This window comes from Bradysia coprophila, unplaced genomic scaffold (genome assembly GCF_014529535.1).
Source record: "Bradysia coprophila strain Holo2 unplaced genomic scaffold, BU_Bcop_v1 contig_247, whole genome shotgun sequence".
Classification (NCBI taxonomy): domain Eukaryota; kingdom Metazoa; phylum Arthropoda; class Insecta; order Diptera; family Sciaridae; genus Bradysia; species Bradysia coprophila.
Genome location: NW_023503508.1, coordinates 59,415 through 131,503, shown reverse-complemented (window position 1 = coordinate 131,503; position 72,089 = coordinate 59,415). Strand labels below are relative to the sequence as shown.

The 72,089-nt window shown below is 38.2% G+C and overlaps 3 protein-coding genes across 3 annotated transcripts; all 3 read right to left on the bottom strand.

Moving 5' to 3' along the window:
- Nucleotides 1–16,420: 16,420 nt before the first annotated feature.
- LOC119078209 lies at nt 16,421–18,141 on the bottom strand. Its single transcript, XM_037185670.1, has 5 exons — nt 18,062–18,141; nt 17,766–17,992; nt 17,554–17,693; nt 16,793–17,489; nt 16,421–16,724 (listed from the first exon to the last, which is right to left on the bottom strand). Exons 1-5 carry the CDS (start codon nt 18,126–18,128, stop codon nt 16,428–16,430), a joined length of 1,428 nt encoding a protein of 475 aa, XP_037041565.1. The 5' UTR covers nt 18,129–18,141; the 3' UTR covers nt 16,421–16,427.
- An 18,712-nt stretch (nt 18,142–36,853) lies between these two features.
- On the bottom strand, nt 36,854–39,636 carry LOC119078211. The gene is made up of 3 exons (XM_037185671.1): nt 38,882–39,636; nt 37,024–38,190; nt 36,854–36,965 (listed from the first exon to the last, which is right to left on the bottom strand). The coding sequence occupies exons 1-3, from the start codon at nt 39,634–39,636 to the stop codon at nt 36,911–36,913; spliced, it is 1,977 nt and encodes a 658-aa protein (XP_037041566.1). The 3' UTR covers nt 36,854–36,910.
- A 3,802-nt stretch (nt 39,637–43,438) lies between these two features.
- Nucleotides 43,439–47,930, bottom strand: LOC119078208 (extracellular matrix-binding protein EbhA-like). Its single transcript, XM_037185669.1, has 2 exons — nt 47,783–47,930; nt 43,439–47,592 (listed from the first exon to the last, which is right to left on the bottom strand). The coding sequence occupies exons 1-2, from the start codon at nt 47,822–47,824 to the stop codon at nt 43,489–43,491; spliced, it is 4,146 nt and encodes a 1,381-aa protein (XP_037041564.1). The 5' UTR covers nt 47,825–47,930; the 3' UTR covers nt 43,439–43,488.
- Nucleotides 47,931–72,089: the final 24,159 nt, after the last annotated feature.

Below are 72,089 nucleotides of genomic sequence, written 5' to 3'. Positions count from 1 at the left end.
TTCTTAAAGATCGAGTCTTTCGAACCAATCCTGAGACAATTCAGGAGATGGAAATTAGAATTTTGGCGAACTGTCGAATTCCCGATGCCGAAATGTTTGAGAGAGTAAGAAAATCTTTCGAGGCAAGAATTCTCCTAGGCATGCATGAAGAAGGGAAGCAGTTCGAACACCTACTGTAAAACAGGTTTGAATCATTGATAACTTCTGTCATTTTCGAGTGCACTGTTTCATTTCTCTGTGAGTAGCCGAACGATACACAACGTTGTTGTCCTCCATTTCCGACAATTTGTGGAATTTGTTAGCACCTTGCAATTTGCTGATAATTGGAAAATTCAATTCAATTGGGGATCAATCAAATAGTCTCGAAAACAAAACTTTCTTTTAAAAATGTAAGTTTACCCTCAGAGGCTCTTCGTTCAGTGTCTTTGCTGTGACATCAAAGTAAAAGATTTATCCGTTATTTACAGCTACTTGGAACTGGAACAATTCTCGGCGAATTTCAAAGTTTCGAATCACTGTTGTACACACGGGCATTGGAACTACATTGGTCAAACTATTATTTTGAACATTGTGCTATCAGTGTTATTTTAATCGCTTCGTCTTATCAGTGTTATTTTAATCGCCTCATGTTATCATTGTCTCTATTATCCTCGTGTTATCATTGTCTTTGTTGTCCTTGTGTTATCATTGATCTTTTCTATCCTTGTGTTATCATTGTTTATGTTATCGTTGTCTCTTTTAGCCTGGTGTTATCATTATTCAGATTTTCTTTGCATTGTTTAATTGTCAATTGCGTCAAAGACACAAAAAATTAATTTGCTTTCACACACGAGAACATAACCTTAATTTATCGAATAATTAATTAGCGATTCGGTTTTATTAATCACCTCCTATCATTGTCACTTTAGTTTTACTACTTTCACTCTTACTGTCACATTAATCAAAACTAAATAAAACAAAAATAAAAAAGAAAGAAAACCGACCGACTGGCTTTAGCTTTCACTTTCAATGCAGCATAAAGTTGTTATGTCATACTGATGACACCACAAAAAATCCGAAAAAACGATGTGTGTACTCTTTATGGCTGCGTTCTTTTATTAATCAGAATACTGAGCGGCGTATCAATAATTAAGTTTAAACCTGGAATCACTTAGCAGAATAATAGCCATTGGTTAGCGATTCCGAGTTTAATTTCTTTAAGCAGAAGTCGCAAAAGTGTTTACAAAAGAGTTCTCATTCTTTCATTCCTTTTGGCCTCCGTTTTCGATCAAAAATGAACACGACTCAATTTTTTGTGTCCGTCTGTTCGAAAAGTTGCAAGACGGAGACTGTGCGATTCGCGCTTTAATATCTAAAAGAAAACAGCAGTTGAAACGGGAACTTTCATTTAAAAAACCCTGTATATGTGGACGACAAATGGGTGCACTAAGACGTAAAGCCATACAGATTCTGATGGTGTCATTGTCCAACAAAGTGACAATGTTCTTGGAACGATATACGTTCAACCAGGCGTTTGCTTCGTTTCATAAAAAATGTCTGAAAAACGATCAAGTGATGATAAAACAGAAAAAGCACCGAAGAAAGCTACCGATGATTTCTAGACGAAAGATGATATTTTAACGCCACCAAGTACACCCAATGGATCTCAGTCTAAACATGATTTGAACATGTGGTCTGGTTCAGAAAGCGCTGTGAAAGATTCCATAAGGATGCAGGAATTGAAGCTCGGAGTTTGGTGAGATATTTTAATTCGTGACTTCTAAATGATAGAACTCCAAAAATTATCGTCGTGTTTTGTGTTGTACTTGGGAAAGACCATTGCTGTTCCGTGTATCATTTAAGTCAAAGAGAAGAGCTCACGTATAAAGACAAAGACGGTGAGTCCATCATTGGAAAAATCTTACAAACATAGGCTCCACATTTCATTTGTTTTGTGAAATAGAATTCATTTGTGAAAATAGAGGCAAACTAAGCTGCTGTTCTTTGATTACAATTTAGACAGTGAATTTGCTACTGTAAAGCTACGTCCTTTTGAATCCTACAGTTTACATACAAAAACTTTTATTATAACTAAGTGAATTAAGTGAAGAATCAACTCTTCTGCCTGTAAACATAATTACATATAGAGACAGTAAATGAATTTATTTCAGTTGCTTTTCATTGACGTCCACTGATTTTTGATTGATGAAATTGTCCCCAAATATATTACACTACGGCAGAATAATCTCGTTTGCAAATACACACCAAAATATGCTAAGGAGTTCAGAGTTCTTACATGCTACATTGCAACGAAAATCTTGAGTTTATTGACCTCCGCCATTTAAACGACTATTTTGTAATTATCTGTTCTTCAACTGTAAGCTCTTGATGTTCATCTGAAGAAATTTTTGTAAACGGTAATATTTTAACCAAAAACTTCTTGTCTAGAAGTTCTAGTTCAACTAAACTTCAACAAAACAAGCTTAAGAATTTTTTGATACCTTAATCACCCCACTCAAAGAAAGAAGAGTCAAAATTGGTCATTTATGAATAGCCCCTACTCACATCATTCATTACGGATATCGAAATTTATTCTTTTCACATAACACAACGGATCAAAGGATGTGGGCAACGATTGTGTTGATCACATATTCATCAGACATCCGCTTAACAATCTCACAGGAATTGATTTAGACACATCATCGGTTGATATGGACATTTCGATTGATTCGAAACAGGGGACTGCAGAAGCGATATGTGAATCGATACGAATCAATGCCGATGTAAACGTGATCGACGAAGAACGTAAGTTTGTTGTCATTCCCTTCGGAAAACATGTCCATGACATCATTCGAAGCATCCTATTCAACTGTCTTTTTTTACAGTGCTGCCGGAACTGCTGTCGACCGATTTGATCGCGGCTGAGAATGAAGATGGACAATGTCAACAAGAGCAAGCGCTTGATGGAACTATCAATGCTGTGGCTTGCCGCTCAATTCAAGCCACTAACTCAGACGGAGACGGTAAGTTTGTGTTTTTTTCGGTAACTTTCGTAATAATTAAATTATCAGAGTACTTCTTCAATCAAGGCACTTCAATGACCTCGACGCCAACAGCGGCGATGGAAATTTTACTGTCATTGCCACTGCTAGATCTGTTCGTGAAACAGGAAGCCGAGTTGACAGTGTACCCGTACCGGCTGTACGAAGGAGGTAATTGGGTAGAGCAAGATCGAGATTTTGGTCATGCGAAGGTTTTGGAGCGACTCAAGAGTTCAGCGAATTAGAAATGCCAGAATACAGCATGCAGGCATGTTTTCGTTTTGAAAGAAACTTTGAGACTTGTCTGCCAAAGAGTTCTGACTGGGAATTGGGTATGCCGCCAATAGAGGCAGATGTCACGGTGTACACAGATTGTTAAGAATTTGGTCAAAGAAGCTTTTGCTTCCATTATCAATCGAAGGAGCTTTTGGAATAGAAATTCATTCGACTAAAGCTGTTCATACGAGAAGCAACATTTTCCCAATAAATACAACTTTTTGTCCATTTTTCATAAATTGTTGTTTGAAACCTGCTCTGAAATTTTGAACACAGATGGAGCGAAAACGAGTGAAGGAACAGGTTCGGGAGTATACTCAGAGGATCTGGATTATAAAATATCCATACCTTTGGGTGTATATACCACCGTTTTTCAGGCGGAAGTAGTCGCTATTTGTGAAAGTTCAAGAGAGATGCTACGAGATGGCATCATGAATAAAAAGATTCTGATCTGTTCAGACAGTGAATCTTCTATCGGATCACTGTCTTCAGTGAAAGCCTCGTCCAGAGTAGTTCTCCAGTGCCTCGAAATGCTGGAAACCCTGTCAAGAGACAATGAAGTCATATTGACCTGGGTGCCAGGCCATTCCGGAGTACTGGGTAACGAGAAAGCTGACGAACTAGCGAAAGACGGTAGCAGTTCAGATTTCATCGGACCAGAACCTGCCGTGAGTAGGTACGCAGGTCTGATCAAATCTTTGGTAAGGGACAGGACTAAACGATGTCATCAGGAAAGATGGGATTCGCTTGCGACCAGTAGACAGTCAAAAGAATTTTTTGCGGGATGCAACGGAAAGAACACCAAATTTCTGTTGAGTCTCGGTAGAGAAAAGTTGCGAGGGCTGGTTGGAATCCTAACAGGACACAACAGCTTGGGTTATCACCTCAATAAGATGGGTATCGTAAATGATTCAACTTGTAGAGGATGTGGGCTAGAAGCAGAAACAGCAAGTCTCTAAAGAGTTTAAGGACTAAGCATCTAGGAGACTTTTATTTGACTCCTGAAGAACAGTTAAGACTAGACCTGGCTAACGTGCTTTCTTTTATTATAGGAAGCAAATGGCTACTCGCACCCGAAAGGGGAATCTGACAATTTTTTGAACGGAGAAATAGCACAATGGGCCCAACAAGGACTGGCCTCAGTGTTTTCGATTTGTGAAGTTTTATTCATACGATTCATGTTCAGTTTTGCTCTTCAGTATTTGATAATTTAGTTGAAGTATGATTGTGAATGACAAATCGATATTTTCCAATAAAAACCAAACCAAGGCACTTCAAGCAAAAGTGATCATAGTTGACGGTTTTTTTAGTGTTTAACAGTTGTGAGACACACTGTTAAGTTTCAGTACCCTTTTAGAGTACTACACTCATGATTGAAGTGCGTTGCTTCAATATGTATTTATCTGCCGAAATTTACATAGGAAATTTGACTTTTATGGCAATTACGTAAATTATGGCAGTGCATACATGGTTGGGTGAAATTCCACTCTCGTGACAAAATGTACTACCCGGATTTATTTTGCTCCATGGAAAATGCCGGTACATTACAAGGAAAGCTGCTGAGCATTCGAAAAGAAAGTCCACCATAATCGAGTATCTCGATTGCTACAAGAAGATGATCTTGGTAAACTGATCGACTTGAAGAAATTTATAATTGTGAACACGACTTCATATAAATAAATTGAATTTGGCTAATTGAGTCTGATTTCTGTTATACAAATTTGTCAGACAACAGTGCAGAAACCGTTTTTGTCAGAAGAAAGGAATATTTATTAACATAATAGACATCAACTCAGAAGTCTTTGCAGTACGATGGAACCAACCTATATTGATCGTGACACCAAGAAATTTTTGGTTATTTGGATCACAAGAGACGAAAGTAAAAAAATTCAACCGTGTGCGAAGTTTGCAGCCTGTGGCCGAAGGCCAGGGCGGCAATCGCACAGGTTGTATTTTTTTACGTCGTGCCATGTGATCCACACAACTTTTCATTACTGCAACTACGAAATTTGTAAATTTCGCTTCCCAAATGAGACGTGAAAATTAAAAAAGGCAACTCGAGGGATTTTGTTGAAGCCCACAGTGTTCCAAAACGTTACTGCCACATTCATAAATCTATTTTTGACATCAGTACGTCACTTTGCGACCCCTTTATGTCCGGAATTACCCTACAGTAACAGTAGACTTTCGAAAAACCAAGAAAATTTTTTGTTGGTTTCTTGGGTTTTGGAGCCCATTTTCCCCGTGAGGGGTTTGTAAATTTTCCATGTTAAATATAAAAATCCTAAGGACGTTGCAACTTGCATTGAGACACCTCAAGCATACTCCTTATGGTATTTTCTATGTTCCCCTGCCTCTCGCCTTCACTTACTACTGCAGAAATGTTAGAGACAACGATTTTATTTCATGAGGCTTTTTTGAATTTTTTTGGTTATTGATGAAAATGTGGAATAAGAGATCTGTTTTACAGCGATTGGTGAGCAGGTAGGTTCGGGAACATAGAAAATACCATAAGGAGTATGCTTGAGGTGTCTCAATGCAAGTTGCAACGTCCTTAGGATTTTTATATTTAACATGGAAAATTTACAAACCCCTCACGGGGAAAATGGGCTCCAAAACCCAAGAAACCAACAAAAAATTTTCTTGGTTTTTCGAAAGTCTACTGTTACTGTAGGGTAATTCCGGACATAAAGGGGTCGCAAAGTGACGTACTGATGTCAAAAATAGATTTATGAATGTGGCAGTAACGTTTTGGAACACTGTGAGCCGTAAGAATGATGTTAATAGATTCCACTGTTCATATGACCACTTAGGTCTAGTCTGACACTTTGTAAATAGTACGTAAGAAGTCTACTGAATAAAGTATCTCTCTTCTTGTTTGATAGTCATACTGATCGGACGTTTATTATTTCTTCTGTGTGAGAAACCTCGTTACATTAGGTTATGGTGCCCATCAATCGCTAAAATAAAAGTCTGAAAGTGAAAATAAGAAGCTGCAAATCATTCTCAAGTTTTTTTGCCTGCCGATGGTCATTAATTTCGTGAATTTTCATCGATATTTGCTGGAAAGTTTGCGGTTGTCGTTCAATTGTTTACAATGGCTAACGATGTGAGACATTTTTCGAATAAATTTCAACTGGCCTGATGAAGTTTCTTAATTTCATGATGCATGTCTGTGTGTTGAGACTACTGGCTAGTTCCATGTGAATCGCACGGGTTGTTAAGCATGTGAAAAGTACGCCCTATCGCTTGCTTGGATTTTTTCGAATTTCTAATCAGCGTGATCATGTCTTCCGTAAATCCGTCCCATTGAGCTTGTCGATATAGCAATGCTTCTGCTTTTACTAACTCTTCCATGGTGAGTGGTCCGTTGACAGCAGGCAAGTTTCGAATTTTAGCCAGCAATTTTCTTCCCCATCGAATCACATAACCGACCGCTCTTATGGCCCGTCCAATTTTGGAAAAACGATTAATGTCCAGCAAAGTTGGCACCACAAGCCGTGAATGAGAGCAGGATAATTTCATTTCTTCCATCGTACCATTTGGAGTGATTTTTTGTGGCAATTTTGGCAATTTCTGGTAATTTTAGAACCATCTGCAATCCATGTCGAAAGATGGAATTTAGTCCCATTTTGTCGCCTCGTCAGCAACGTTTTGTTTCGATGGAACCCATCGCCATTCATATAGCTCAGTCGCCTCCGAAATTTCTCCGATTCTGTGAGCCACGAATTGGTGATCCTTTAGATGTTCATATTGTAACCATGTGAGAACCGTGATCGAGTCTGACCAAATTATTCTTCGGTCAATCTTTGAGTACAGTCCATCTCGAATGCTTTGTGAAAATCTTGTACCAAGGACGCTGGCCAGTAATTCCTTTCGTGTGGTTGATAAGTATTTTAGTGGTGTTACCCTGGCTTTTGAGCCTACCAACGAGACTGATACGCCATCTTGATCTTCTATGCGGAGGTAGGCTACTGTTGCACATGCATGGTCGCCAGCATCGACAAAAACGTGTAATTCGATACTTTTCGTTGATGTTGGACTCAATTTATCGGAGTACCAGCGTGGTATTTTCACTCGTTCGACGTTAGGCAGCAGATTAAGCCAACGAATCTAGTTTGATCTAAAATTTTCTGGTATCTGCTCGTCCCACTTAACCTTTGTTCTCCACAGTCCTTGAAGAAGGATTTTGACGTGGATCAGATAGTGCGATAATAAACCAAGTGGATCGTAGATCGACATTATGAGACTGAGTAATTCTCTTTTCGTTGGCAATCGATTCCTCTTCAATACGTCCGGAGCGATCTTGGTGTACTTTAAGGAGAACGTGAAGCAGTCAGATTTTGTGTCCCAAAACATGCCAAGAACTCGTTCCGTTTTGTCGATGACCATTGGAATTTGTACTTCGATTTAGCACTTTTCGCCTATTCCGTCTAACACTTCCAATGAATCCGATTTAAATTTTCGAATTTCAAAACCACCCATTTTGTGGACATATTTGACATCTTTGAGTAACTGGATTGCTTATTCTACTGAATCGGCCCCATCCAAAAAGTCGTCGATGTAATGATTCCGGATAATTGCCTCTGCAGCTCGTGGGTATTGATTCTGGTGCTCGGTTGCGTTGAGGTTTTTAACGAATTGAGCCAGACTAGGGGAGCAAGTGGTACCAAAGGTCATTACATTCATCACATAAACGTCCGGTTTTCTTGATTTGTCTCCATTTCGCCAAATAAATCTTTGAGAATTTCTGTCTTCTTCGTTGATCATAACTTGGTGGTATATCTCGGCTATGTCACCGTTGATGCCAATTCGATGCTCTCGGAATCGTCTCAGAATGTCAACAATCGACATTGACAGGTCTTCTGGTCCCGTGAATAAGACTGAGTTCAGTGACACTCCTTTCACCCGAGCTGCAGCGTCGAAAACGAAACGGTTCTTAATTTCTCCGGTTTCTTCGGATATACAACTGTAAAAACTGGCAGGTACCACGTTCGATTGGTTTTAACTGTAGCTTCGGACTCTGATAACTTTGAAACGTAGCCCTTTTCCATGTAGTCTTTGATTGATTCGTCGATGGTTTGAATAACTTTCGGACCCTTATTCTCGAGGCATGACAAACGTTTCATGGCCATTGGGTAGCTGTCTGGCAATGAGTATGCGTCGTTCTTCCATAACAATCTTGTCTCAAATCGGTCACCTTCTCTTATTGTATGTTGTTTCATTAGCTTCAGTGCCTTCTCGTTCTCTTTCGAATCCAGACTCGCTGAACTTGGAACGACTCCGAAATTCTCTAACGTAAGGTGTTCCTTGACCATCTTATGTAGGTCTTCATCTCTATCCTGGCATAGACATTTTACGACTCTCTGAACTTGCACGAAACCAGTCGAGTCTTCTTTTGACGCACCGTAGACTTGCCATCCCAGTCGTGAGCGTGTGGCGATTGGATCGTCCACATTTCCTTCGATCGTTTCAATAGGCACTGCTAATCGAGCATTTCTTATACCAATTAAAATCGTTGGTTTGGCATTTTCGTATCCAATTATTTGTAGGTCTGATAGATGATTGTATTTTCGCTTAAAATCGTGAATTGGTAACGATTGTTCGGGTAAATCGAGTCTTTTCACGATGTTAACCCCGTTCAGTGGGTATTTTTCGGTTTTATCTACGATGAAATATGGGCACTTAAACATTTCAACTTCTCATATTTCATCGTAGATGCTTTCAAACCCCCATAAGACCCTATTTGGCCCAAAAGCACATAAAATTACCTTTCAAATGATACCCCACACCACCATGTACGGCTCGTGTAACTAGAGAAATATTGGTAAGAAAAGTGCAAGTTTTCTGTTGAAAACTTCAACTGCACATATTTCAGTGTGAATTAATTTTAAAACTAATGAGTCTCTATTCAACTCAATAGTACATGTTACAAATTTTCGGCTTTCGATCACCTTTCACCAGTCACAAAAGCTTCGAAGAATTTTTTTGAAAATGGTTTTGGGTTATTGGGTCGAAGACCTTTCTAGGCACATATAAAGAAGTCCACTGGAAAATGCGTCAAATTTCGGTAGGCTGTTTTTCAAAAGAATCCCTCAACGCTTTCGACTCTAGCTGCATCATCTTGTGGTGATCACAGTTTGCCATTGAATTGTCAAGCATCAAGTAGCCTGTGCTCCAGCCTATATATACCATGTACAATGCGTCAATAAATCATAATATTCCCGGCTTTGGCCGAAGACACATCTACTGAGTTTCATTAGTAGATCTGTATTAGTTGACTGTAGACTTTCTATATGGTTGAGAAAAGCTCCCATATAATTGGTGACCCCAACAAAAGTTCACGTTAAAAAACCTCTGAACAAAATTAAAAGAAATTTCAGCTAACAATAGCACTGAAATCTTCTTATGAAAGACCAAATTGGCACAATTCTAAGAAATTGTGGATCCAATTTGCACTGTTCGTAATAAACGTTCAGTGGAATGTACCAATAACAAATAAAAAAGTGCCCACGAGCACCACAGTCGTCAATTAAATTTAAAATATCACGAAATAATACATCTATACTTCGGTCGACAACATCCTAAAATTGTGTTTTTCAATTATGAAAACCAATTCAAAATTTAGTAACAAATTGTACTTTTAAGCATAAAAACTAGGTTAATCCACTAGTTAAGCTCAAAAAGTAAATTTAGATATAAGACTTAGTTTTAGCACAAATATTTTGGCTAAAATGTTGTCGACAAACTACCGTAACTATAACATCTAGTTACAAGAACTACAGTCAACCAAAAAAATTTTTTGGCCTAGAAATATGGTTAAACAACCAATTTCATAAAAATTACAAATCAACGTTTAGTGAAACTAAATAGTTTGATCAGAGGAAACCATTTCCTGAGAATTATTCACGAAAAACGATACATCGAAACTTATCAACGACACTTTCCACCAACCTCGATTACGCGGTTGGGATGTCCACCTCAAAATGGGTGCGTTGCATCACTGTGAAAAAGATAAGATCTTTTCGTTTCTCGTACAAAACTCTAAAAAAAGTTTCAAAGAATAATTCAACACTTCAAAATTAAAAACAATTTTTCGGAAAAAAACATCCAAAAAATTCTTCTGACAAACACCAAAGAATCAAGTATTCCCTCATTACAATTATAGAACGATTTGCAACAATCGCTAATTCTAAATTAGTCCAATCACCCGGCTCAGCGTTTCGAAAATTAAGCTCTACGCCTATCCGTCTTGAGAATAATCTTTCGTGATTAACTCATAAACGACGGAACCGTTTAAGCAAAACCGAAGCGTGTCGAGGATTGAAACTTTTTGTTTCTTAAAGTTGTAATCGAAAATACTTGATACATGAAAATTGATCCAATGAGTTATCCATTGTGCGATAACACATCCTTTTTCCATGTAAACTAGTTTCACAAGTTCTTACCATCATAGAACGTAAAGAATAAAAAGTCATCGTGTATAAATTCAACACCCTTGAATTGACACACAACAAATTCAAGTTCACGAATGACATAAATTACAAAATCTGATATTAAACCACTAAACCGGCGCCAATAGGTTAAAACTCATTGACCGTAGAATCGTACAAACGTACATACAACCGTTCAATGAGTCACATATATAATATCAGTCGAAATGTACATGACAATTATACTGCCTAAAGTCTGCTACCACAGACAGCTATAACCATCTAATATAAGTACATTTCGTGCAGTGCGTATTCCTGCAAATTAAATGGCAGTAAAAAAGCTCCACAACAATTGGAATAAAATTTAAAGAATTAAAATTATTCCGGAATGTTTCGTGCTGTCATATATTCAAATAACATTCCACGTAGAATGAGACAAGCACCAAACACCGTCTATCAGACTTAAGACAACAACACTTCATTTTTCGCCCATTAAAAACTGTAAAAATAGCAGTTAAATGAATGACATCTTGTCATTTTCCGGGTAAAGCCGTGGACAATGTCATTTCACGAAATTATGAGGTTGTACGATCTCTTAATCTGAATTAATTTGAAATTAAATAAAGAGTTGGAAACATAACCAATCTTCCAACATCGGAGAAAATTCATCTTCATCCGAAATAAAATCATTTTCGAGATAATCTGTTTCAAAATTAAACCCAAATTTAAACAGATCCAAAATTCGATATAATGAATTCTCGAATCAAATCTTATTAGATTGTCACCAATCTAATCAAGACACAAAATTTCAAAGTAACAAAACTTTCGAAAAACCAACTGTTTTCACAGCTATTAGGTAACCTTATGGATCCTACCGCTATGAAACAGATTCAAAATTTTCAAAGTACCTCACGTCATACACCGGTTACCAACATTCAAATGGTTTTGGACACACAACTCGACAAGCAAGCGACTTCAGAAATCACTCAAACCCGAACATCCGTGGCTCCAACCAATCCACCACATCAAATCCCTATCCAAACACAAGTTATAGTCCTGCTGTGAAATCTCGTCCCAAATCCACGTGACACAGACGATCGACTTGGACCAACAAAATTTCTTCAAAGGGGGAAGTATCTGTGGTGATCACAGTTTGCCATTGAATTGTCAAGCATCAAGTAGCCTGTGCTCCAGCCTATATATACCATGTACAATGCGTCAATAAATCATAATATTCCCGGCTTTGGCCGAAGACACATCTACTGAGTTTCATTAGTAGATCTGTATTAGTTGACTGTAGACTTTCTATATGGTTGAGAAAAGCTCCCATAATCTCTTTGTAAACGGAACTCTGGAAGCGAAGTACACCGTCCTTATCACCATAAGGGTTGGAAAAAATTCTCGCAATAACCCTCTGAACGTCAACGTCGCGATCGAGAACAACACCTTTGTCAATTCCCCTGCGTACAAAATTCTTTCTCGACTCCTTCTCAACGCTCAATCGTTGGAGACCCACAATACGTGACATCGTCTTAACAATCGGATGAACCAACTGTACAGTAGGGTGGTTTTTTTGCAAAAATTGTAAAGGTTCGTGGATTGCATGGTAAAATAAATATTTTGGCACTAAGAAAACGCCGAAGCCGCGAGGATTTAAATTTTTGAATTTTTTTGAGCTGGCGCAAATTCATCAAAGTTTCGTCAATTTGGTTTGAACTTTGATTTTTTTCGTAACCAAAAACGATCAGCAAAACGGTAGATGTATTTTTCTAACACGTCTTTGTGGCTAAGAAAATTTATGCTGCAAGATGGAAAAAATTGGTGTCGTTGTTCCCAAGATATGACAAAAAAAGTGATATTTTTAGGCGACGGGAACAGGTTTTCGAGTGTGCTGTCTTGTAAACGGGTTGACGAACACTGGTAATTGCATTAAATGATAGTTTACAATCATACCTATCAGGGAAAAAAAGTTTGTGAAAATTGGTTCAGTTTAGCCGGAGATATTGCCGAAGAACTGGTCTAAAATCTGGCTACTCGCCCGTAGAATGACTGATGACCATTTTCTTTGCTAATAAATTACGAAAAAATACAAAAATTCTCCATTTTCTTCATTTTATGAATCGAAATCGAAATTGTAAGTAAAAGTTAAAATATGCGAAAAGTTGGTCAGGTAGACGTCAAATTTGACTAATTTTGGGAAGTCTGCCATCGGTCTTTCGTGCGAATCTTGTAAAATATGGACCTAAGAGCATTGTTAAAGACAGGCAATGAAAGGTATTGACTCTACCAATCAGGGAAAAAAAGATTTTTAACAATTGTTTCAGTTGATCGTGAGATATAGGTCTCGCAGTGAGCATCATTCGAGCTACTCGGCTGTAGAATAATGGGTTACACGTTTCGAAAAACAATCAAGTTAGATGCTAAATATCAGCACTTTGTTTCATTTCTAATCCCAAATAAGGCCTATAATCAATTCTAGAGGCAAAATAGTCGAAATAACTGTTAGTTGAAAAGTCATTATATAACTTGATATACACACGGAAAATTCAGCAAATTCGACATTTGTTGGGTGCTGCATATATTTGCTGCAGACTGAATAATGTAGCCAGGTGATGTATTACAATAGACATGAAATATGCATATTCTCAAAATATAGTTCCTGCAAGAATATTATTCAGCTCATAGCGATATTGTAGGGTCCCCAAGTATATATTTGCTGTGTGCTGAATTATATCTTCAAATTAGGTGACGGATGTATTATTGAACTATACCTACATGCCGAATATTGACTAAATGGTACTATCGAACCATACCTGCATGCTGAATATTGACTAAATGAATAAAGTCGTCTGTATTTAGAATGGGATATATGTAGCAAAACAATTTTTCTTCTTCAAACGTTATAATATTTATTCAATCCCACTTGACAAGTTGTCTTCCATCTTTTCCAACAAATATATAGCTTGACTTAATGAACTTCCAATTTATTGTTTTAATGAAATAAAAATCTTCCTTTTCCACAACATACGCATAAAGATGATTATCGAACATAATGTTGCGAAGTTTTTGACAACCAAGAAGAATTTCTTGGTCATTTAAAATTATTTCAATGATCAATACAAATGTTGGAGTCTCATCATTTTCTGAACCGGTTTGAATTACGTTTCCTTGCTTGAATGTTATGGAATTGATGTCAACAGATTTGGTTGTGCTTACAAATTCAAGCATTTGTACTTTAATAGTAATTTCGACGAACGAACTTTCAAACACCTATTTGTTTTGAGTTTTCGCGTAAAAGACTCAAAATTCATAAATAAATTTGCCAGTCTCATTTGTATTTTAAAAGCACATGACTTTGTTATATTTTTTCTACATTTAATAACTTTCATAATGCTTTTAAAAATGGTGTGGAATGACTCGAAACGAAGAGTTGATAGATGACAAATTGGACCAACTAATCCTAAGATTGACGGATAATGAGTCAAAAAATGCATTTTCGGGGTTAAATGCTTTTGAAAGGTTAATAGAAACAAAAGGTGGTGTTCTGCAATCAAGTTTCGCAATAAATGCTGAGTACTCTTGTGGACAGTTTTTTGTAAAACGATGGAAACGATTTCACGCATCAGAAGATAAATTCTCCACTCCGAAATATTTTTTTCTGTGACCAGATCCCCAATTATGAATGACAAGTGTGTAAATAAAGTTAACATTTCCGATGCCGATGCTCTAATAGAATTCTTTTTTAGCATATCTTCCGTTATTAATGCCAAATTAGTGTTTTTTTCCAGATGACCAAAATTGTGTTTCTTCATCCGGATGTTAAATGTCCGAAGTGTAAAGTATTTCCGAACATAAATAAAATTTTTCAATATTTCGGTCAAACATATGTGCAAAACACCTTCAAACAAATCGTGAGCAATGTCGACTGTGGGATTGTGAACGACGTGAAAATTGCATAGGTCGTTCCATACTGATCGTTCCTTAATACCAGTCGATGATAAGTCGTCCTTATCACAATCAACTTCGTAATTTGAAATGTTTCGCATTTTATCAGCTTTTTCCTCAATGGTTTTACCCATGTCGTCCCTATGAAAACGACAAATACGACAGTAAAAATTCGCAACGAAACATTCAACAAAACCTGTCATCGAATTCAAGCCTAAGTTGTCACCGACAAATGAAATAGGAATCAATTTTATGCACCGGAACTTGTGATGTTTGACTGGTACACCAGTTGTTTGCAGTTGATTTAACATAGTGATGAAAGGAGTGAACACTCTTCGGTTTCCATAGCTGCTCCGGTCAGAGCTGAAGAATAACATCCCTAGGAATATGAATTGTAGTTTTGCTTGTGCCTCAGGTGGTATACAAGGTATGTAAACGTACACTCCCCCTAGCTTATACGCTCCACTGTGAGAACCGAGAACGTTCAACGGTTCAAAATCATCGTAAAATATAAAAAGCGGCAGAGCTGTCTCATCCTCCTTTAAATTCAGTTTGTGTACAGTGTCTCTCCAATGCTTGGTTTGGATGATGTTGGAAATCCACTCGCTTCCATCTAACATGTCGACATAATTGAAAATTTCATCGAGCAGGTTTGGAAGTGCAAACAGCTTCTTAAATAGTGATCGGAGATCGCAAATGTGCATGATATGGTAAAACTTCTTTAGTTCTAATTGTTGCAACGGTAGAAATGCTACTTCATGTTTCGAATCTAGAACGTATGTTAAGAATGGAACAAAAACATCACGTTCTTTCAATTGAGCTATTACTAGAGACTCCGTTAAAACTTTCGTGTTGAGCAATTCCTGCCAAAATCGCAATGATTCATCATCAATCAAGTTGTTTGACTTATGATAAGAAAAGCAACTGGTTGAAAGTTGAATATACGACGAATGTGCGGTGATCAAAATGTTTCTCGCTTGTTGCCTGGTGAGCGATTCTTGCGCCAAAAGTTGTACTAAATGTTGAAAGCTGTCTTCATTGAATTTCTTTATACTATCACGTAATGGAAATGGCTCCGTGTCTTGTTGATGGCCCACATCTGCTTGAGTCAAGTTAGATGACGTTCCTATAGGAGTTTCGTCATGAATTGGGCCAGTAAAAACATTGCTGAGAATATCTCCATTATCATGAGCTCTTTTGAAATGTACTCGAAAAGAACGACTAACAGAATACAACCTATTGCAATTATCGTATGGACATGGATATGTGACACAGTCGAGCTCGTGGAATCTTTTGCAGTGCTTCACGTAAATTGTAATTGTCTCCGCCTTAAACCCACACTTTTTACACAGCATTTTCAACTCTGAAATAAGAAAGAACAAATTCATAGAAAGTCGCCTGGAAGTTGTTTGGGATGATATTTGAATATTAAAGATAGGAAGGAATTCAAAGACATATCACGTCGTTTTATGCCTGAACAATTTGTTTAACAGTTTTATTGAAACTCATCATTGCTGGCTATTAAAAAAAATTTATTTTCAAAAAACTCAATGGTCATCAAATTTTGTGTTGGCTCTTACCAAATTCAGCTTCAAAAAGCCCAATTGTCATCAAAATTTTGTGTTAAAATTTGAAATGAAAATTCAATCAAAGAAAAAAAAATGTAACGGTACATCAAAACAAACAAAAAATGAAAATTCAACGAAAGAAACAAAAAATGAAAAATGAAATCTTGACACGTCTATCAAACATTTTACATTTTTAAAATATCAAATAGTTGAGATTTAACACTCGGCATAACATTGATTACATTTAATCTATAAATGGCGGCATCAATGAATTGCCAAATGTGTTTCGATGATGGGTGGAACTCGCAGTCCAACGCGAAGTACAATTTGAAACATGTTCCCAAACAAATAAGTGGATTTTGAAATCCATAACGGACTTCCCCGACTTCGACGTACAAAATAGCATTATTTAGGTCTGTTCCAATCAACGTCATTCGTGGATAATCGTGTGTTACGTCATCAGGGACACGCTCAGCTTCAGTCTGTAAAAATCACGCAGACAATAATTAGATTTCGGGACAATTTCTTAAAATAAAGTCAATCAAATTACCTTAAATTGTTGCACGAACATCGACGATATTTCAACCTTAGTCAATCTTGCCGTTTTCTTACCGTCCTTGTTTTGCTTGTTGGTGGTAGTGACATTCTTCAAGATCAGTGGCAACAATAGGATCGACACCACATTTTCGTTGCTTTCGTTGATGTCATTCAGCAGTTGTTTTAAGACAGGATTCTTATTTCGGATTGCTCGAGCAAACGCTATTATTTTGGATGCAACGTCAGGCCACAGTATTGAAATATCAGCTGACTCTGGATACTTCGAATCGAAATCGCGCATAAGCCAATGGAATCCATCACCCATTTTGAGTACTGGGAACGTGTCAAAATAAACGAAATTTGTCATGGTCTTCAAAAGCTTCAACCGCTCTGCTCGTGAAATTTCCCAATGATGTTCCATACCAGGTTTCGGGTCCGTATTTGATTTCACGAAGGCTAGCGACTTGACTGGGTCTTCTTCATCTTCTGCCTCGTTTTCACCAGTGACTTTTGTAGTTTTCCTAGCCTTGGCTCTAACGCTGATCAGAGCAACATTGCCAAGAGATTCACGGTAACTGCGGTACGAATTATAGAGAGATCCTTTTGCCGAAACTGAACCATGAGATGGTATAAAGTATGAGGCAGTTTGTTCAGATGGAAAGGCTTCGGTTATAGCAGCTGCAATGTCTAGGAAGCATTGTCGATCGATTCTGCTGAAACAAATTGGCTTAGTAAATTTGACAATCAGCAGAAAAAGTAAAACTTGGCATTTACCTAAGATCATGATTATTGGTTAAAAGATTTTTGACGATGCATTTTGCCACTACAACACGATCGCCTTTTTCTATGCTTCCGAATTTGTTATGCTTGGCTAGCAGAATTGTGAGATCCAAATCTTTAATGCCGTGTATATCCTATGAAGAATAAAGGTTTGACAATGAACATTTGTTCAATATAAACAATAGATAACGCAATTAAATACGCACGCTTAACGTAAATTTTGTGTTGTTGGCCGCATGTTCATCGCTGTTTAATGATATGTCCCCGTCACGCGTGGCTAAATTTCCAATTGGCAAAATAGAAGGATCTACATCAGATGAAATGACAATTAAATTGTCATCTTCTGTTGCGTCTACGACCGTCATATCATCATTGATATTCGTCACGGTATCGGAAGCTTGCTTACTCAAATCACCTAGCAATAAATGCGCATCTGTGTGAGAATTCATTTTGTTTAATTTGTGTTGAACATAATGATAATGTTTCAATAAACAAAGCTTACCTGGACCAAGAGTATCATTCAATAACGATTTTATGGCCTCTAGTTTATCTTGAAAAGATGGCTCCATCTTGATTTCTTTTTTCACCTACGAAAAAACATTCACTTTGACTCGAACGAATCACGAAATATTTTGGGAATTGAAAAAGCAAATCAGTATTCCTGATTCAGAAATATTGAAAGGACGTCATGGAATATGGAATATTTAGACAAAATTTTCGTTTGTTGAACTAACCTGTTCGCTTCAGAATTGAATTCGAAGGAAATAACGAAAGCGCTTGATCTTCACCACTTTGGATTTTATTTTAAATTGCACGATGCACGATTTGTCCCACCTTTTGTATAAAAAAAAAATTAAGAATTCTTTCGACGAAAAGTAAGTTTATTTTGTAAAGGAACTTCGTTACGATCACGTAATTACACTTCGCGCCAAACAAAAACCATCGAACGGTAAATTTATTTTCTTATTTTTTTGAACAAAATTTCTGTTGAAAATGGGTTTTTTTAAACAACTTACCAAAATCGAAGCAAATATTCTTAGAAAAAATTCTTATCAGAATTCGAAATCCGTTTTATGAAATTTTTCTGGAAAATAAAATGAACTGCTCGTTTCGAGTACACTTTTTGCAATGTACAAGATCTATTATATGTCGGTTTTACGGCTTTGTTTACGACTAATAATCAATCAGAAAAGAGAGAAACTGAGAGTGACGTCATAAAGTGGTGTTATAATCAATAACAATGACTGCTTCGATAAATCGGAGAGAATTATAATATTTTAGATTCCGTTCATTAATTACCTGTGCTTTCCCGAATTATAAATTCAATTTCGAACGAAATCGTTTAACAATTCGACAATCCAATCCGCACTTCAATTTAAAATAAAAATATTTGCACAAAATTAGATCATATGACATGAACTTGCAATTTGTATATTGATTACTGACGAATTTCAGTTCCATTTTTTTTATTGACGCCTAATCTCAAAACATTTATTTTTGTGCTTGAAGACTGAAATTCGACGGATTTCGACACGCATTCTACGATCGAAAAGTTCAATTTTTCTGTACTTCTCAGAGAGAGGTATTTGCGGCCAAGAAAGTACTTTCTCGGCCGCTCTCTCCGGCCGAAAATGGATTTTCATATATATTTTTCCGGCCGCGATCAAGTGTGCATGCTTTGTTGTTGAAATGGCTGTAGAGTGATTTCTATGTTAATGGTGTTGTGGTTTCGTCTCATTTCAGTTTTCAAGCACAAAAATCGTCGTTTGTGACTCGTGATGAAAGCTGAATTTTTCGGTACTATTGTTGAATACAGCTGAACATCAAAAAAAATGTCTTGATATACTTACTATTTAGTTACACGAGAGGTTTCTGTCCCCTTTTTTAATGCACTTTATACAATCAATAAATATGTTCCACTCAATTGATTTTTATATCAAAAATATTTCGACGCGGAGAATGTTTTTCTAATTGGTTCATTAGACCAATCCAGATTCACAACTGCACAACAGCGGCATCGTCATTCATAACAGACTAAATATCATAGAAAATAGATTAAATAAATATGCAGCTTGCAGGTATAAATATGCCTGTGTGCTGCATAAAACAAATGTAACAACGGTTCGAAATAAGACTGTCACTACATGCAAGCAGCATAGCAGCAGTCGTAGAGTCGTTGGCAGTCGGAATCTGAGGTTAAGCATCAATGTTCGCGGTCAGTACTTGGGTGGGTGACCGGAAAAAAGTAAGCAAAACTTAAAAAAAAATCTAATAACAATTTATAATAATATCTTCCTCAGCATTTAAATATCAATTAACAGTTAAAAATAATAATAAACAATAAATAAAACGCAATATATAAAAAAAAATGAAAAAAAAATTTTTTTTTTAGTTTAAATGTTTTTATTTGCTTTATTGTTTCGCTTTCTCGCGAATAAATGGATAAACTAAATTGTATCAATGTGTTCTAGTAAACGGAAAATAAGGTTGTTTGTTAAATTGTAAAAAATGGCGTCATTTTATAATGCAGCATATAACTAATATATTCATGCGAGCTGAATAAATAATATCCAGTACACAATAATATTGTTCATCAGTAATGCATATCAATATTCATTTCATGGGCATTATATGATCCTCAGATCAATATGCAGCACACAACTAATGTGCTAGAATCATGAAGCTGTTCCCGATTTCTTCGTCTGGGGTGCATATATGAGTTTTCCGTGCAGCATGAAACACCAAATTTAATTCTGTTGCATTTCTCAATTATTCCGACTCCTTCGCTTCCATAATTCCCTCATGAGCCTTCCTTGCGCTTAGAAATTAATAAAATGTTGATATTTAGCATTTAACTTGATTCATTTGCGAAATGTATAACCCATTATTCTACAGCCGAGTAGCTCGAATGACGCTCACTGCGAGACCTATACCTCACGATTAACTGAAACAATTGCTAAAAATCTTTTTTTTCCCTGATTGGTAGAGTCAATACCTTTCATTGCCTGTCTTTAACAATGCTCTTAGGTCCATATTTTACAAGATTCGCACGAAAGACCGATGGCAGACTTCCCAAAATTAGTCAAATTTGACGTCTACCTGACTAACTTTTCGCATATTTTAACTTTTACTTACAATTTCGATTTCGATTCATAAAATGAAGAAAATGGAGAATTTTTGTATTTTTTCGTAATTTATTAGCAAAGAAAATGGTCATCAGTCATTCTACGGGCGAGTAGCCAGATTTTAGACCAGTTCTTCGGCAATATCTCCGGCTAAACTGAACCAATTTTCACAAACTTTTTTTTTCCCTGATAGGTATGATTGTAAACTATCATTTAATGCAATTACCAGTGTTCGTCAACCCGTTTACAAGACAGCACACTCGAAAACCTGTTCCCGTCGCCTAAAAATATCACTTTTTTGTCATATCTTGGGAACAACGACACCGATTTTTTCCATCTTGCAGCATAAATTTTCTTAGCCACAAAGACGTGTTAGAAAAATACATCTACCGTTTTGCTGATCGTTTTTGGCTACGAAAAAAATCAAAGTTCAAACCAAATTGACGAAACTTTGATGAATTTGCGCCAGCTCAAAAATATTCAAAAAATTAAATCCTCGCGGCTTCGACGTTTTCTTAGTGCCAAAATATTTATTTTACCATGCAATCCACGAACCTTTACAATTTTTGCAAAAAAACCACCCTACTGTACAGAGCTCTCATCGTTCGCCGTTAACTCGTCTCGGAGTTCTCTCAAGAAGACCTCGTTCTGGAAAACAAGATAAACGGAAAAATTCAGATTCATCAATCTGCAGGACTTACAAACGCTATAGGCAAAGGAGGTGGTTAGTACAAATACAAACAAAGACGAGAGGATAAGGAGGAAACACAATTTTAATTCGGCAACCAATCTAGATTACAAAGAACAGCAAAATGCACAAGGCAATAATCACAACCGAAGCACGTCTTTTAAAACATTCGGCGAGCGAGCAGCATCGAGGCGGTTACGAAAGACCTTTATTAATTCCGGAGCCTCATCGAGCAAATGCAGCGGGTACTGAGCGTAGTGTTGAGACAGTCTGCAACCTTTATCGGCTATGCACTGCTGTATAGTCCTCTTTATATCAACTGCGGTGGAGAAGCATTCATACGAAAAACGGTAACTAAGGCATCGAACACGAAAGAGCGAAAAAATCATCGTCCTATTCCTCGCACATGGACTCGGAGCTAACCTAACTGGGAGTCGTACATCTCGAATCGTCGACTTCATCTTTTCGAAAACAGGCTGGTAGTACGGGCAAGCAACGTAAATGGAAGGTACGGATCTCGAGGTCGATCTGGCGCATTCACTGGCCTCACACGAAATCAGCGTTTCCCTTACAAACGCTTCCGGGTAACTACTATTTTTGAGAACGGTCATGACCAAATCCCTCGTCGGTTGCGATTGGTCAACGGTAGTCACTGACAGAGCCCTTTTAATCATTTGACAAACGACGTTAAAGAGTGACAATTGAGAATTGAAAACGAACTGCATTCTTTCTTGAACCATCTAGATGACAAAGAATTATCCTCATTGCGTCTTATCGTACAGTCAAGAAACGTTACTTCGGAATTTTCATTTGTCGAAAAATTCTCATGCTTCAAAATGGGGTGTCGTGTTTGACATTGAATCTCATTCCAGCAATATTCAATAAAAAATTTCCACTTGTCAGCAATTTCAAAGCTGTGTAATTTCGGTTCCGTTCATAGACTTACTTTGGATTCTTTAAAGAAGTTATATACAAAAACAAAACCGACAAGATAACATGGGAATAGCAGTACTAATTGTTAGTAATTGAATTTCTTACTCTTGCAAGCAAAATGATAAGAGTTGGTTATGTGCGAGCGAAGCGAGCAAAGATTTTTTTTTCAACAAAATTTGAAAGTCAGAGGTTTTTCACGTTCTTATTTTGCTTAGTCAGTGTAAAATTTTAAAAGAAAGAAAAGGTAGACTTCTGACACATGAATGTGATATTGGTTACAATTCGGGTTCATGACACAGCCCACCATCTATTTGTCGTTGCTGGCGGTGACACTCCCCCCTGCTAAGGCCTCGCGGGTGAGGGTCTTCCGGTCCTTTGATGTCGAGAACTGCCAGCTTTGTGACAGGTCTGGTGTAGATGCCATTCATTGTCTGAACGTTTGCCTTTCGAATACAACCATCTGAACTGGATTTGACCGCCTCAATCACCACACCTCTCTCCCATGTATTCCGAGGAGAGTCTTCGTCGACAATAATCACCTGATCGCCGACCTCAATGGGTTTTACGTCGTCAAACCACTTGGTACGTCGTGTGATCATCCGTAAATATTCCTTGACCCACTTCTTCCAGAACTCGTTAGCGATTTGTTGTGAATATCGCCAATTTCCTCGTAGCGTAGCGGGTGGTGGGGGAAAAATACCGGGTGGTTTGTTTCCATTCGATGATCCTTTCAGGAAATGGTTGGGTGTTAGCGCCTCTTCATCGTCTGGTTCGATCGATACAAATGTCAATGGCCTGGAGTTCAAGATGTTTTCTACTTCAGCTAGTGCGGTGATGAATGTTTCGTGGTTCGGGTAGTGTGACGTTGGGAGAATTTTGTCGAGCGTTCTTTTCATGGATCCGATCAACCTTTCCCAAGCACCTCCCATATGTTGGCCGTGTGGTGGATTGAAGTGCCACTGCGTATAACAGGTGGTGAAGGTTCTGTCCAGCAATTTGTGGTCGATTTTTTTGATTTCTTTAGCTAGTTCAGTGTTGGCGCCGACTAGGCTAGTTCCACAGTCACTAAAGATATCCGATGGTGTACCATTTCGAGAGACGAATCGTCTAATTGACATAATACATGAGTCGCTGGTCAATGTTTCTACTACGTCGATGTACACTGCTCGTATTGTTAGACAAGTATATATGACGATCCACCTCTTGACGCTTCTTCTGTACTGAATTATCTTATAAGGCCCCGCGTAGTCGATGCCGACATATGTATACGGGCGTGTAAATGATGCTAGTCGGGCATCTGGTAGTTGAGCCATTTCTGGTACACTCGGTTGAGCCGAAGCATTTTTACAGTGTTTCCTATGCGACACGTTACAGCATAATACAGACGAAGTTGTTAGTTTTGCGAAGATTGCTTTTTTCAGTATTCCATACGAGAAAAACATAATGGAGTGAAGAATGAATAGACATCAACTTTAAATTTTGAACAATTTCATCTTATAAAGCTCAAAATTTCAATTCAATTGTATGATTCAAAGAACAAGAAGGAAATGAATCCCTATACAAATGCCCTTAGACAATGGAGAGTGTGAATTTTTGCAAACTTAAAGGACAAATTTGATGGCAGAAGAATTTACCTGGAAAAATTCATACTTCTAGAGGCCGTTCACAAATTACGTCACGATAAGGCTCAAGGGAGATAATTGTAAAATGTGACTGTTCTTACAACTTTCTGTCAAACTTAACCCATTTCGCATGACTCATGGGAGTGTGTATCAAAAATTCAAGAAAATAGTGTGACGTAATTTGTGAACGGCCCTAGAGTCATTTTTAATATCCTCAATCTTTTAACGACTAAACCACAGACAACTGCTTTCAATTGGTCAATTTGTCAATGATGTAAGGCGAGCTCCCACCAATAATTGTTAGGATTGACGAATTGTTACAAATCGAACTATGTCACTCCGAATTCAGTCAAAGATCATTTATGGTTAACAATCCAATTTTACGAAATGCAGCTGAGTACAGTAAGTTAAAGGCGAATGCCTTGTATACGACCATAATGATCAAATTTGATTTTATCACTAAATTGAAAAATATATTGTAGGTGTTGTATTCCAGTCTCAATTGAAATTCTAAAATGCTCGTTTTATTTGCTGAAAACAAACGACAAGGACGCACTAAAGGATTGAAGTATACGTCCAGTCGTCGAACATTTATCTAAATTTAAAACCTGACTCATTCAAGATCAAGGCTGAACCGATTTCCAAAATCGTGTCGACTACTTAAAGTTGAATCAAATCGATGAGCAACGGTGGAACATTAGGCTCATAGTGGACCAATGCTAACCAATGCTGAGAGAATACACTACTTGAAAACCGGGAGCACTTTAAATCGACAGGATTGGATGAATCGAATCTATGGTTTAACATCAACATTTGCGACAGTCACTGTTGTGTAAGTTCCCTAATGATTTTATCGGAAATGGATGTTCGTTTGACTTTGCTTTTTACAGTTACGGAAATTCGGCCGCTAAATTGTTGGATGAGCTACGTTGGATTAGATATAAATTTCTCAGTGAGAAGTCGGAATTTTTCGATCAATTTTTGGTGAGTTATTTCTTTTTGCTTCAATTTTTAGAAATCACGATATGATTGTCAACATCCCTCCTTAGTTGACTAGCCATCTAATGCTCGTTCCATTGTTTCAGAATATTCAAACTTTGGACAGAAAAGTTTCTACATGCAGAACCATCGAGATTGGTCTGACAAGCGCCAACTTTCGATCTGATGATCTCTACTTATTGTAAATGCTAAATCGGAATGATCCGAGATAAATTTGATGTATTTCATGCTCATCATCGATTCTGTTGAGAAAAATCGCTTGAAAAAAGTCTGCAACGAGGAGGACGCACATCAAATCACCGAAATGCTATCCTTTCACCCGTCAAAATCATCAAAACTATCAAGGACTTAACGAATAAATGTGGGTAGTGCATCTGCTATCGAAAGTGACACAAATCGAAGGTAGAAAGCAAAAGTTTGTCGAAAATGTGCTACGACAGAATGAATGTATGTACAGTGATTTGGTGCGCGCGATGTTAATGACTTTCTAACGACGTGTTGTGATCCGAAAATTCTTAACGGCATTGGCATACAAATTGGAAAATGAAACTGCCTACCAACATCTGCAGAATGTTTACTAAATAGTCAAAACGATTCACCTGTGGATAAACAATGCATCATCAGCCGAACAAATATTTGGCATACTATCGCGATGTCCTGACTTCTATTGAAAGTTCATTGATAACGTTAATATAAGGTTCTACTTCGTTGGACTGCAGAGTTCTTTGATTCGATCGAAGTTAACAATGGTATCGATGCGTTACGGTCTAACGCTCGAGTTGCTGAACTGTGAGGAATGCAACTTTATGTGAGCATATATCCGTTGGTAATTTCTACCACAGCATCGCGGTATATTCAAATATTTCTTCAAATTTTCCGGCTCGTCAAGTCGAAACTTCATGAAATTCGAAAATTAATCAAAATATCGACAGACCAGTACCTGGATTCTTATTCTCAATACGTTTCGGTCCTTAAAATCAACAAGTAATCATTAAAACAAGTAATGATTTGTCGGATCAAGGGAGACTAAAGATGAAGAGAAGCTGATTTTAGGATAAATTAAAAATGCTTCCCACAGACGTAGACAACGATTTTGGTGAATGATAAGGCCGTTGCGAAAAAGTCGACCAAATCATTTTATCGTCGGAGGAAATGAAGCTGCTGTGCAAATTGTTTGTTGATATAACAAAAAAATTCTCGGGGTTTTCTCAGGTGGTTTCAATTCGGTTTTCCTCTTATGAAATCAAATTATTTCTCGTCAGGTGCACAAATGCAAAATGGTCTTGGATTTCATCAGTCCGTAAAAAATCAATTCGTTTGTGTTGTTGAACGAATAAAAATCCTGCGTGGACAGTAAAATGGATGAGATATTTTATGGTGGCATTGGCATGATCATCGCAATTTCACAGCAAAATGAGTTCCTTCAATTTACTGGTGAGGGACAAGGGACTAAACAATGCGAGTCAGGTGCACAAAATTTTACTTTGACTTCCAGAAAAACTTCGTCGTCCGTAGGACTTTTCCAAAGGCTCCAGAATTGAAATCAGAGGCAATGATGAACTTAAACTATGGCCCAATGATACTGTCCTCATTTATGTAATGTTACCTTTGATGCTTTGAAGACCAATCTTAATTCAACGTAAATTAATTTTGTTTCAGATGATTCTCAATTTGCACAAATTTTTGAAATAATTCGAAAAGAATTTTGGATGAAAAATTTGTGTCCGTTTTTGAAGCAATTGCATTTATCGATGGACAGCGGACAAAAAGCAAAAAGGCTCTATCCGATGTGCACATACAAGGTTCTATCGCAACTTGGATTGAGTTTCCATATCACAAACTAAACTGCTCAAAGGGACGATTCAACTGGATTTTTTTTTCAACTTTGAAACAATTAAATCAAACCAGTTGGGAGTGAATGCATGGTTATTGGCACACCGATTACGAAATAACGGCGGATTCTAATGGAAAAATGAGATGGTTTGCATTCTCTTCCGGTGCATTTTTCTAAAATGAATGTTTCTAGGATGTTAACTGTGGATGACAATTTAACATATTAATCGAGCTAATACATCACCGTACTGTTCTACAAGAGGGCTACATCATCACTAAGATCATAGCAATGGAAAGAGACCCTCTCAGCCGGCGCCTCTCAGCCGTGCTAATTGAGGGTTTTGCGAAGAATGTTTTTTTTTTCAGTCTTCCTTAGCAGGAGGGCACGCAATGGGCTACAAGATAATAGAAGCAATAGGTTAAGTACTGAATTTCGGTTTATAAAATGTACGGAATGAGGTTTTATTGAGGATTGATAGCATACGTATACGTACGTCATACACATAATGCCGAATAATTTTGTGAATAAATGTTTCATTGTTGGTGTGTGGGGAAGGTTGTGTTTCGAGCCGAGGCAGTGATCCCGAAGCAAACGAGCCGTCACAACAGTCGGAGCGTTCGCTGCGACTGAGCCCCGTACGAACCCGTACATCTATTGCGTACGTGACCCTAGTTCGTCGGTCGCCCTACTCTTACCCTAAGCCTACTGCGACCGTAAACGTCGTTAAAGTAAAATTCTTATGAAATGTGCACGTCTTAAAAATTGCGCAAAGCGCAATTACGAAGCCCCGTACGACGTTCCTTTCAACTGTAACCCAAACTAAAAAATTGTTACAAAAATTTATATTAACCTATATTTACCTATAAATAAACAATTTACTGATAAATATGCTAGTATATAGCTCAAAAGATCTATCTACACCGTTATATAGCTCAATATACTATATATATTTATAAATAGATATCCATATTTGGGATGCTTGAAACACCCCACACACATAACCAATCACCAGTGCCGGCCGATTCCCGAAGGGCCTTTTGATTTTTGTATGGATAAATGACGACGAAGGGCCTTTTGAAAAATTTCTCCATACACCGCCCGAAGGGCTTTTTTGAGCCAGTCCGGCACTGCCAATCACTTCCCACTGATCAGTAACTTTGTAAGTATCATTTTCACCGATTTCTATTGTTTTTAGAAAAATCCAAAATAGTGGCCGACGGCCATTTTGTCAGGAGGTGGAAAGTAGTACGGCTGCTTTACATTCGTTAGTACCTTTGCAAACAAAAACAAATTCATGAAATTCTGTCAAAGTTTACTCGAGATATTGACAAAATACTCCACGTTCACTGTGCGGCCGAGTAGCCACATATAAGCTCACTCCAAGAGACCTAGCTCACGCTCCGGTAAACCGAATTCCATTAACTTTTTTCCCTGATTGGTACGGTCAATACCTATCTAATTAAGCAAAATTCACCTAAATGCGTTCAAATTTGGCCAACCTACAAGCAAAAACGTCTTGCCGCCCTGTACCTAGTTCACACCAAGGGGTCTAACTAACGAGTCGATCATCCGATTTCCATAAACTTTTTTTTTGTCGATCGGTATTGTAAATACCTTTTATTTGACGTATCACTTACATGTGTAGCCTTTGAATGGCCGCAGATATCTTCGGAAAACGTTAAATCACTTATGGGGCCCATCTTCGAACTTAGCCTCACTATTTCGACTATATTTCAGGGAAAAAAAAATTTTGAAATCGGATTTGATTTACTCAAGATATCGACGTGACAGACGGACGGACAGACGGACGGACGGACGGACGGACGGACGGACAAAATTTTTATTGTGGATTCGTTATCTATGAACATAGGCAAACACTTTGCCCTTACCGTCTGCTTCGAATTCCATCAATTACACACGGCATCGTAATCCTATTAGCCCCTTGTACTTCGTACGGGGCTAAAAATTCCCGGCAATTTGTTTACTTTTTCGACTAGAAAATGCGAAAGCAAAGAAAACTTTATTTTAGCTAGAAAAATAAACTTATTCCGTCGCAGCCTGTAATTTTGAAAAAGTTTAGGCTACGAATTAAGTTAATTTCTATGTAAAATTCAATTTTAAGTTGATCTCTGGGTTCGACCAAAACCATCTAGAATTTCTGCATGGAAAGTCAAATATTTTTGAAATAATTTATTCTCAGTGGCTTACCCTTTTGTTCTGCGCATATTAAACATGACTTTTTTCAGAACAGCAGACATTCTTTTGTTCTATTTTTCACTTTCTTACGCATTAATGTGACAATGTTCAAAACCATTAAAATCATACACTAGCATTCAGATTAATGAAATCAATTAATTAAAGTCATTCTTTTGGTTACTCAACTACGTCTGTATATTTTCTACCAGCTGTGAGGCGAATGTACAAATGAGACGAACTGCAAGTCAGCCTGGAGTCTTGCAAAATTATCTTCTTGTGGTAGTATTCCAATCGAAACGAAGTAAAAGAGTTTGTAACTAAAATTTGGCGATACTTCGAACAAAAGAAGATTCAATGATTGTATCACGTTACGATCTTCATTTACTATAGGTTAAATGCATTGTATATCGATAAGATCTCATGCTACAATTTGTGTTTGCAAAATGAATTTTGTTAAGAAAATGATAAATGGAAAATTAACTTAAATAACTAGAAACTGAATTGAGTAATTGGATATGACATGGCCGATACATGTGCCAAAAACCCTACTTTTCCACGTTTCAAGTTCTACTTTTCATTCGAACCACGGACTAAAACTCTTTTTTAGCGTATTCGAAATTGATTATTGACGGACGAGCGATGGGCACGTTATTTTACATATTCATAATTTGACTTTGCGAAAACGTCGACCAATTGAAAGGGGTCTTCGAAATATACCTTTTTTGGTATGGGTGGATTCGTTGGACTCTGCTAATGTGGCAGTTGCCAGTTGGGTACTGAATAACATTGAATACGATGTGCTCCCATTCACTTTAGAGAAGAATGTGTGTTTTGGACAACTTCGGCTTAAGTCGAGGGGAGAATCATTTGCGTAAATGGTTAATTCCAAGCTAGCAGTGAAATGTTTGTCTATTCCTGTTACTCGTCAGAGTAATGGGAATCGAAAAAAAAAACTAGTTTGTGTGTCCACAGCCGAGATCTGGTGATATTATGCTTTCTTCATTTATTGTAGTACTATTGCAGTCATAGTTGAAAAGTTGGACAAATTTTATCAGTCAAAAACACTCAAAAGAGTAAAAGTGACGCAAGTCCCTGTGCATACTTCCAAAACAACTGATATCGCTGGAGATGACGCATTCTGCGCTTGTACGCTAAAACTGTAACAGCAAAAATTTGACCAAAGAAATTCTAGAAACAAAATTTTACCAAAAAAATTTTGCGTCACAAAGTGGCAGATGGTTCGGACGTATTAGGACATATTCTTGCCTATTTTACAAAATTTCTTAAAAGTACTTTCCTCAACATCTGCCACTTGTGACGCAAAATTTTTTTGGTAAAATTTTGTTTCTAGAATTTCTTTGGTCAAATTTTTGCTGTTACAGTTTTTGCGTACAAGCGCATCTCCAGCGTCATCTCCAGCGATATCAGTTGTTTTGGAAGTATGTACAGGGAGTTGCGTCACTTTTACTCTTTTAAGTGTTTTTGACTGACATCAGTTCTTTTGGAAGAATTAGTAGATTGAAAAAATTTAAAAAAATTGAAAAAAATTGAAAAAATTGAAAAAAATTAAAAAAATTGAAAAAATTTGAAAAATTAAAAAAATTTGAAAAATTAAAAAAATTTAAAAAATTTAAAAAAATTTAAAAAATTTGAAAAATTTGAAAAATTTGAAAAATTTGAAAAATTTAAAATTTGAAAAATTTAAAATTTAAAAAATTTACAAAATTTAAAAAATTTGAAAAATTTGAAAAATTTGAAAAATATAAAAAATTTAAAAAAAATTTGAAAAATTTAAAAAAATTAAAAATTTTTGAAAAATTTAAAAAATTTAAAAAAATTTGAAAAATTTAAAAAATTTAAAAAAATTAAAAAATTTTGAAAATGTTTAAAACTTTTGAAAAATTTAAAAAATTTTGAAAAATTTTGAAAATTTTGAAAATTTTAAAAATTTTAAAAATTTAAAAAATACTACATTTAGGAAAAACAAGGCATCAGAACAATCGGAGCGTTTGCTGCGACTTAGCCCCGTACGACCCGTAATCCTATTTCGTCCGCAACCATAATACGTACGTAGCCCTAATAAGCCCGGAACCCTAATACGTCTACAACCCTCTAATGCGTCTGTTACCAAAATGCAATGCAAGTTGGGCATTGTCAAATCAACTGAAAGTGTTCATTTGTAAAATTGCGCATAGCGCAATTACGAAAGCCCGTACGAAGTACCTTTCAAATAAAACCAACAATTTGCGACATTATTTTAGAAACCCAAAATTGTTTGCCAACTTTCCATTGGGTATTCAATTACCTCTCAAATGAAACAGAAACTAGCAAAATCGGTTGAGATTTACTCGATTTATGTGCAAAAAACACTTAGGGCCGAGTAGCGGCCTTAGCCCAAGGACCCTAATTTGAAACTTTTTTCGCCACGTTCTTTTCGGTATTCAATTACCTTCCCTAAAAAACTAAATCTAGCAAAATCGGATGAGATTTACTCGATCTATGTGCAAAAAACACTTAGGGCCTAGTAACGACCTTTGAGCCCTCCCAACAAGCCTACGTTGCATCTTACCCAAAAACAATGTTCAGCAACTTTGTTCTACTCGTCAATACCTTTCATTTGATATATCACAAGCAACTATTGCGTGCGTATTTCGATAGATATCGTCGAAAGACTGAAAAACACCTATAGGGCCCTAGCTCTGGAAGGGCCGACCCTACCATGCCCATTTTCGAACTTGACCTTACTTTTGTCGATACCAATCGGGGAAAAAAAGAATTTTGAAAAAAGGTTGTGATTTGCTCAAGCTAGAGGGGTCACAGACGGACGGACATTTTTTAGCCCCGTACGAAGTACTGGGGGCTTATAAGATTAATATGCCGTTTGTAACACGTCGAATTGGAAGCAGACAGTAAGGGCAAAGCTTTTGGTTATGTTCGTTCATAGATGACGAATCCGCAATAAAAAAAATGTCCGTCCGTCCGTCCGTCCGTGACCCCTCTAGCTTGAGCAAATCACAACCTTTTTTCAAAATTCTTTTTTTCCCCGATTGGTATCGACAAAAGAAAGGTCAAGTTCGAAAATGGGCATGGTAGGGTCGGCCCTTCCAGAGCTAGGGCCCTATAGGTGTTTTTCAGTCTTTCGACGATATCTACCGAAATACGCACGTAATAGCTGCTTGTGATATATCAAATGAAAGGTATTGACGAGTAGAACAAAGTTGCTGAACATTGTTTTTGTGTAGGATGCAACGCGAGCTTGTTGGGAGGGCTCAAAGGTCGTTACTAGGCCCTAAGTGTTTTTTCCACATAAATCGAGTAAATCTCATCCGATTTTGCCAGATTTAGTTTTTTATGGAAGGTAATTGAATACCGAAAAGGACGTGGCGAAAAAAGTTTCAAATTTGGGCCCTTGGACTAAGGCCGCTACTCGGCCCTAAGTGTTTTTTGCACATAAATCGAGTAAATCTCATCCGATTTTGCTAGATTTTGTTTTATTTGAGAGATAATTGAATACCGAATACAATGATGGCAAAAAATGTTTCAAATTTGGGCCCTTGGACTAAGGCCGCTACTCGGCCCTAAGTGTTTTTTGCACATAAATCGAGTAAATCTCATCCGATTTTGCTAGATTTTGTTTCATTTGAGAGATAGTTGAATGCCGAATAGAATGATGACAAAAAAAGTTTCAAATTTGGGCCCTTGGACTAAGGCCGCTACTCGGCCCTAAGTGTTTTTTGCACATAAATCGAGTAAATCTCATCCGATTTTGCTAGATTTAGTTTTTTATGGAAGGTAATTGAATACCGAAAAGAACGTGGCGAAAAAAGTTTAAAATTTGGGCCCTTGGACTAAGGCCGCTACTCGGCCCTAAGTGTTTTTTGCACATAAATCGAGTAAATCTCATCCGATTTTGCTAGATTTAGTTTTTTATGGAAGGTAATTGAATACCGAAAAGAACGTGGCGAAAAATTTTTCAAATTTGGGCCCTTGGACTAAGGCCGCTACTCGGCCCTAAGTGTTTTTTGCACATAAATCGAGTAAATCTCATCCGATTTTGCTAGTTTTTGTTTCATTTGAGAGATAATTGAATGCCGAATAGAATGATGGCAAAAAAAGTTTCAAATTTGCGCCCTTGGACTAAGGCCGCTACTCGTCCCTAAGTGCTTTTTGCACATAAATCGAGTAAATCTCAACCGATTTTGCTAGTTTTTGTTTTATTTGAGAGGTAATTGAATACCCAATGGAAAGTTGGCAAAAAAATTTGGGTTTATAAAATAATGTCGTAAATTGTTGGTTTTATTTGAGAGGTACTTCGTACGGGCTTTCGTAATTGCGCTATGCGCAATTTTAAAAATGAACACTTTCAGTAAATTTGACCATGCCCAACTTGACTTGCATTTTGGTAACAGACGCATTAGAGGGTTGTAGACGTATTAGGGTTCCGGGCGTATTACGGCTACGGACGTATTATGGTTACGGACGAAATAGGATTACGGATCGTACGGGGCTAAGTCGCAGCAAACGCTCCGACTGTTCTGATGCCTTGTTTTTATTGCGGATTCGTCATCTATGAACATAACCAAATGCTTTGCCCTTACTGTCTGCTTCCGATTCGACGTGTTACAAACGGCATATTAATCTTATAAGCCCCCAGTACTTCGTACGGGGCTAAAAATTGCGGCGAGCAGAGCTTACCAAATACCGAAACCGAACAAATTTGTTCTACCATACCCATCCACACACACACACACTTAAAGGTGTTCTTATATGGGGCCTATATGGGAACTTCGAGGAGCCCTAGCTCCGAAACGAGTCCGGTTCCCCACAAAATTTTTTTCTGGAATGTCTTAGAATGACGACTAGAATCTACTCCCAAAATTTCAACAAAATCTAAAGAAGACTTTAGAAGATAGGAAACACGGACGGACGGTCTGAAATTGACCAAAATGTATGGAAATGGGGCTTCTTGGAAGATTTTTTGCGTGGCCAAATTTTAAGCTGCAAGAACGTTTGATAGTTCGTTGAACTCGTACGGACGCCTAGTTTTTTTTAATGGTAATTTGGAGTCATTTGTCTTTTAATTGTAGAATTTCAATATTTGCTGTATATATGGTTCTGCAGTCTACGACAAAAATTTTTTTTTGCAATTTTTTCTAGTAATAGGACTTGCATCACGGGCGCTATGCTAACGCGCGCCCATGATTTATAAAAAGAGTAACGGGCGTCTTTAATTTTCACTGTGTAGATACATTTGTTTTTTCACGCTACAGTGATTGTATTACTTCACAAAAATGTAATGTACTGCTCGAGGTACTGCTGAGATTTTTTGCTAACAGTTACCAATTATTCGGTTGATTTCCGATTTTGCTAGATTTTGTTTCATTTGAGAGATAGTTGAATGCCGAATAGAATGATGGCAAAAAAAGTTTCAAATTTGGGCCCTTGGACTAAGGCCGCTACTCGGCCCTAAGTGTTTTTTGCACATAAATCGAGTAAATCTCATCCGATTTTGCTAGATTTAGTTTTTTATGGAAGGTAATTGAATACCGAAAAGAACGTGGCGAAAAAAGTTTAAAATTTGGGCCCTTGGACTAAGGCCGCTACTCGGCCCTAAGTGTTTTTTGCACATAAATCGAGTAAATCTCATCCGATTTTGCTAGATTTAGTTTTTTATGGAAGGTAATTGAATACCGAAAAGAACGTGGCGAAAAATTTTTCAAATTTGGGCCCTTGGACTAAGGCCGCTACTCGGCCCTAAGTGTTTTTTGCACATAAATCGAGTAAATCTCATCCGATTTTGCTAGTTTTTGTTTCATTTGAGAGATAATTGAATGCCGAATAGAATGATGGCAAAAAAAGTTTCAAATTTGCGCCCTTGGACTAAGGCCGCTACTCGTCCCTAAGTGCTTTTTGCACATAAATCGAGTAAATCTCAACCGATTTTGCTAGTTTTTGTTTTATTTGAGAGGTAATTGAATACCCAATGGAAAGTTGGCAAAAAAATTTGGGTTTATAAAATAATGTCGTAAATTGTTGGTTTTATTTGAGAGGTACTTCGTACGGGCTTTCGTAATTGCGCTATGCGCAATTTTAAAAATGAACACTTTCAGTAAATTTGACCATGCCCAACTTGACTTGCATTTTGGTAACAGACGCATTAGAGGGTTGTAGACGTATTAGGGTTCCGGGCGTATTACGGCTACGGACGTATTATGGTTACGGACGAAATAGGATTACGGATCGTACGGGGCTAAGTCGCAGCAAACGCTCCGACTGTTCTGATGCCTTGTTTTTATTGCGGATTCGTCATCTATGAACATAACCAAATGCTTTGCCCTTACTGTCTGCTTCCGATTCGACGTGTTACAAACGGCATATTAATCTTATAAGCCCCCAGTACTTCGTACGGGGCTAAAAATTGCGGCGAGCAGAGCTTACCAAATACCGAAACCGAACAAATTTGTTCTACCATACCCATCCACACACACACACACTTAAAGGTGTTCTTATATGGGGCCTATATGGGAACTTCGAGGAGCCCTAGCTCCGAAACGAGTCCGGTTCCCCACAAAATTTTTTTCTGGAATGTCTTAGAATGACGACTAGAATCTACTCCCAAAATTTCAACAAAATCTAAAGAAGACTTTAGAAGATAGGAAACACGGACGGACGGTCTGAAATTGACCAAAATGTATGGAAATGGGGCTTCTTGGAAGATTTTTTGCGTGGCCAAATTTTAAGCTGCAAGAACGTTTGATAGTTCGTTGAACTCGTACGGACGCCTAGTTTTTTTTAATGGTAATTTGGAGTCATTTGTCTTTTAATTGTAGAACTTCAATATTTGCTGTATATATGGTTCTGCAGTCTACGACAAAAATTTTTTTTTGCAATTTTTTCTAGTAATAGGACTTGCATCACGGGCGCTATGCTAACGCGCGCCCATGATTTATAAAAAGAGTAACGGGCGTCTTTAATTTTCACTGTGTAGATACATTTGTTTTTTCACGCTACAGTGATTGTATTACTTCACAAAAATGTAATGTACTGCTCGAGGTACTGCTGAGATTTTTTGCTAACAGTTACCAATTATTCGGTTGATTTCGATTCAACATTGCAAATTGATGCACCGCACCAATTTATTCTGTCTCGTATGTTGTACCAATCGTTGGTATGCTCCACATGCTAATTAGTACAAAATACTTGCAATGTTCATTCCATCAACAGCCAGCCGTTTTTGAAATGCTAATGACTAGCGACGCTAACATAACCTTGGATTTGTGCGTGTAAATTTGTATGGAAGAGTCGTAGCACAAGTATAACGATGATTTGTGCTATGACATTTTTATATTGAGCATACACACGGTTCATTGATTTTGTATGAATTAGCACAAATCACCGTTCATACAGCACAACTCTGCTATCATTTACTAAATTCGATTTTAAGATCAATTCTTCCTTTATTCCAATTATGTTGATTGTATACCACAACAGAAATAACATGCAACTATTTATTTATTTATTTATTTCGTCAATGGCATCCGCCCCCTGACTACTTGCATTTTTAATTTTACAATAAAAGAACAGAAAAAGATTATACATGTCAAGTTGAATGAAAAAATAGAACAAAAACATAAATAAAAACATTCACCAACGTCACATAGGAGTGAGTCACGTCTCGTTTGACCAATAACCAGAAAGTCGTCAATAGATCGTTTTCTGAGCCACCTGGAAATGAACGGTTAGTGGTTAGTGGGAGCCAGTCGACTAGACTGGCTCGATTCGGCACAAGTCGATAAGACTCGGAGTTAAGTCGTGAGACCACTTTTTAAAGTCGTGAGACCTAAATAACCTAATCGATACCGATTAGAAAAAGAACCATAGGTCCAGTATATTTGCAAGTGAAATGAAATCAGTCATGACATTTTGATCTTACCATTCAATTTGATTGGAATCTTCAACATTCTAACAGTCGTTTTGAATGAGTTCCGCGGCATACCCTGAAACCAAAGCTGTGAGAAACGGTTAAATTCCAAGCACATGTTATTTATTGGTTCATGGTAACCATACTTAGTCCTGTGTTCATCGACAATGAGTAGATCGTCAGCTCGAGTGGGACGAGGATTTAGAGTAATTCTTCTCGTTATTTCAAATGAATCAAGACCACCACTTAAAAGGTCAAAAGTAAACAATGCACAGGCATTTATCCTGCGTCTAGCAAGCGGTTCAATGTCGATGGAGCAACATCTGTCAATGTAAGGTGGAAGTTTATAGTTCTCGTCACGTCTCACTGATCGTCTGAGTGCAAACATCAAAAACTTCTTCTGAATCGATTCAATCCTATCAATGAAAGTTTCTTGATACGGGTGCCAAACGACCGAAGCATATTCCAGATACGAACGCACATGTGCGAAATATAAACTCTTCAAGGTTTTGACATTCTTAAACTCCTTACAAGTCCTGATGACAAAACCGAGCATCGAATAAGACTTAGCGATTACGTATTCGACGTGTTTACCAAAGGTCAGTTTTTCATCCATGAGAACTCCTAAGTCTTTCACCAGTTTCAAGCGAGTCACCACAGTATCGTTGATAGAGTAATTGAATTCAATCTTTGACCTTTTGCGAGTGAAAGACATCACATTGCATTTTCTTACGTTTAAATAAAGCTGGTTGACTTCGCACCACCGTAAGAACCTGTTCAAATCTCTCTGAAGAGCAGTAGCATCAAGTACAGTTTTGATCACTTTGAAGATCTTCAAATCGTCTGCATACAACAGATGAGTAGAGGAAGAAAAAACTTTCGTGACATCGTTCATGAACAATATGAACAGAAGAGGGCCAAGATGGCTACCTTGAGGAACGCCAGACGTCACATTAAAAGTCATAGATGACCACCCAGACAACTTTACGAACTGTGTACGTCCGCTTAGATAAGACGCAATCCACGCCAACAACTCAGAATGAACTCCAAACTTCTTCAATTTGAATAAAAGAATTGAATGCTTAACTCGGTCAAAAGCTTTTTGGAAATCAGTGTAAATGACATCTAGCTGATGTTTAGACTCCATGACTTTAGTCGCATGACTTACACACTCCACTAAATTCGTCGCTGTAGACCTTCGTTTCATAAAGCCATGCTGAGATTTCGAAATCACGTGATTAAATTTCTCGGTTAAGATTTTAGTTACGACGGCTTCGAACAGTTTTCCAATAGTTGGCAGAATAGCGACACCTCTGTAATTTTCTACGTCACTCCTAGATCCACTCTTGTAAATCGGTGTAATATACGACGATTTCCATCTCGTAGGAAACTTACCAGTTGAGAGTGATGAGTTAAAAATGCGGAGAAGTGGATAAGACAGACTATCAGCGCAGTTCTTCAAAAGAACGGGTGAGATTTTGTCAGGCCCTTCGCCCTTACTGGTGTCAATACCACGTAAATGGCTCACAACATTTTCAATAGTAAAAGAAATCGATCCAACATCAACAAGTTGATCAATGTGGTAAAACTTACGGGACAGGTCTGATTCACTCTCGTTATCAGTAACATAGACACTTTGAAAGAACTCGGCGAATAAACTACAGGATTCAATAGGACTGGAAGATTTTTTTATCTCTTTTACGCATCGTTGAAGGATAGCCTACAGTTTTCTTGCGCGACTTCACAAACGACCAAAACCTTGACGGATCCGATGTCAGCATTTTCTCAGTCTTTGTCAGATACCTGCTAAAAGCCAAATCACGCACAGTGCGAAATTCTTTACTTAACGACAAAAAAACCATCTCTAATCTAGATCTCTCAGTGGGGTCAGTCTCAGAATTAAGGCGCTTACTAGCTTTGCTCGTCCTATTTTTAAGGTTCCTTAGACGTTGGTTGTACCAAGGCGGGTCATCAATCGTCACTTTTTTCTTGAGAGGGACAAACCTTTCGAAACCGGCTAAAAGCGTTTCATAAAGCAAATCAACAGCGACATCCACGTCAGAAACGTTCAACATCAGTTGATTCCAATCAACAGAGTCAAAATAACGGTTCAGACCGGAGAAGTCACCTTTCTTGAAGTTAAATTCAGTAGAAGACTCATCACATTCAACGCAATCGACTACGTCCGCGGAAAAGATAACCTCAATGGGATAATGGTACAGGTCAACACGACTCAAAGGCTCAAGACACCTAGAAACGTTTGCCCCATTGGGGTTGCTGAAAAAAACAAGGTCCAGAATATCTCCATAAAAGTTGCGCTCGCCGTTGACTTGGTGAAGACCACTGCTCAACATGAGATAGATTATATCAGCTTTCGTTCCTTCACCAATCCCAGATGGTAGAAACACATTAGGCTCACAAGACTCGTCATCGCCATTCATCAGGTCGTCAACACTGTTGGCGTGGCTGTTGAGGGTGTCGGGCACCCAATCTACAAGACTGAGATTGAAATCACCTAGGACGCACATTTCGTCATTCAGATCCAAATCGACAAAGTTCAATACTTTCTCCAGTGCATCACGATATTCGTTATAGACCAGTACTGAGGAGCCAGAAGGAATATAGATACAACAGATAAAGAGCGAATGATCCTGAAGTTGAACTTTTACCAACACCATTTCGACATTGTCTGTGCCAGGAACTAGGATACGATCACTGGGGTAAGAGGTACGAACAGCAATCAACACGCCACCATACATCTGATGAACACTGTTCAAATGAGAACGATCAGTTCTGTAGACAGAGAATCGTTTAAGATCGAAAAGTTCACCATCGAAAAAAGAATCATTGAGAGAAGTCTCTGTCAAAGCAACAGCATCGTGGTCGCAAGACAAAACATTATTCGAGAAGTCAAACGTCTTAGTCCTTAATCCGCGAACGTTCTGATAATTCAACTTAAAACCACTTCTTGAAGTGGAAAAATTACATCTAGGGGAGTTCATTGAATCAGAAACGGGACGTTGCGGATGAGATACAGCTGACTGAGACGGCTGAAAGTAGTCAGATATCAGAGGCTGCGACTCGCGGTCACGGAAAGAGCGAGTCAGTTGACCGGATCTAATTGAATAAGCGGATCGTCTTGGGCAATAGGATCCGTATCCATCTGGCGAGGAGGCGACAAATGAGTCGGAGCTTCCGGTGGAAGATTGCCAGCAGTTGAGGACGTCTGCTTGGACGTCCAAGTTTGAGGTTTCGATAAAAAATCTCCAAAAGTGTTAGATTTAGGCTTCTTTCTCTCCACGAATTCACCAATCATCACGTGCTCAGGCCAAAACGAAGGATCAGATAGTCTGCTGAACAAGTCCTCACCACAGTTCAGACGAAACGAAATAAAATTAAGCCTATCCAACTTCTGGTCCTTTTTGACAAGCAAACGCAAAGAAAACAAATCGTCAGCAATGTCGGGGACATTTTTCTTAAGATAGGCTGTAATCGAATCCGCAGTAACACTAGGGCTGAGCTTAGAAACGTAAAGCGACTTAGCAAAGCCATCGGCAAAATCTCGACGAACATTACGACCGCCAGATACAGGATTGCCGAGTCCATGATTCAAATCGGCGCTAGTCCCAGACGTCAGTTTACGACCTACAAATGAGGATTTCTGAGCCAGGATTTTCGGGTCGGTACGACAACGCTTCGGAGTAAACGAAGAAGAGGATGAAAAAGCTGTAGCTCGCTTACGCTTTGAAGCACTCAAAGGAGGAAAATCAGAGTCGGCGCCCAATGCATTACGCGATGGAACCGATGTCATATTGACTGAAACTCGATCCGAGGCATTTACGGGATTTTGCACGGACATATTCTTGATTTCAGTTAAAACAGAAGCGTAAGACTTAGTCTCGTCGCGGTGCTCCAAAACTGACGACTTAATATCATTCAGCAACGACAGTATTTCAGCTGATTTGTCATTATCTTCAGGGCGGGTAAATTCGAGAATCGAGCGCTGAACAAAAGAATCAGACGAAGAATTCGGAAAATTAGTAGCACCCTTCGAGGATTTCGACGATCTCGCGGCTGACCTAGCCGCAGACGACGAGTTCGTCACAATCACAATGCAAGCATCACATAAGACAACCACATTCTTAGAAATAATTACTTCGCTGGCAGCCTTTGAAATGCCTATACACATCAAATGAATAAGAGCGTTGCACTTACCGCAGTTCACTGAATGATCTATCCTGATGTTCGACGGAGGGCAATCTTCCCTGCTGCATACCTTTACATCGCTCATTGCGAACCCGGATAGTCAAAAAAAAAAGGAAATAATAAATCAATCAACCGCCTGTACTAATCGTGAAAATGTAACAATTTTATTGTCAAGGAAAGAAAAAATAAATAAATAAAATCGACTGGACTAATCGTCAATAAATGAAATAAAACTGCTTTAATCAGTAAGATGACTGGACTAATTGTCAGCTGGACGTGACAGAGCGCGAATCACACTACGGAACGTTACACTCGCGTAATTAATTACGTTGTCACAAAAACCTGACAAACAATTAATCAGATCGGAATTGCACTAATAATAAACTACAAATTGACTAAACTCGACAATCCACTGATGCCACACAAATTCCCGAGTCAGATGTAAACAATTTGCAGCTGAATTCACAAAAGTAAACGAAAAAAATCGAAAAAAAACAAGCGCGCAAGTAAAGACCAACTGAAGTGTTCAACACTCACACTCACTCGCAAAGCTAACAGTTACAGTGTTGCGCGTGTGGAAATTCACGCTATCCGCGGTATCCTGGATACCGGGAAGTTTTCAGAAAAATTCTTTAGATACCGGGAAATCGAAAAAATCGGGAAAAATATGTGGCGAAAGATCAAATTTACGATTTTAGATACCGGGTTTGACTCGGATACCGGGAAGAAAACAAAATTTCCACACGCGAGCGATAGCACAAATCACCCTTCTTTACTTTATTCGACATACTCGAGAAAATATCAAAATTTAATTTTTAAGTTCATCATAAGCGAACGCAGTAACTGCTGTTTATTTTGAGAATTGTCGAAACACATATTGAGCGGCTTTTTGCTGTAATCGATTAACCCGAAACCCGAATGACGAAAAAAATACCAAACGTACTAAGTTCCCTCTATGTACGAGTTTTATAAGTAACATAAAATCGATGACAGATAAACAAAACAAAAACATAGTGGCAAATAATTTTGAGAATAGGCAGCAGAAGAACATTCCAATTTTATCTGACTGTGAATGCAAATTTCAGCGATTAGTGCAACAGGGTCAACAGCGACACAGGAAATCGGTTTGATGAATCTTCAGAAGGTGTATAATCGAAATCTAAGCAGAATGTGCTCAGACCCAGAGCGATCCTGATCATTCAAAAATGTTCTATTTTTCACCAAATGTTTACGGAGGAGTGGAGTCCATGAGAATAGTATTTTGATCTTCACTGAGCTTCACTAAACATTCATCGGTCGGCATTACACTTTTCCAAAGTGTCTAGGTTCAATTACGGTCCACAAAGTTGGGCAACATTTACTGATTTCGGTGTTATTGTTAATCTGTACAACAGATTCTGTACTAAGAAATCATTTAGTGCCTTGTCGTAACTGTTCAGCCTTCTCGACTTAGATCAAAATGTTGCAGGGTACAGTAAGGCGATCCGTAAGAGGCATCGCGCTATGTGAGCAATAGTGAAAATTAATTTTTCAGTGGTAAAATATTTGATAGTTTCCTGAAGTTTTCATATTATCGGTTGCTACTGAAAATGTTCGACACGTATACGACCAAAGTAAAAATAGGCGCGTCCAAAATGCTGTATTTCAATCTACATGTTCAGTTTTCGACATTACATCGTTCACACAAATGAAAATCTATAATCGAAACTCTTGTATTGGTTTATATCACACACCAACTCGAGATATGATGGTCAATGTGAGGGCGACATAATGACAACAGTGGTAACATTTGCTAAAATTCTTAAGGGTAAGACCTTACCTGTTTTATAGTTATCCCATCCGTTTAAGCAATGTAGAAATTTCCTTATATAAAAATGACTTCAAACAAATCTGGACAAAATTCTTTTGATGAACTTTGTAAAAAAATGCGTATTTAAGAAAAATGGTGCTTAGAGAGTTTTTGGTAACAGAGAAGTAATTGGTTATGTGTGTGGGGTGATTCAGTGACATTGTGATAAAAAAGTTGCAAATTTGGTCCGTAAATTTTTGTTTTATTTGGGCATTCGGGCTTTCGTAATTGATATATGTGCATTTTTTAAGATGAATATGAATACTTTCATCAAAATTGCACATGCCACACTTGAGGTAAGTGGGCAATAATGTCAAGTACGCAAAAGGGTTACGGAAGCATTATGGCAACGGGCGAATTAGGGTTACGGACCTAATAAGGTCACGTACGACATAAGTTTACGGGTCGTACGAAGCTCAGTCGCAGCATACGCTTCGACTATTCTGACGGCTTGTTTTTAACTCTGCTGAGGGGATGCCTTCACGTTACAGCTATGAAAAACACAACCATTTTGGCACGGGGAAAACTTTATTATTTGTAAATACCCCAATATCCATCAACCGACTGCACTCAAGAAATTAGCAGCAGCTTGTTGTTTTTGTGTTATTTTATTTTGAACTTTTTGTTGCTGAGCCTCTTGTTTCGCTGCTGCTGCTGCTGCAACAACGTTTGCAAAGTTACTTAATGCTTGTGCTGCAGCTTGAGCGTTCTGTTGTTGAGCAGCTGCTGCATTGCTTACTACAGTTTGAATAGCTTCCACTTTTTGTTGTTGGGCTTGTTGAAAGGCACCAGCCACACCAGCAGCAGCTTGTTGTTGATTTGCAACGGCCTGGCCGACAGCATTCGCGACGTTACTTAAGACCTCTGATGCTGCTTGAGTATTCTGTTGTTGAGCAGCAGCTATATTACTTGCTACAGTTTGAATAGCTTCAACTTTTTGTTGTTGGGCTTGTTGAAAAGCACTTGCCGCTCCAGCTTGGGCATTGGCTGCATTATTTACTAAATTGGCAATGGCTTCTTGTTGGGCTGACGTAGCTTGGCTAACAGCATTCGCGACGTTACTTAAAACTTCTGCTGCTGCTTGAGCATTCTGTTGTTGAGCTGCTGCAACATTGCTTGCCACGGTTTGAATAGCTTCCACTTTTTGTTGTTGGGCTTGTTGAAAGGCACCAGCCACACCAGCAGCAGCTTGTTGTTGATTTGCAACGGCCTGGCCGACAGCATTCGCGACGTTACTTAAGACCTCTGATGCTGCTTGAGTATTCTGTTGTTGAGCAGCAGCTATATTACTTGCTACAGTTTGAATAGCTTCAACTTTTTGTTGTTGGGCTTGTTGAAAAGCACTTGCCGCTCCAGCTTGGGCATTGGCTGCATTATTTACTAAATTGGCAATGGCTTCTTGTTGGGCTGACGTAGCTTGGCTAACAGCATTCGCGACGTTACTTAAAACTTCTGCTGCTGCTTGAGCATTCTGTTGTTGAGCTGCTGCAACATTGCTTGCCACGGTTTGAATAGCTTCCACTTTTTGTTGTTGGGCTTGTTGGAAGGCACCTACCGCTCCAGCTTGCGCATTGGCTGCATTATTTACTAAATTTGCAATGGCTTCTTGTTGGGCTGATGCGGCTTGGCCGACAGCATTTGCGATATTACTTAAAACCTCTGCTGCTGCTTGAGCATTCTGTTGTTGAGCAGCTGCAACATTGCTTGCTACAGTTTGAATAGCTTCCACTTTTTGTTGTTGGGCTTGTTGAAAGACACCAGCCACACCAGCTGCCGCTTGTTGTTGATTTGCAACGGCCTGTCCGACAGTATTTGCAATATTAGTTAACACCTCTGCTGTTGCTTGAGCGTTCTGCTGTTGAGCAGCTGCCACATTGCTTGCTACAGTTTGAATAGCTTCCACTTTTTGTTGTTGAGCTTGTTGAATAGCGCTGACAGCTCCAGCTACAGCTTGTTGTGGATTTGATATGGCCTGCCCGACAGTATTTGCAATGTTACTTAACACCTCTGCTGTTGCTTGAGCGTTCTGCTGTTGAGCAGCTGCTACATTGCTTGCTACAGTTTGAATAGCTTCCACTTTTTGTTGTTGGGCTTGTTGAAAGGCACCTGCCGCTCCAGCTTGGGCATTGGCAGCATTATTTACTAAATTTGCAATGGCTTCTTGTTGGGCTGACGCGGCTTGGCCGACAGCATTTGCGATATTACTTAAAACCTCTGCTGCTGCTTGAGCATTCTGTTGTTGAGCAGCTGCAGCATTGCTTGCTACAGTCTGAATAGCTTCCACTTTTTGTTGTTGGGCTTGTTGAAAGGCACCTGCCGCTCCAGCTTGGGCATTGGCTGCATTATTTACTAAATTTGCAATGACCTCTTGTTGGGCTGACGCGGCTTGGCCGACAGCATTTGCGATATTGCTTAAAACCTCTGCTGCTGCTTGAGCATTCTGTTGTTGAGCAGCTGCAACATTGCTTGCTACAGTTTGAATTGCTTCAACTTTTTGTTGTTGGGCTTGTTGAAAGGCACCTGCCGCTCCAGCAGCAGCTTGTTGTTGATTTGCAACGGCCTGTCCGACAGTATTTGCGATATTGCTTAAAACCTCTGCTGCTGCTTGAGCATTCTGTTGTTGAGCAGCTGCAACATTGCTTGCTACAGTTTGAATAGCTTCCACTTTTTGTTGTTGGGCTTGTTGAAAGGCACCTGCCGCTCCAGCTTGCGCATTGGCTGCATTATTTACTAAATTTGCAATGGCTTCTTGTTGGGCTGACGCGGCTTGGCCGACAGCATTTGCGATATTGCTTAAAACCTCTGCTGCCGCCTGAGTATTCTGTTGTTGAGCAGCTGCAACATTGCTTGCTACAGTTTGAATAGCTTCCACTTTTTGTTGTTGGGCTTGTTGAAAGGCACCTGCCGCCCCAGCTTGGGCATTGGCTGCATTATTTACTAAATTTGCAATGGCTTCTTGTTGGGCTGACGCGGCTTGGCCGACAGCATTTGCGATATTACCTAAAACCTCTGCTGCCGCCTGAGTATTCTGTTGTTGAGCAGCTGCAACATTGCTTGCTACAGTTTGAATAGCTTCCACTTTTTGTTGTTGGGCTTGTTGAAAGGCACCTGCCGCTCCAGCTTGGGCATTGGCTGCATTATTTACTAAATTTGCAATGGCTTCTTGTTGGGCTGACGCGGCTTGGCCGACAGCATTTGCGATATTACCTAAAACCTCTGCTGCCGCCTGAGTATTCTGTTGTTGAGCAGCTGCAACATTGCTTGCTACAGTTTGAATAGCTTCCACTTTTTGTTGTTGGGCTTGTTGAAAGGCACCTACTGCTCCAGCTTGCGCATTGGCTGCATTATTTACTAAATTTGCAATGGCTTCTTGTTGGGCTGACGCGGCTTGGCCGACGGCATTTGCGATATTACCTAAAACCTCTGCTGCCGCCTGAGTATTCTGTTGTTGAGCAGCTGCAACATTGCTTGCTACAGTTTGAATAGCTTCCACTTTTTGTTGTTGGGCTTGTTGAAAGGCACCTGCCGCTCCAGCTTGCGCATTGGCTGCATTATTTACTAAATTTGCAATGGCTTCTTGTTGGGCTGACGCGGCTTGGCCGACGGCATTTGCGATATTACCTAAAAGCTCTGCTGCCGCCTGAGTATTCTGTTGTTGAGCAGCTGCAACATTGCTTGCTACAGTTTGAATAGCTTCCACTTTTTGTTGTTGGGCTTGTTGAAAGGCACCTGCCGCTCCAGCTTGGGCATTGGCTGCATTATTTACTAAATTTGTAATGGCTTCTTGTTGGGCTGACGCGGCTTGGCCGACAGCATTTGCGATATTGCTTAAAACCTCTGCTGCTGCTTGAGCATTCTGTTGTTGAGCAGCTGCAACATTGCTTGCTACAGTTTGAATAGCTTCCACTTTTTGTTGTTGGGCTTGTTGAAAGGCACCTGCTGCTCCAGCTTGCGCATTGGCTGCATTATTTACTAAATTTGCAATGGCTTCTTGTTGGGCTGACGCGGCTTGGCCGACAGCATTTGCGATATTACCTAAAACCTCTGCTGCCGCCTGAGTATTCTGTTGTTGAGCAGCTGCAACATTGCTTGCTACAGTTTGAATAGCTTCCACTTTTTGTTGTTGGGCTTGTTGAAAGGCACCTGCCGCTCCAGCTTGGGCATTGGCTGCATTATTTACTAAATTTGCAATGGCTTCTTGTTGGGCTGACGCGGCTTGGCCGACAGCATTTGCGATATTGCTTAAAACCTCTGCTGCTGCTTGAGCATTCTGTTGTTGAGCAGCTGCAACATTGCTTGCTACGGTTTGAATAACTTCCACTTTTTGTTGTTGTGCTTGCTGAACTGCACTTGCTGCATCAGCTGCAGCTTGTTGTTGATTTGCAACGGCCTGTCCGACAGTATTCGCGATGTTACTTAAGACCTCTGCTGCTGCTTGAGTATTCTGTTGTTGAGCAGCTGCTACATTGCTTGCTACAGTTTGAATAGCTTCCACTTTTTGTTGTTGAGCTTGTTGAATGGCACCGGCAATATTGGTGGCGATAGTAGCTCCTCCTGATGCAGTTTGAGCAGTGGCCACATTATTGATGAAATTGGCTACTGCCTCGACTTTGTTGCCTTTTTTTCCAGCATCGAATTTCGGAAGTGGTGAACAATAAATCTGCGAGCGTTCATAATATTTTAAAAATATTTGATTCAACGTTGGCTTAAGCTCAAAACACACGGGCATTGAAAACGTGTTTCTACCAAAATTGTCTTTGATCTGTGATCTTTAACGAAACTATAACAAAGAGAATTTTGATCGAAACACGTTTTCGATGCCTCTGTGTTTTGAGCTTGATATCACTTACTTGCACCGATACGAGTAACAATGTAAACAACACACAATTCATTTTTATGTGAAATTACCACTAACGTATCTTCTTGAACATTGATTTAAATAACTTTGTCCAAAGTTCTTATATAGGAAAATTGTTGGGAATAAATTATTGTTTTTATTTGCACATATGTGAATCTGCACTTGTTTCAATATAGAAATTGTGTCAAGCATAATTTAAGAATTTTAACTAATAATTTCCGATGGATTAGTTTTGTACCTTTATTGGTTTGAAACCCATTTTTATTTTGAACATAAAAAACATCCAGAGATGTAGCAAGAAGAATTAAATAAGTAAACCTAGAATGTGTGTTGGTTTATTATTTATGATTCGCTGACGTTTTAAGAGCTTATGCCATATGATTCCACCTGAAACGAAATAAATATTTGCATCTCACGAAGCGAACACACGAAATTCCTGAATAAGTATGAATTCACATTCTGTTAGATGTATGTGTTTCTTTGACGCAATAATTATGTATTTACATATATAAAAATATTTCTGTTCTGCTTCGCACCTTAGAATGTTTGTAAGACGCGTGATTTTAAGTGTTTCCGTGTCATCAGCATTCCTGATTCAGCAAAACTTTTGAAGCATTTAGAATATCTCAGTCGAAGATATCTTAGAAAATCGTCATTGGCGTCAAAACAAAGATATCTGGTTTGAGGCCTTGTCTCTAAAAACGGCTTATATGTGCACAGGCAGGCTAGCGGTCTAAATAGCTCACGACTTTTAAATTGTGTACCTGATTTCATTTAATGAGCACAATGACAGTAAATTAAAACTTATATGGATTCTTATAGTTACTTATTTTTGATCAGGCCAAAATCGACTTAAAGATGGTAATTTAAGGGAAAGTCATCGATTGTGGATTTGAGCACTATTTCACAGGACTCTCAATGAATGACGCTGTCGAGAAGGCGGTCACTTCTGTCACTTCACCGAAGGCACTGACTCGAAGGCAGTGGCATCGTTGATTTTACGTTAGTGACGAGAACAATTTCCACAATCTATTTCCTCTCGAACAGATCGATCTGGCTAGGCCTGATTGTCAATCCAGCACTGCAAGCAACATCTAAGTTATTCAAATCACCAGAATTAATTTAATTTTTATGCTAATTTAATTCCACGCTACTTCAGGTACACCGACATTCTTATGCCGAAAAAAACGTCAGTTATGCAAATTAGCAGAGAATTTCCAAAATTATGAATTCTGATTCTGAATTAAATTCTTTTACTTATAGGTGCACGTGAACTTACAACTGCAACGGTTATTATCAGAGTTCTCATAAATAATCACTTTAACCGTAGGTGTAAATAATTTTTTTTTTCAAGTTTTTTTTTTTTGTTAACGGTCGAGCAATTTATTAACATTTTTAATGACGAACGAGTAGATACATTTTTTCATCAACGGCGTGCCGCTAAGTGGATGCCAACATTCTCTCTTCTAAATTATGTTTGCACTGTTAGGCCAACTCCCGACCTAGCGGCACGTCAGGTCCCTTGACTGAGCATGTCTCTGGGCAAACCGTTAGTGTTTAGGTGTTAGTGATTTAATAGTAATGTAATAGTAATTTAAAAGTAGCAAATAGGGACCGTTCATAAATGACGTCCGCGGTCTGGGGAAAGCGTGACGGCCCTAACAAAATTGGGTCAAATTTGACCATTTTTGCGTGACGATGGGGTAGGAGGGAGTCTAAAACTGACCAAAAGTAGTGGACGTCATTTATGAATGGCCCCATATCAGTGTTCGATTGGCATTGTTTTTGTTGTCGAAAAGCAAAACCAGACTTTGCTTGATGGTAATAGTAAACTCAGCAGGCACTTCCCAAAACTCCATCGTCTTCGGCCCAGATGAGATATTCCGCAGTCTTCTCAGTTCGCGTCGCACATTTCAAGACAAAGATTCGTATGACACCATCTTTACGGCCGCTGTAGTGGACATTTTCCCTGTAGCTTCCCTAATTATTAGCCTGGGAGCGGTGTTTGTGTTTGCTGCCTTCATTCTAATCACAGATTTGGCAATGCGCACTTCGGAAAACCGTTCGTCTGGAATATGGTCATGCTCACTAACTTTCACAACATTTTCATCGACCGTAGTCCGGCGCCTCGAATTTTGTGATATCTAATGTTGCACATATCCTCACATTATTCATATCCATATTCTAATAATTTTTCGCCTTAACTATTCACTTACTCTATACATCTCGAATGCTTTCTGTCCTTCCATGTTTTCTCTTAATGATGTTGGAATCCACCGAACAGGGCGATTTCCCCTTTTTTTGGTTTTCAATTATTTTACAAACGCCCAACATTGCAGGGCCTATTATGTAGAATTCACAGAAATTCACAAAAATTTGCACGAATTTACGCTTCATGTTCAGCACATTTTGCAAGTCTTTACGTTCTTTTGTCTGTTTTAGTACAATTTAAAGTGAATAAAGCAATAAATTCGACTTTGAAGGTGTGTAGAAGTTATTTTTTGAAAAATTTTGCAAATTTGTGGAGAATTTTGTGTGAATATTTGCAAATTTAATTTTACATAATAGGCCCTGCAACATTGCGCAGGTGAAAAATTCGTATTAATAACTAGTTGTCATAAAAAGTCAGCAATGTTATAAAATGTCATAACTCATAAGGACGAGTTTACACTGCTACACAAGTCTCAAAGTTTCTGATTTTTTTTTGTCTGCAATTAATGGATACATTTTGTCTGAAGTTATTTTGTCGGTGTTTTTTAGTCCGGAGGTATTTTGTCCGTGCACCCCAACACCAGAGGTCTGAGGATTTGTCTCAGGGCTCTCAAGACGACAACAATCTCTGCCCTACAAGTAAAAGCAGGAGTCTTTCAGTTAGAGATTAGGAGAAAATATATCGCAGACAAAGAAGTGCTGAGAATATGTAGAAAACAACTACAACTGAAAAGGAGTCTTTAAGAGATAAAGAACCAGAACGTGCGTGCCAATAGTCAACATATTATGAAGAGATTATGAGCGCTAACAAGGCATGTTCGTGCAAATGTCTCTTCATAATAGGTTGGCTATTTATACGAATTGTAACATATTATATTATAAAATAATGCGTTCTCTTGTCTTTCGCGCGGCGTGAAATCATTTCATAATGTTAGCAGACCATTCGACTGCGAATAGCTCATTCATTGATTATTCCTTCGTTTTAACTATTTCGTTAGATTTATAATTTCAGTGAATTACATTGAGTCGTGACAACAATCTGAACAAAAATATCAATATTTTCTACTTCCAATGCTTTGAGATTTTTGAGATGAATTCAATAGGTGCAAACCATACTCCTTCCTTGTACACTTTGTAGTAGGATGAATTTAGTTGGAAGAAACTAAATTCCTTCCTATTTAAGAGTGATATCGCCAAAACTTGAACCAATTTGAAAACAATGGTTCGGCGATCCAGGCAAGCTATAGCTCGTTTGAATCGTCTTTCAATTCTAAGAAATAGGGATCTTTTAGTTTTTCTGTTAGTTTCCCATTTTCGGAGTGAACACGTGAAAAGTCATAGCATGTCAAGGGGTGGTGAAAACAGGTTTTTTGTGATAGCTCAAGATAGACATGTTTCTAAAAGTTGAAAACTTGTAGCAATATAGGTCTTTGGCAGACCTTCATAAAGAGTATAATCATCGGTATGGGCCGCCACCCGTTCTAGACTTATGACTCAAAATATGGTCAATGTTTGGACAGTCCTACTGGCTTGCAACAGAATTTATCCGCGGAACTGACTATAGGGTGTTGTAGCTGGACTTACCCTCTTTCATTCGACGTATAAAAAACCCCAGATAAATTCTGTTGCAAGCCATAAAGTTAGTTGAAGTAAAATGTCGCTCCAGGAGACCCATATTTTTCAGTGTTTTCAACTTGTTTTTGGTCTTCAAATAGGCTGGAGCGATTGAAATGAAATAAACTAAATCAAAATTACATGTTCAGCTCAAAATTGTCCTGAACCGAGCGATCGTTGGTCTTGAAAATGTTGTTTTCCTCCTACTTCGTAGTAGGTGGAAAACCTCATTTCTTTGACTTCACAAAATGAACAGAAACTCAATTGCTTGCTACGAATATAGGTTTATTGCTAAGCAGAGATGCAGAGATGGAGGAAAGCAACATTTAAGACCAACGATCGCTCGGTTCAGGACAATTTTGAGCTGAACATGTAATTTTGATTTAGTTTATTTCATTCCAATCGCTCCAGCTTGTTAGAAGACCAAAAACAAGTTGAAAACACTGAAAAATATGGGTCTCCTGGAGCGACATTTTACCTCGACTAACTTTATGGCTTGCAACAGAATTTATCTGGGGTTTTTTATACGTGGAATGAAAGAGGGTAAGTCCAGCTACAACACCCTATAGTCAGTTCCGCGGATAAATTCTGTTGCAAGCCAGTAGGACTGTCCAAACATTGACCATATTTTGAGTCATAAGTCTAGAACGGGTGGCTGCCCATACCGATGATTATACTCTTTATGAAGGTCTGCCAAAGGCCTATATTCCTACAAGTTTTCAACTTTTAGAAACATGTCTACCTTGAGCTATCACAAAAAAACTGTTTTCACCACCCCTTGACATGCTATGACTTTTCACGTGTTCACTCCGAAAATGGGAAACTAACAGAAAAACTAAAAGATCGCTATTTCTTAGAATTGAAAGACGATTCAAACGAGCTATAGCTTGCCTGGATCGCCGAACCACTGTATTTATTTTCACCAAAATTGGTTCAACTTTTGGCGATATCACTCTTAAAGTACCTATCATGCTTGAAGTGCGTTGGATCAAATACAAATGAACGAAAAGAAAATGCCGACATAAAGCATAAAATATGAAGAATTGTTGAAATAACTTAAACTTAGTTTCTATTTTTGATTACTTTAATTGATGTTAAACTCCGATTTGATTTAAGCGGAAAATAGAAAACAAGAATTCGTTCCGTTTACAAAAATAAAAAGAAACTGCGAAAGTGCTGGTACCACATCGCAGACAATGCTCTTACCACGCTCTTACATGCGTGAGCTTGCATCTTCTACAAAAAATTGTTCCTTGTTTACTTCGTTTCCATGATCGCAAATTCTGTTCAGTCATTGATTTATCGTTGAAACAACGTGTCCACCGCGTCCGAAAATGAACATTTAAAAAAATTAATGTTTTTACAGTTGGAAAGAAGTTCCAGGATTAGACAAGTGTGAAAGACGCAAAAAAACAGTATGAAAAAGCGTTACAATCAATACTCAGCATCAGCACGTGCGGTTTTTTGTTGAAGGCGCAAAATAATGCATTCATATGAACGAACCAAATATAAAATTATCGACAAATTCATAGGTGAAACTCGTCGTCAAACTCGTTGTGACAAAAGCCGACTTGCGGCACGTGAATCACGCAACAACACAACAGGTCTACGAGCATTATCTGGAAAATATGCGATTGAAAGAAGATGAAGAAACTGAAGTGCTTAAAATGATAAAAGTTGGTGGATCCCATCAAATTTTCACATAACCTTCAAACGAAGCAGTCGAAGGGCCGTCTGAAAATCCACTGGAGAATTTGCACGCATCACTATCTCTTGTCCCGAATGTAAGAGTTCGTTTTATTTCGAACCAAAACGACGAATTAGTTGGTAAATGGATAATCTATATCGGCAACTGTTATGAAATTGGTAACTTTTCGCACACATTTTTAGGCATCTACTACCAAGGCCAAAGAATGATCGTGTTGTATGAAAAATATCCGGAAGTTGTTCTTTACGATGCAACATACAAACTTAACAACCCCAACCTGCCGCTGTTCATTCAGTGCATCGTCGACGGAAATGGCGAAACAGAGATCGTCAGTTTACATACTTGTAAATCTGAATCTCGTGAAGAAATTTGCGCCGTGTTAGATGTGTTCAAAGAATTCAACACCAACTGGGCTGCAAAGAAAATGTTCATGGGTGATAATAATTTTGGAGATAGATTCATTTACATCGAAAAACTTCCTGGTTCTGATCTTCAAATTTGCCTCTACCATGTACTCTTCATTTTCTGTCGAGAAATCACTACAGATAAGAGACAAATAACAAACGAATCACGTTATGGAGTATTTCAATTCAATGTGAATTGGCATTCGATTCGTGAAAATCCTCGGCGGTGGTATAATGTCAACTTAAAACGGGGGCTGGGAACTATGATCCTTTATTATTTTGCTCGGCTCACGGCTCAGCTGACTCAAAAAGCCGACGACGGCATCAACAGCGACTCTCACCGCTATGTGAAAGTATACAGCGCAGCGTATTCCTATAAAACAACGACAAAATTTATCTAGAATAGTCAGAAACACATGTACATTGTACATTTACAAAATTTGAATTTCGCGCTTTTTTTTAGTAAAGTCGCCATATTGTATTTTCTCCGGCAGGATACGTCTTAGAATCGATAGAGGATTCTTTTCTAAGAATTTTGAGCTATTACACGAATGTGATTTGCCCGAATTATGTGTATTTTTGCATATTTTGCATGGTCGCCATCTTGAATAACAGCGCCACCTACAACTTTCTGCTCACTTTTATATTTTTGTGGTGTCACGAAAGGAGCAGAGAATTCAAATCAATTTAGTTTAGTGAAATTGGTCAAAAATTGGATTTTATAGGACCATTAGTAGTTTTACACGGCGTCGGCTCTACAGGCCAAAATATGGCGGCTGCAGCTTGCCAACATGTGGCGCTGAATTCCTGGCACGTCAATCTATAATCAACAATAAAATCGCTTTTCACATTAAATATGAGCGAAGTCACCTTTTTGGACATCTCGCACTTGACTAATAAGTGGCACACATATTTTTGTTGATATTTTGATATCATTGAAATGTGTATGATTTGAAAATGAAGTGCACCCATTCGTCATTTAAAAATGATTGTACATTTCGTAAAATGCCAGCAAATGATCGTTCAAGAAAAATTTGGATGAAATATGCTTGGTAAGAAGGAAATGTTAGGTAGTAAAAATTGTGATCATATGTTTCGTCTCCATAGTGTAACTGGCGTGAGATCCAGAAAAAGAAAATTGCAACAAAGTGGAGATATCTCAGAACCAGAATAGAAGAAACACAAAGTTGAATTGATCGTTAAACCAACGACCGGAAACGAATTTGAACAGCCTGTTTTTAACGTGTGTCATTATGACCCATACGAGCTTGAACAGTCAAACTATTGTGGATATGACTTTGATCCGGACGTCAGTAGCATCTTATTTGAAGAGGATGTGTACAACAATGTTGCTGAAAACAATTTGAGCTGTATTGAAATAACTTATTTGGAGGAGGAGCTAGTTTAGACAAATACGAAATCAAGAACGCTGACAACTTCTCGATACAAGTTGATAAAGTCAATGTCGTAAATTTCGAGCAAATTTCGGATTCCAGTGCATCCCATGAGATTATTCAAAGCACGTATGATGAAATTAAGATTTAATAATTTCGTTGTTTCATTGTGTTTTCTTATGGGATCTAATGAGTCAATGCGCATGCAAATAGAAAATCTAACGTCGCGCATTCAAACCGTGTTGTGTATAATGGGGCCGTCCATAAAGGACGTCCGCGCCTGGGGGAGGGGCTGTTGGCTAAAAACGGACGCGTTGTGATCAGGGGGGAGGGGGTATAACGAAATTTGGACGTCCACTTTATTTGTTGAACTTTCTATATAGTTTATTACTTAAAAAAATCGGCGTATCGGCGCATCGGTGCAATTAAATGAGTTTAGCAAAGGTGTTATTTGATGTGACGGAGGAGCAACTTTGTGTGAGAAACCGACGGTTTTTCCATCATCGCTGCGACTCCGATACACGGCTGCAGTATGTTTCTACTTTTCTGAATATTACTTAAAGAAAATCAAACCAGTTGGGGGCCATTCACAAATTACGCACGCACCAAATTCGAAATTTCAGACCCCCCTCCCCCCTTGCATGCGAAAATGTATGGAGAAAATTTCAAAAATGTTTGAAGCGTACGCTTTTGTCAAACGAAGTGACTAATGGCACGCGCGTGCGAATAGTCTATTAAACACTAATGGCACGCGCGTGCGAATAGTCTATTACACACTAATCGCACGCACGTGCGAATAGTCTATTATGGAATTATGGAATGGAATTCCCGAGATTAAGGTCGGAAGCTATTCCATTTACTATGTTGATAATTGATAATTATTGGTAATTGATCATTGATGATTCCCTTCACTGAGAGAAGAAGATACGTCTGTTTTGAATGAAGTCGTTGTCGTTCCAGTTGTCAAAGTTCGGATTAACAGTTAATTGGAACAAATTTACCGCGTTAACTTAAGTATGGTTGCCACTCAACAAAAAAGTACTCCTTGAGATAGCGAACTGTCAAGTAAACAAAGCAAAAATTCATTTTTTTTCTTTCACACGGAGTATTTTTGTGGTAAATGGTAAATGGAGAAATAAAAATGGTTACTACAGTGGTATTATTGATATTTAGGTATTTATCTTCGTTCTGGTTACTTCATTTTCGCAATAATGCCACAACGAAGAATTCGCCTAATTTAAAATACAATGCACTACGGCAATTATTTTTTATTTAATGCCACCACGAAAAAGGCTGTTGGCGCAACCTTCTAATAATACAACCTTGGAAACCACAGCGGATCATACTGATACAGACAGAGTGTGAGTTGTGTGGATTGAGTGGAATTCATTGAAAACGTCAAATTCCTAACAAAAAAGACATTTGAAATGTTGGCGACTGTACCTGAAAATACATATACAGTGAGCATATAGTATTACAAACAAGCAATTCTAACATTAGACAACTCCGACGAGTGTGAAGTTTTCGGCCCGAGCGAAGCGAGGTAAGGCTCGGAACGGGTTCGGGTTGACCTGATCAGTTCAGATTATGACCCGAACCGGTCTTAGACCCGAACCGGAACTAAGACTTCGGGTTCAACCCGAACTTGACCCGAACCTAAATTTTCGATTTCGGGTTCCAACCGAACCCGACCCGAACCCGAAGTTATTCAACCCGTACTTGACCCGAACCCGAATTTCCATTTCGGGTTTGACCCGAACCTGATCTGAACCCGAAATTTTCAAATAGATCAGGTCCGGTTCGGGTGACCCTAAAAAATGCCAAAAATTTCGGGTTAACCCGAACCGGACCTGATTTATTTGAAGATCTCGGGTTCAGGTCAGGTTCGGGTCAAACCCGAAATGGAAATTCGGGTTCGGGTCAAGTACGGGTTGAATAACTTCGGGTTCGGGTCGGGTTCGGTTGGAACCCGAAATCGAAAATTTAGGTTCGGGTCAAGTTCGGGTTGAACCCGAAGTCTTAGTTCCGGTTCGGGTCAAGATCAGGTTCGGTTTCCGGTCTGACCGAACCCGACCCGTTCCGAGCCTTAAAGCGAGGGTCGTAATTCACACGAGTTACGGTATCATATTGCAATCTTAGACAGCTCGAACGAGTGAGAAGTTTGCGGCTAGGCCAAACCTAATATTAGACAACTCGTACGAGTGTGAAGTTTGCGGCCCGAGCGAAGCGAGGGTCGTAATTCACACGAGTTGCGGTATCGTATTGCAATATTAGACAGCTCGGACGAGCGATAAGTTTGCGGTTAGACACGAGTTGCGGTATCTTACTGCATTAGTTAACAACTCGGGTCTTATTGGATTATTGCAAAATTTAAACGAATACAAAGTGACAACATTTCATTTTTGTAGAAGTAAATGTATCAAATTGAGAATTGTGTTAGATTATTACATCCATACCGTGACAAAAAGGCTTGGACTTCAGGAATTGTCCATTCTCACCCAGATGAAAAAATCAGTTAAAATAAAATAAGATAATGAAACCTGAAAGAACCAGGTTAAGACAACCCTGAGTTGATGACGAAGGCGGTGACACACAAAAACAAAATTCTTTCAGAACCTTGATTATAATATTCTGTAATATAAGGTAAAAGCAAAATGAAATGATCTAGTCTGGTTTTTGACAATTGAAATTCAATTTTGACAAAAATGAGGCTCGATAATTTTGTTTTGCTTTCACTTTAATTGATTAATTATTTTGGAAAAATTATCAGTCAAGGGACCCGACCCGCCCAAAAGGTGGGACCTAGTATGTTGATGTTGCTTTAGCGCAGGATGGGAATTGTAATAGTACTCTTTAGTCCATCGTTCAGTGCATAAATCAGTTGCGAAAACCTCCAACTCGTTAGCTGACCGGAAATGAAGTACATGTCGACATGGTAGTGCCATTGCACTGTAGTACAGGCACGAGCAATTTTCGGTTACTGTGTGTCCATTTACGCCATTGCTATATGTGATTGCCACACCGTCTGATTCAGATAGGAAGCGCACCTCTTTTGACTTTTCGTACTCGTACTGGAGTTTTTTGAATGCGAAGGGTGTCAGAAACGCATTGTACCTATAAAAAAAAGATTCAGTTACCAAGTAAAAATTCGTATCAAGAATTGCAACATCAATATCAGAACAGCTTCATAAAAAAAGGAATTACTTACTGAGTTAGCTTTGGATCATCAAATCGTTCTCTCTGTGTTTTCATGGTAAGGCGTATGGCACGAATATCCTTTTCAGACGATGTTACGGATATGGTAGTGAACAGGTTTTCAAAAAATTTGCCAAGGTTTGCGTGGCGCGAACTAATCATTTTAATTTTTTGATTTAAACTCTCCGACCGATTGTTCGTATCGTTTAAGTAATTCGAATGCTGATTTCTTCCAAACAAAGTCCACTCCTCTCTAATGTTGTGCCAGTTATTATCAAAGTATTTGGTGGCTTCGTCCAAGCCCAGATCAAGCAATTGTTGATAGAAATCGTTGTAATCTTCGTGGGATCTTGCATACACAAGTTTCTCTAAAATTTGTAACGCTTGGACTCGTTGAGCCACTGAAATATTTCTTTTGGCAGCTGTTACTTCTCTGTTGAATATCCGTAAAACATGGAACAAACATATCTGTAGCTCAGCATTTGGAAACATTTCCTGATATATGGAGCGATCCGCAAAATCTTTATCCCCGAGGATCACCTTTGTCTTCTCCCACGCCGGATTAAATTCTTGAAATGCTTCAATCATACCTCCAATCGATTCTCGCGATTCACTTTGACAAACGTAAATGCTTATAATTTCGGATTCGCCATTACCATCTACAGCGAGCTGCGTTACTAGCGGCATATCATGGTTATTTAACTTATATGATCCGTCGAACAGTATCAATTCCGGGAAGTTCTCAAAGCATTCTATCATTCGATTGTCTTGAAAAAAAAAATGCCTACAAAAATGGAACACTGTAGATTAGGGTATGAATGAATGAATAATAGTTTTATTAGTCTACTATTTCCTAGCCGACTCTAACAATACAAAAGTGATCAACTTTCCAACTTAAAATCATAAGATAAACCTTACAGCCAAAATCACAGGTAGACAATACAAAATAAATAAATAAATAAATAAAAAATTTACAGAAAGCAAGTGAACATCAAAATATCACAATGAGTCGAAAGCATTAGAAAAAGAAAACAAATCAACAAAACTCAAATATCTCAAACATAGGCAAATAAGCACAGAAACCCAGGCTAGATTGTGCAGCAAAATCAACTATTAGCCGGTTGGCTTCGTCAAAGCAAAATAGATAACTGGAACCTTTCGAATAGAAAATCTACGCGTCATAAGAACGAGGTTTAAAGTGTGATCCTCAAGGAGTTCCAAAACGACCAAAAACTGAACCATCAAGCTCCTGGACGCTGCGTCTAAATTTCTGAGATGGCAGGGTGGGATCCACGTGAACGGCCGCCATGTTAAAGAGTTGGCAAGCAAAATTGAATGGCGAGTATCGGTTGTAAGCGGTCCTGCATGTATTCAAACGAATCAGTGGCGGGTTGCGAAGAGCTCTCGAACCATCGTACAATGATAAGCGATAGTTTGCATATAAATTGAATGAAAGTACCGATCAGCTCGTTTTCATCGTTTGTGAACACTCTAATCTTTGATCCAGGTATTTTCTTCAGCTCCTCCAATAATTGTGCCAATTCACTTTCTTGAGTAAGATGTACAGTCGCTTTGCAGCCGAGCTGGAAACGGTCATATTTCATTTTCTTTTGGAATTCACCATCTCCTTTCAGAAGATGACTGTTACAAATCGTCAATACAGTGTTAGTTGCAGCTTCATATTCCTTTTTCTTTTGCGTTATACTAATAAAATCGTCAAATTCATCGCCGACTGCAAAAAAAATCCATTTTGTTGTGGTTTGTTGATAATATTTAATATTTATTTATTTATTTCATCAATGGCATAGGCCCCCTGACTACTTTCGGTATAATAAAATTGACAATTTGCAAATAACAATTAAAATAATTTAAATAAATTCATTAATAATGACGATATGCTTATAACGTGGTTGAGGAGTACAGCGGCGACTGTTAAGTTCGTTTGCGTTGTTTAATTTGACTGACTGGATGTACTCAATGGCCCATCTGAAAGAGAAATGATTAGCAACAGCCAGTCGACTAGACCAGCAGATATTTGCACAGGTCGACTAGACCTGGAGTTCGTTTTTTTTAAGTCGTGAGACTCGATTTGGCTAATCATATTCTGATTAGAGTTAGAACCATTCAGTACAATCAACATTTAGTTTAATCGGAGGTTAGGTTTACGCTGAGTTAAAATTATGACAATAAGTTAGTTCTTGAAAGAAGACGAAATTAAAGTTCAAAATGAAAGTTCAAAATTCACTGGTTATTTAACGTTTCATAAATTCACGAACTACAACGTCGTCGGGCCACAGTTTACTATTGACTATTGAGTGAAAAATGTTAGAGTTAACTGTGATCCGAAACGATACAAAGGAAACGCTGTTTATATCTACATAGGATGAGAGCAATATCTTGCATGACACGTCTTCAGCCGATGATATTACGTTCTTCTGCAATAGATACTTAACAACGTCCTTCTCGGAAACAGACGGATGAAAATTGGAAACATAGACAACCCTTTGTCTCTCGTACGGCATTGAAATATTTGGTGAGCCCATTGAATCGTATCGCGGTCGTACTGTAGGGTTTTTGACTTCATCGGATACCTGTGCAGAAACAGACGGTTTGGTCGGTACATCGGCCGAGGGACTAGAGCCGGCGGTTGGAGTTCCTAGTTCAGTGAGATTGACTTTAAAATCGGTGTTACTACGCTGCGCAGTGGATAGATTGACATCAGGCTGAGTGATCATAGACAGTGGATTTGTTCCACATACACTAGGAGACTTGACTAAAAGACTTTCAGGTTGCATTTCGTTTGCCGACGAAGAATTACTCACTGAGTCGTTCGACTTTGTAACTTCATTTACAACGTTAGCTGATCGGGTTACCAAAAATACGGAACTGTTATTACTCGACGACTTAGCGTTTAGAATCCGATTTCGATTACGATTACGCATAGTTTTGGCAGCGATGAGCGTTCGTTGGAGATAAGATGATGACGAGGTGGAATTAAAGTTATTGAATCGAGGAGAAGAAACGTTGCACGAGCGTGTCGGAATTATGCAACCGTCACAGAACCATTGAAGATTCGGCATTTCACGATAGCACAATAACGCATCTTTACTAAAGTTAAGAGCAATGTAATTGTGCTACATTTATGTAAACACGATGCGAAACAAAAAAAAACTTTGTACTAGATTGAAATAAAAGTTCTTTGCTGATAGTCCAGTCGATAGAGCGTCTAACAATAATTTTCAAATGTCGAAGAATGTGGAAAAAATACTGAATCTCTAAATTGTTGGAAAAAATAACAAAAAATTTTTGTTTTTGAGTGACTTTAGCTAATTTGAGATGTATTTCGGTAGAGGGTAGAGGGCTTAGCCAATAAGAAGCGTAGAACTCTGTTAAAAAACTTTTTTCTCAAAAAAATTCTATTGGCTCGGATGGCTTTTAAAGTTTGGTTTGTGTGGATAAAAATGCCGGTAAATGAGATTAAAATTGAAATATAGTGAAAAAGTAGCTTCTCCTCGATAACACATCAAAACTTCCACGAATTTTCGCGCCCCAAAATGTAACAGAAAATTCTTAAACAAATTAATTTAGGTTCAACGTAACTAGGAAATATTGTGAGCTTCATTGGAGTTGGCATATTAAAGCAAATAAATATTTAATTTAAAACTATAATGTAACAGATTTCACGACTATTGGGTAAAAGTTTTTCAAACGAGGCGTTTGAAATTTCGCAATGTTAGGTGCGGGCTAGTCGGGCTATCACCCGAAATCAGATGGTTTTTTTTAAGCAAAACGTTTTAAGATTTTGAATACAGCAGCCGGTATTCACCCGAGCGAAATCAATTTTTAAACGAAATTTTTCACACTTTTCAATCGAGTCGAGTTTTTCAAACGAAATGTTTCAAACTTTTCAATTTTAGGTCCAGTTAAATAATCATCCTAGCGCAAAAAGTTTTCCGAACTGAACGTTTCAAACTTTTTAATGTTAGGTCCAGTCACCAGTCGGGTAATCACCCGCAAATAGTATTTCAAACAGAATGTTTCAATTTTTTCGATGTTAGGCCTAGTCGGGTAATCACCCGAGCGCAAATAGTTTTTCAAACGAAATGTTACAAACTTTTTTCTAAATAATAATTTTTCAAGATGTCGCTTCTTCATTTTTGATGTAAAAATTCTGAAAAAGCCCATTCGGGACTTGGCCCGAGTCAGGCAAAAGGCCCTTCGGGATCGCCCCGAATTCCCATAGGGCCAGTCCGGCACTGAGTCCAATTCGACGTGTTACAAACGTATGCGTAAACCTATAAGACCCCAGTACTTCGTACGGGTCTAAAAAAATCAATTGCCCCTAACGCTTATGAAGCTTCGAATGGATCTCCGTAATTTTGATTTGGCAGTGTTCTATTCTAGATGTTCTATTGCAACTTGCAACGGTATCATATATTGTGGGGTCGTGGATATTGGCCACACACGAAAAACTATTTGAAAAACGGTCGGTGAATATTATTGAATGTATACGCTACCTTTCGTCAACTGTTTGATGATTTTTATAAAATGTCCGACACTTTTTTGAATAAAGATATTTTTCGCAACAAGTGACGAAAAGTAGAACTTTCCGTTGCCTTTATTGCGAAAAACGTTGTATACAACTCGATGATAAATGCTTTTTTAGGCACACGATGCGTATTGTCACACTCGGCCTACGGCCTCGAGAGACAATTTACACATCTATTGCCTAAAAAAGCATTTATCACTCGGTTGTATAAATAACTATTACCGCCGAAGTAAACACAGCAAACATTCATTCTAGTTTCATTCTAGTACTTCTAGTATATAATAGCGGAGTTTCACAGTTGTGTCGAAATATTTTCTGTGTTTTTGTCGCGACAAAACAAGAAAAAACTTTTGGTTTTTGCATCGAGTAAAAAGTGTTTAGTGTTCAAATATGCCTTGGCGACCTAAAGAGACTATGCCCGAATACAATGGAAAGCATAATAGGTGACTTTCTTTGCATTTTTTCGGTGAATTTTTGTGATAATATTTTCCATACATTTTCTTGTAATTTCCCTACGCCTTAAGGCCCGTCATTGGGAAATGACAGGACAGTTTCCCGAAAATGTATGGATAATTTTATCACAAAAATTCACCGAAAAAATTCGAAGAAACTCACCTCTTATGCTTTCCCTTGTATTCGGGCATAGTCTCTTTAGGTCGCCAAGGCATATTTGAACACTAAACACTTTTTACTCGATGCAAAAACAAAAAGTTTTTTTTTGTTTTGTCGCGACAAGAACACAGAAAATATTTCGACACAACTGTGACACTCCGCTATTATAAGTACTAGAATGAATGTTTGCTGTGTTCACTTCGGCGGTAAAATATTTTCATTCAAAAAAGTGTCGGACATATTATAAAAATCATGAAACAGTTTAAAAAGGGTAGCGTATACATTTAATAATGTTCGCCGACCGTTTTTCTAAGCTTTATGAGAGCTCAGCGGACATTCTTTCAGCGATGGAAGAGCATTTATTAAAAATTAAGCCTCTCGTAAGACTGCGCTGAGCGTAAATAAATGTTCGTTCCTCTTTAGTAAGCTAAGAAGACTTCGCGAAGTCTAATTATGCCACCTCTTTGAATAAAAATATCGGCTGAGGTCGAATAATTCTTCGCTGAGCTTTAACAAACCTCCGCTGAGCTCTAATAATTCTCCGCTAGGCTTCAGGAAATGTCCGTTAGGCCTAAGCAAGTTGTAGGAAGGCTTAATGGAGCGAATCGGACACTCAGCGGAGATCTGCCAAAGCTAAGTGGAGTCTTATTAAATCATAGCAACAATTATTAGGTATCCGCTGATGCTTATTGACTACAATGTGCTAAGGTCTGACGGACTCTTACTGAAGCCTAGCGGAGAATTATTAGAGCTCATTAGAGGTTTCTCAAAGCTCAGCGGAGAATTATTAGAGCTCAGCGGAGGTTTGTTAAAGCTCAGCGGAGAATTATTCGACCTCAGCCGATATTTTTATTCAAAGAGTTGGCATAATTAGACTCAGCGAAGTCTTCTTAGCTTACTAAAGAAGTGGGAGAGGCTACAATTTTAATAAATGTCTACCATCGTTGAAGTGTCGGACACTTTTTGGATGAAAATATTTTACCGCCGAAGTGAACACAGCAAACATTCATTCTAGTACTTATAATAGCAGAGTGTCACAGTTGTGTCGAAATATTTTCTGTGTTTTTGTCGCGACAAAACAAAAAAAAACTTTTTGTTTTTGCATCGAGTAAAAAGTGTTTAGTGTTCAAATATGCCTTGGCGACCTAAAGAGACTATGCCCGAATACAATGGAAAGCATAAGAGGTGAGTTTCTTTGAATTTTTCGGTGAATTTTTGTGATAAAATTTTCCATACATTTTCGGGAAACTGTCCTGTCATTTCCCAATGACGGGCCTTCAACGAGCAATTAGAAATTCGAAAGGTTGAAATTGTCTTGGTTATAAACCAGGAAATAATTTGTTTGATGCATTAGAAAGAGATTGAAATTATGTCTTTGCTAACGTCGGGGTTAAACAAGGCATCAGAACAGTCGGAGCGTTTGCTGCGACTTAGCCCCGTACGACCCGTATTCCAATTTCGTCCGTAACCATAATACGTCCGTAGCCGTAATACGCCCGGAACCCTAATACGTCTACAACCCTATAATACGTCTGTTACCAAAATGCAAGTCAAGTTGGGCATGGTCAAATTTACTGAAAGTGTTCATTTTTTAAATTGCGCATAGCGCAATTACGAAAGCCCGTACGAAGTATCTCTTAAATAAAGCCAACAATTTACGACAATATTTTAGAAACCCAAAATTTTTTGCCAACTTTCCATTGGGTATTCAATTACCTCTCAAATAAAACAAAAATTAGCAAAATCGGATGATATTTACTCGATTTATGTGCAAAAAACACTTAGGGCCGAGTAGCGGCCTTAGTCCAAGGACCCAAATTTAAAACTTTTTTTGCCATCATTCTATTCGGCATTCAATTATCTCTCAAATGAAACAAAAACTAGCAAAATCGGATGAGATTTACTCGATTTATGTGCAAAAAACACTTAGGGCCGAGTAGCGGCCTTAGTCCAAGGGACCAAATTTGAAACTTTTTTCGCCACGTTCTTTTCGGTATTCAAATATGTCTCAAACGAAACAAAAGCTAGCAAAATCGGATGAGATTTATTCGATTTATATGCAAAAAATACCTAGGGCCGAGTACCGGCCTTAGTCCAAGGGCCAAGTACCGGCCTTAGTCCAAGGGCCCAAATTTGAAACTTTTTTCGACACGTTCTTTTCGGTATTCAATTACCTTCCATAAAAAACTAAATCTAGCAAAATCGGATGAGATTTACTCGATTTATGTGCAAAAAAAACTTAGGGCCGAGTAACGACCTTTGAGCCCTCCCAACAAGCCCGCGTTGCAGCTTACCCAAAAACGATGTTCAGCAACTTTGTTCTACTCGTCAATACCTTTCATTTGATATATCACAAGCAGCTATTGCGTGCGTATTTCGGTAGATATCGTCGAAAGACTGAAAAACATCTATAGGGCCCTAGCTCTGGAAGGGCCGACCCTACCATGCCCATTTTCGAACTTGACCTTACTTTTGTCGATACCAATCGGGGAAAAAAAATTTGAAAAAAGGTTGTGATTGTCACGGACAGACGGACATTTTTTTAATTGCGGATTCGTTATCTATGAACACAGACAAATGCTTTGCCCTTACTGTCTGCTTCCAATTCAACATGTTACAAACGGCATATTAATCTTATACTTCGTACAGGGCTAAAAAATGTGGGGAAACAATATTGAAACGAGTTGTTCCTTGTTTGAGACCACATGAAAGAATGTATTATTCAACAAAAACGTTCCGTATTTATAATACAATTTTGTCAATTAACATGTAATAAATGTAAACGATTAATTTGGATTTCCATGAGTGATTGGATGGCCAGTGATTCGATGTTGCCACAACTTCAACGTTTTTTTAAGTACCGAAAAGGGGCGTCTATTCGAAAAAGGCGTTCATGTACAGGAGTCGGTCTAAAAGTCAATACAAAAATGTGAACGTCATTGTTGAATCAACCCCTATACACACAGCGTCAATTAATTGCTTCGGTAAGGTATCAAGTTATATCATCGATTTCAATATCCATATTACCCATTTTAATTAATCTAAATGTATAATATGAACACCTATCTCCTGTTGCATCTATTTTTTCCAATCGATTTTACTATCCACCCTGGAATGATGGGATGGGAAGCGGGCATTATTAGCTCGGTTTTAGAAGCTTTTATCGTCATTTTGTGTTTAACAGCTAAATCGATTTGTCACTTTCAGTCTTTATAACATCGTACTCAGACACAAACAAATTAGCGCTCAGTACAGTTTAGCTCAGTTCAGTAATCTTTTACGAACTTGAGTTAGTGACCCGTGAAGGAAGTAACGCTTTCAGTTGCAATGGAAATTCAAGCAGTACTAGGTGCTCTGACTCTTATTTCTCAAGAAGCCAAGCTTATCGATGAGTTGAATGAGTGCTTCAAATTCGACCATAATGTTTTTGTGCTAGATTCATCAGCAGATATCGATCGTTTTGTGAGACATGGAAATCAACCGAAAACTCTATTCGTTTTTGAGCGTGCTAATGGTAGTGTCACAGGTCTAGAACATGTGAGGAAGATTGAAAGTAAAAATACTTTCATGATCGTTGTTCCGGAGAGTTCATCATTCAAGAAGAACATGAACTTACTGGAAAAGGTCAAGAGCATTCAACGTGTCCACAGATTTATGAAAATCGGAATATTCTTTCAAAGTATCACTTCCATGCGCGACATACGAATCCATTTTCTCTGGTTCAGAGGTCAGACTGTTATCAACGTGTTTGCGGCAGCTTACGCACACGTAGAAGGTTCGGTACCACATATTGAACGTTCGTTGAATATTTTCACGTTTCATTCGTTCGGAACTTTTGCAGTCATAACCGTGACGAATAGAAAAATGTGCGAGGAAATATTTCCTACTCTAGACTCAAACTATCATCAACACGAGTTCCTAGTGTATCGGTTTTTGAATAGCTTTTACAAAAAATTCTGGGTCTCAGTATCCCGATTAATGAATGCGACATTTAAGATAGTCGAATTAGACCAGAATAGAGTGGACATAATTACGTTTATGCATTCGGTATCGATAAACTCGTCTACATTTCCCATGTACCCACTATGTACAATGCAACAAATTATTGTCGTCCCTGAAGCCGAACCGTATTCCGGTTTCTATGCATATCTCCTCACTTTGACGTCGAACAAATTTTTCGCATATTGTTCAGGAACACTCATTGCAACCGTAATGACATTATTCGTTTGTCTCTACATCAAAGAAAAGAAAATTTTATTCTTTCAAAGTTTAATGGACGTTCTGAACCTTCTGATCAATGATAACGATTCTATAAATTATCAACGCCTTTCTCGTGCCGAAGCGTTTCTAATCGGTCCGCTCACGGTCGTAGGATTCATTATCGTTAACGGATACCTGTCCAGTTTGCAGAGCTACCTGACGGAGCCGGTTCTACAGGCGCAGCTGAAAACAGCTACTGATATTTACAAGTCACCATTGTCTATTGCAACCCTAGAGCAATCCGTAGTGAAAGTCCTTGAAACGCTAACGAAATTATCGCCTCAGGAAGACTGGAACAACAAAATTCTCCCAATGAACAATGTAGATTTCGTAAATCAATTTAACACTTTTAACACTTCGCAGTCGTATGTGGTGGGCGATCGTAATATCGATGCGATGTTAACAGTACAACGACGGTTGAACTTGCGGGGCTTTTACGATACCGGCATTACAGTGTATAGTTCACTTGCTATATTTCCGGTATACGAGAGATTTGTGTTTTTTGATCGATTCAACGAAATTGCTCAGTGGACACACAGTTCTGGATTGTTTCGTCGTTGGAGAAGATAAGTCTACGAGATGCTGGATCAAAATATTCTTGACCTCAATCGCCACAAAGTAGCGACGCAACGTGCAGTTGATGACTTCGAATTTCCAATGTTCACGTTTTATGGATGGGTTGTCAGCACAATCGTATTTATAATAGAAATATTGTGGCCCAAGTTAAGACGACTTCGTTTTTCTAAGTTTCAATTTAAGAGAAATAAAAAAGTGAAGAAATAGGGGCCATCCATGAAAACGTTTATACGATCGGTGAGAGGACATAATGTCCGCATCGATTTTGCACTGGGCGTTAATAAAACCCAGGAGGATACTATTAACGCCCTCTTGCTGTTATTAACAGTTCCTATTTTTCGTGAAATTTTAGTGAAATTTCGTGAAATTCATGAAATTTCGTGAAATTCGTGAAATTTCGTGAAATTCATGAAATTTTGTGAAATTGTATAAATGTGTAATAAATTAAGTTACACAAGCTGCTACTTAAAACAGCAATATCACAATAAATATTGGAAAAAACGAACTTATGGAACCTTTTTCGTCCGGTCGGAAGTAGTCATTGACTGTCAAATAGCGATCAGGTGAGCAATTCCGATTATACGATAATTGTCTTTCTCTTCTCTATCTGACGTTGCCACATCAATAACGAGAGAAAATTATGGTGTCATTGGAATTTACCACCTGATCGTCATTTGACAGCTTCCTCAAATCAATGAACTGTAAAGTTTAATGGCTAATCGAGTTTTTAAGTTAATGGAGTTATATGGAGTTATAAGGTTTTTACTGTTCACCAATCGATGATAGAACAACTATATAATTGTCTTCGAAAGACCTCAAAATTTTTAAAGATACGTGAGTCTATGAAGGCCCTATTCGCTTTATAATTTAGGTTCTATTATGTTTGGATTTTCATGTTATATTTATTAGATCGTCTAATAAAAGGGTTGCAAGAATGGGTCAATAAAAGCAACTAACTATAGCTAGACCTCTATACCGTGCAATAGAAACACCACCCAGTATTTATCAGGCAGAAAATGTCTGAATACAAACTGAAACGTAAACCGAATTTTCTGTTGACCACACTACTCTTTCAAAGTCTTTTATTTGTGAGAGATTTGCCAGGAAAACTAATTATTATTACCAAGGTTCTGAAACAACAGTTTAACACACTTTTAAGTTGATCACGAAGGCGGTGTGATCAAAATTTTCCTGTAGCGCCAACTAGGTTTGGAAAATTTTCAAACAATATATATGTCTGAATTGTCAAGATTTGTGTTTCACCATCTTTCGTAAGTGTCTTAACCTGTTCTTTCAGAACCTTGATTATTACACCAAGCCCTGTATAGAATCAGTCAAAAAAAACCTTTAATAGTAAAGGTGACGCAAGTCTACAGTAAGTCACGCCGTGCGGTCGAAATTCAATATCTTCCTAACGCAAATCTTTCTAAAGCAGCGCCATTTTCATACAAAGATGCGTTGAAATGTATTTTTTGGTTCGGCGTGAATAGAGATTCGAAAGTGGGTAAAGAAGTTTTTACTAAAAAAGTGTGCCACAAGTGACTTTGTCGGTTCGACATTGATTGATCGAGAATGTGACGTTTCCATAACACAACTTCTAACACGATCTTTGAGAAAAGTCCAATTTGGAGGCTTCTGTGATGAGAGCTACCACATAAGATTGTTTGTAGATGTCGTTCAGATGATTCAGATGCCATTAATTTTGGGGTTCATTTGTTGCTTATGTGTTTATGATTACTCAATATTTCAATTTAATGTGACGTGAGGCTCAATTCAAGTTTATAAGATTTATTGACACGACGAAGGCACAATGCTAGAATTCAAGATATTGTGAACGCCAAACAACGATTGTCTAACGACAGACAGTTACAAAAATATACTGAACTATTTTCGTTATCTTTCATCATAATGCTGCCTCATGTAATACATTACAATATTGGTAAAATAAGAGAACATCCGACAACTAATCAATGCATGACAATTGAGTTTTCTAAATTTAATTTTTTTTTCTGAAGGTGATAACAACCTTGTTGTCGAAAGCTAGGCCTATAAAACAAAGATTAACCAGTCCAATTATCAGAATATCTTTTAAAATGGATACAGAACTTGGAAAATGAAGTTATCTACTATTAATGAAGCTATCCATAATATTCGTGAAATTTAATGAAATTCGTGAAATTTCGTGAAATTCATGAAATTTCGTGAAATTCATGATATTTTGTGAAATTCATGAAATTTTGTGAAATTCATGAAATTTTGTGAAATTCATGAAATTTTGTGGAATTCGTGAAATAAATTTTCAAAATAGGCACTGGTTATTAACACTCAAAACACTTTCAAAATCAGTCAAAAAACCCTTAAAGGGTAGATGTGACGCAAGTCCTTTATCTTACTTATAAAATAACTGATATTGCTGAGGGTGACGCATTCTGCGCCTATACGAAAAAGTTTTATCAACACAAGATGAACCCAAAAAATTTTAGATAGAAAATTTTAGGAAACAAAATTGCGTCACATAGTTTTTTCAACTTTTTTCCGAATTCTTATTTTTAGGCCATTATTAGCCTATAACCAAAATATCAGGAAAATCTATAGAAACGTTTAGGAGAAGGAGTTGCTGGATCCACTTTTCCATAGGAACTAAGTAACTGACTAACTAACGTAGGCGATTTACATTATCTGAAAATACGAGATTTTGCTTATTTTCATACAAACATCAATATTTCGAAGTTAAATATCTCGGCCAATTTTGAAGCTGCAGTAACGTGTGATAGCTCGTTAAACTCGTAGGGATTAGATTCCAGTTTGGGAGTCATTGGAGCCAAGGGGGAGATGCCGAAAAGGTGCTATAAATATGCTAAGTCGTCCCAAAAAAAAATAATAAACTTTTTAGACCCATACGAAGTACTGGGGTCTTATAGGTCTACGAATACGTTTGTAACACGTCGAACAGCACTCCCTGAGTAAGGGGAAACCTATTGTGGTTGCCAAATCAGCAGGAAAAAAATGTCCGTCTGTCTGTCTGTGGGTTCTGTAACTTTAATTAAACTCATCCGATTTTGAAATTTTTTTTTCCCGTTTGGTAGTGTCAAAAGAGAGGCTAAGTTCGAAGATGAGTGATTTTGGATCGACCCCTCCCGAGCTGGGGCCCAATAAGTGCTTTACGGTTTTTCGAAGATATCTCCGGACGCTACACTTGTACGTCAAATAAAAGGTATTTACAATACCGATCGACAAAAAAAAAGTTTATAGAAATCCGATGATCAACTAGTGAGTTAGACCCCTTGGTGTGAACTAGGTACAGGGCGCCAAGCAGTTTTTGCTTGTAGGGCGCCCAAATTTGAACATATTTCGTCTGCTTGCACTCTATTGGATAGGTAGTGACCGTACCAATCAGCTGAAAAAAATTTATGAAATTAAGTTCACCGTAGCGTGATCTAGGTCTCTTGGAGTGAGCTATTATCCGGCTACTAAAGCGTCAGTACTATTTCCGGTCTCCTAACAAAATGGCTGCCGACGGCCACATTGGATTTTAATAAAAGTGATAGAAAGTGGGAACAATTCTACTTAGATAGTTTCTGTTAACATAGAAGTAATTGGTTATGTGTGTGGGGTTTCAGGGATTCCATATATGGACATCTATATATACCTATATACAGCTATATTGAGCTCTATACAGGCATATAGAGCTATATAATAGCATATTCATCTGTGAAATGTTTATTTATAGGAAAATATAGGTAAATATAGCGGTATATAGCTGTTAAAGTAGGAAT

What these genes read in the sequence shown, in the direction of transcription:
- LOC119078208 (XM_037185669.1), bottom strand. Translation starts at nt 47,824, where the DNA reads ATGAATTGTGTGTTGTTTACATTGTTACTCGTATCGGTGCAA. An exon ending in TGTTACTCGTATCGGTGCAA is followed by an intron (nt 47,593 to 47,782) that starts GTAAGTGATATC and finishes GAACGCTCGCAG; the next exon opens with ATTTATTGTTCACCACTTCC.
- LOC119078209 (XM_037185670.1), bottom strand. Translation starts at nt 18,128, where the DNA reads ATGGAGCCATCTTTTCAAGATAAACTAGAGGCCATAAAATCGTTATTG. An exon ending in GAATGATACTCTTGGTCCAG is followed by an intron (nt 17,993 to 18,061) that starts GTAAGCTTTGTT and finishes ATTCTCACACAG; the next exon opens with ATGCGCATTTATTGCTAGGT. An exon ending in ACACAAAATTTACGTTAAGC is followed by an intron (nt 17,694 to 17,765) that starts GTGCGTATTTAA and finishes TATTCTTCATAG; the next exon opens with GATATACACGGCATTAAAGA.
- LOC119078211 (XM_037185671.1), bottom strand. Translation starts at nt 39,636, where the DNA reads ATGTATGGTGGCGTGTTGATTGCTGTTCGTACCTCTTACCCCAGTGAT. An exon ending in CTTTTAGCCGGTTTCGAAAG is followed by an intron (nt 38,191 to 38,881) that starts GTTTGTCCCTCT and finishes AGAAAATTACAG; the next exon opens with AGGTGTCGCTATTCTGCCAA. An exon ending in GTCGATGAACACAGGACTAA is followed by an intron (nt 36,966 to 37,023) that starts GTATGGTTACCA and finishes CGTTTCTCACAG; the next exon opens with CTTTGGTTTCAGGGTATGCC.